This window comes from Oncorhynchus mykiss, chromosome 13 (genome assembly GCF_013265735.2).
Source record: "Oncorhynchus mykiss isolate Arlee chromosome 13, USDA_OmykA_1.1, whole genome shotgun sequence".
NCBI classification, from domain to species: Eukaryota; Metazoa; Chordata; class Actinopteri; order Salmoniformes; family Salmonidae; genus Oncorhynchus; species Oncorhynchus mykiss.
In genome coordinates, this window is record NC_048577.1 from 36,502,147 (window position 1) to 36,557,246 (window position 55,100).

Genomic DNA, 55,100 nt, shown 5'->3' on the forward strand with positions numbered 1-55,100 from the left:
ACCTACTTTGAGTAACGACCCAGCTCCAGGCCAACACTGAGCTGCAGCTAGCCTGGCATATCCAACACCTTATTCTGTCAGTGGACAACAGAACAACACCTTGAGCGAACTCCCAGTAATCAGGACTGAAATGGTGGAGATATCTCCATTTAAAGCAATTGAAATGTTTACTTGTTAGCAATACTTTACTCTACACTACATGATTAATCATATCAAGTATTCCATAAAATCCGATTTTGTGTATTAGTGCAATGGGTCGTGTGTGTGTGGGGTGGAGTGAAAAACATTTTCTGGGGACTGTAATTTTTCCTGATCTGGTATGAAACCAGGTAAAACTCCGGACCTAATTTGGTATGACATGATTAATCTGTTGTAAAAAAAAAAAAAAAAAGTTTAATATAAGTTTACGGGAGCTGTTTTTCTAATCAGTTTACATGTTTGTTTGTTTTTATCCTGGAAAAACCCCTGGCCTTGGGGAAGATAAAAACCCATTCATATGAATTACAATACCAGTCAAAAGTTGACAGACCTACTCATTCCGTTTTTTACCCTTTATTTTTACTATTTTCTACATTGTAGAATAATAATGAAGACATCAAAACTGTGAAATAACCCATATGGAATCATGTAGTAACCAAAAAAGTGTTAAACAAATCAAAATATATTTTAGATTTGAGATTCTTCAAGCAGCCTTGATGACAGCTTTGCATACTCTTGGCATTCTCTCAAACAGCTTAATCTGGAATGCTTTTCCAACAGTCTTGAATGAGTTCCCACATATGCTGAGCTCTTGTTGGCTGTTTTTCCTTTCACTCTGCGGTCCAACTCATCCCAAACCATCTCAATTGGGTTGAGGTTGGGTGATTGTGGAGGCCAGGTCATCTAATGCAGCACTTCATCACTCTCCTTGGTCAAATAGCCCTTACACAGCCTAGAGGTGTGTTGGGTCATTGTCCTGTGGAAAAACAAATGATAGTCCCACTAACAGCAAACCAGATGGACCGCAGAGTGAAGGAAAAGGAGCCAACAAGAGCTCAGCATATGTGGGAACTCCTTCAAGACTGTTGGAAAAGCATTCCAGGTGAAGCTGGTTGAGAGACTGCCAAGAGTGTGCAAAGCTGTCATCAAGGCAAGGGTGGCTACTTTGAAGAATCTCAAATATAAAATATATTTGGATTTGTTTAACACGTTTTTGGTTACTACATTATTCCATGTGTTATTTCATAGTTTTGATGTCTTTATTGTTATACTACAATATAGAAAATAGTAAAAATTAAGAAAAACCCTTGAATGAGTAGGTGTGTCCAAACTTTTGACTGGTACTGTATATTTTAAAGGACTAGGGGGGGTTCCTAAACACAGCCACTGGAGGCTGCTGAGGGGAGGACGGCTCATAATAATGTCTGAAACCGAGCGAACGGAATCATCAAACACATGGAACCCATAACATTCTGCTCCAGCCATTACCACGAACCCATTCTCCCCAATTAAGGTGCCACCAACCTCCTGTGACACACAGAGAAAGCAACCTGGTTGGACAATAAAACTCACAGGGCTGAGCTTGCATCATGCAGGTTTGCATCATTTAGTCCTGTCTTATGTAACTGTAGGTCTAATAAAACAATGACTCACAGTCTTGTCAGCTATTGCATTTATTGATTCATTCCAGTTAATAATTTGGTATTGAAAAAGTCTAGCCTAGTCGGCCCAAGATGGAATATACACTGAACAAAAATATAAACGCAACATGTAAAGTGTTGGTCCCATGTTTCATGAGCTACAATAAAAAAAAATCCCAGACATTTTTCATAATCGCAAAAAGCTTATTTCTCAAAAATGTTGTGCACAAATTTGTTTACATCCCTGTTAGTGAGCATTTCACCTTTGCCAAGATAATCCATCCACCTAACATGTGTGGCATATCAAGAAGCTGATTAAACAGCATGATCATTACACAGGTGCACCTTGTGCTGGAGACAATAAAAGGCCAATTTAGAATGTGCAGTTCTCACACACAACGAAGTGCCACAGATGTCTCAAGTTGAGGGAGCGTGCAATTGGCATACTGACTGCAGGAACGTCCACCTGAGCTATTGACAGGGAATGTAATGTTAATTTCTCTACAGTGAACTGCTTCCAACATAAAACTCATTCTGATTGGCTGGGCCTGGCTGCCAAGTGGTTGGGTTTATGCCTTCCAAGACCCACCCATGGCTGCACCCCTGCCCATTCATGTGAATTTATCTTGATTCACTAATGTCCTTATATGAACTGTAACTCAGTAAAATCTTTGAAATTATTGCGTTTATATTTTTGTTCAGTATAAACCAAATTTGATCCCATTCACATTCTCCCCCCCCAAAAAGGGCTATAAAAGCACGACGTTACTGCTTCGTTTACCCTGGCCAGAGGGACAGCTCGTGTTAGTAGCCTAAAGTTGATCAGACTGAAAAAAATGGTCTCGTTTCCATCCAATAAAACATGTCAGGTCACTAATGCTGCTACATTTATGGATGATTTTTTTGCTCATCGCCTTTCTAAATAAAAACCCGGAGGAAAGTAGAGAGATTTGTGGCCGGCCCGCGCGAACTGCAATTTCTGTCTGATTGGCCAAGGTAAGCAGAGGCTGCAGCAGCACTCAACGTTTAGTACTGAAATAGTGCAGGAGTTGTCAAATCGTAAAAAAAAAAAGAATACACAACAAAAACTTTTGCCCTCCTTTTAAAACATTTGCGTCATTTGATTTTATTAAAACTTAATCAATAGTGCCACACCTGATTGAAAAGTCCTGTGGCAAATTCTGCCTTGCCACACGTCTTCCAGTGACCCTGTGTCTGTGTGAGAAAGCGTTTGAGAGAAAGATGATTCAATGTGCCACCTAGTGGCCATTCTGAATTCTATCAAGCAAAATACAATGACTAAACAAAATATTAAGAACACCTGCTCTTTCCATTTTATAGACTGACCAGATGAATCCAGGTAAAAGCTATGATCCCTTACTGACATCAGTTGTTAAATCCACTTAAATCAGTGTAGATGAAGGGGAAACTGGTTAAAGAATGTTTAAGCTTTGAGACAATTCAGACATGGATTGTGTATGTGTGCCAGAGGCTGAATGGGCAAGACAAAATATTTAAGTGCCTTTAATATGGTATGGTAGTAAGGGCCAGGCACACTGGTGTGAGACAAGAACTGAAATGCTGCTGGGTTTCACACACTCAAGTCTCCCATATGTATCAAGAATGGTATACCACCCAAAGCACATCCACCCAACTTGACAACTGTGAGAAGCATTGGAGTCTACATGGGCCAGCATCCCTGTCAAATGCTTTCGACACCAGGTGGAGTCCATGCCCCGAAAAATTGTGGCGGTTCTGAGGGCAAAATGGCTACAATTCAATATTAGGAAAGTGTTCCTAGTGTTTGGTATACTCTGTACATGATAAGAGAATAAATCACATCACTTTAAAACTTTCTGGTCACATGATTTCCTTTAATAAATTGAACCGAGAAAACACATATTACAAAATATCATCTTTTACAGTCACATGGTCACATGAAACCCAAAGCCAGATCTCTTCCCAATTTCTCCCTTCCCAAAACAAAACAAAGGAAACAACCATGGACCATCGTTTTAACATGTAACTTTGTCTTTAAAGTAGAAAATAATCACACAAAACATATTTGCTGCACAGAGTTAGGCAGGGAGGCAAGAGATAACACAAGGCTATCAGAGATCATCAGGGAAAGCTTTGGAGAGAGGTGTGTGTGTGTGTGTGTGTGTGTGTGTGTGTGTGTGTGTGTGTAGGTCTATAGGTGTCCAGTCACTATGGGGTTGGGTGACCGGCTTGCTAGCTGTGAACAGAGGGTCAATGAAAGACTAGTGAGTATAGTAGAGCAGTTAATGACACAGTGTCAGAGTGTGTTTTCTGCCAGTGTGTAGCAGAGGAAGTATGAGGGTTAAGAGAGGCACACGAATCTGTTATTAGAGAGCGCGAGCGATCGAGAATGAACATGTTCATTTCTACATGGGAACGCTAACTGAGGCTGACATACATAGATTGAGCGAGAGAAACAACAAGAGGAGATAGGACTGAGACCCAATACCTTATTTTACAGTACCTTTGACCAAGGACACACAAGGTATGATAATTTATTTTGAGCCATGCCTTCGCTTGTTAATGTGCCTTCCAGAACAGAAGAAACAACTCAACTCTTCCGTGTGGGCAAAGATCATTCAGGGGTTGCTAAGGACACAAAGGAGGCACGAGGTTGAAAGTCAGGAGCCCGCTAGCATGATGAGACTGACTGAGTAGTTAACTCGCTCGCAGTCCCAGTGTTTCACATCTGTACCCCTAGTTAACCACCTCTACATTTCAGACTTGTTCTTTGTTCCACCGGTGTCATACGTAGCAGACACCAACCCCCACCCATTCAACCGCAGATGAAAAGGAGTGAGGACACCAGACTCCAAAACCCACTGATAGCCTCGTCGTTAGAGGGCACTGCAGTAGACATAACAATCATTTGAGTTGCAAATGAAACAAAAGAAAATCACATTCCATGTGTGGAACCAACTTCTTCAGCAAGTCAGGAGGTCCAGGAGGAGGGGCAGTGTTAGTGATTGAAGGGTGTGGAACTTTGTCCCACCCCCAGGTCTAGAACCCTCACCAAGGCCCAACCCCAGTCTGTTTGTCTGTCTGTCTAGAGTGGGGCTTAGTTTGTCCTTTAGCCAAACCAACACTGGCATCTTCACAATAACATCCTCCAAATATCCAGACCCAAAGACCTGCTCTTTTCTCCAGACTAACAATCTCACAGCCATCTACCTCACATCTTCCAATATACACAACCTGCTCAGGTGAGCTGCTCTTCTGTTCCCACCTAGAGAGATTGCTGTATAGTATCATCATTATCAGTAGAGTAGGAGTCCCTGGCTCCTGTCCCTGTAGGTCGGTCCACTCTACCCCAGGTCTCTAAACAGGCCCACCCAGGATCAGCGAGCGGTCCTGTGGGCAAAGCGGAGGTCCTGGTCCTTGGGGAACTGTGCTGGGATAGCAGAGGCAGTGGGTTCCATGCCAGTAGGAGGCTCTCTGGCAGGGGATGGTTTAGGGGAGTCAGTCATCCAGGCAGGGGGTGGCTGTCCCCGGACAGGGGTGCCCACGGCGGGGGAGTGGTCCCTGCTGCGCTGGGGGGCCCCAGCCTCTGGGTCCTGTTGGGAGATGAGCTGCAGCAGGGCGGCTGCCACCGCCGGGCTGATGTCCTGGCCGGGCCCGGGCAGGGCTTCAGAGCTGGGCTGCTGCTGGCCAGGAGAGAGGAGGGCTGAGGGTGGAGGGCCAGGCGGAGAGGGGGGACGTCGCTCGGAGGATGGAGGGACCTGATTTGTTCCAATCTGCTGCTTCCGCTTGGTGACTGCACAGTCTGAGGGGGGAGTCAGAGAAAACAAGACAGTCAATCGGATATTTACAAGAAACACAAAAGCACACGCAGTTACAGTGAGATTTCACCTGGACATTTGTGCCATCTACACTACAGACACATTTTTATTCAATTCCCTTTAGTGAAATGTCCCAGGTAAGTGTTTGTGAGTGGGGTCTAGACAACGTAGAGCTGTATCTCCCACCGTGGCCAGCAGAGGGAGATCATGTACCATTCCTACCGCTGGATCCTCACCATCCAGTCAACAATGTCGTTTCAGGATAAATGTTTTCAATAGGCTACTGTAGAATTGGATGAGTAAAATGTGTAGCTGTCACGGGTTGATAATGCTACTAAATACCACAATTGTGAATATGATAAATGTTCATTCTCAAAACTAGGCTGGAATTGTGCCACCTACGTAATTCCTCCCCTCTCGGTTCATGGTATGTCATAAAATTCTTACGTAGGTGTTTAAAGTGTACCAGATTTTTTTTTATGTTGACAGACAAGTCAGAATGTTGAGAAATGATGGAATATCAAAAGACCTCACGGTGACCTAAATAATCAACATAACATTTATTCACACACACGTATGTGAACAACAAAAGAAAGACGCAGGACATGGGGGGGGGGGGGTGGGGTTTACAACAATAATAATTGATTGGACCAATATAGCGCTTTTCGAGACACCCAAAGCACTTTACATAGTAGAGGGGAATGCTCACCTTAGGGTTTGTTCAACCCTGACAGACACTCAGTTATATTTCAACAACAATACGAGCATGGGTTATTATGGATAGGGAGGGGTAAAACCTGAAGTTTGGGGAGGGGGAGAGGTGCATAAAGCTGAGACAGAGAGAGATGCCTTCTCAGTCTGCTGCCATGGCTACCGGGAAACACTGCTGCTACAGTTGTTTCCTAGGCAACAGGGTTGTTGCGTTAAGTGACAACAGTAGGGTGACTACGGATACAGACTACAGAGGAGAACGCTTTACTAGCGTTGGATGATTGCGAGGACTAGTGTAAAAGACAACATACAAACATAACATTTAAAATGTGTGATTTTAAATAAAAGTTAAATGAAGGACATGCAGGTGAAGTCTAAGGTTCAAAACATTTATTTTTGCTTGATAATTTATTAGACTTTCTTCATAAAAATGTGGACATTACAGACTGGTTTTGAATCAATATATTTTGATGGAAAGAAGAACAACCTGCTTTAACAAATGGAGAAATGAGAGAGAAAGAGGGAATGGGAAAAGAAAACAGGGTGATAAAGAGGGGCAGGAGTGAAAGAGTGAAGGGGAGAGTGCAGTGGGAACCATTGTCTTTCTAACGCTGTAAAACTACAAACCTTCTCTTAGTTTACATTCACACCAATGAGAAAAGTCCTTGTGCCCAAAGCCCAGTCCATGTGACCTGGGCCGTCCGAAGCCACTCTGGTCAGACATCTTGAGGACTTGCCAACTTCATGTATGGTATGTTTCCACCTATGTGTGACTGAGTGGGTGAAAGTAGCCTTTGGAAGTAGGAGACGGGTGAGACAGACAAAAGGTGGATGGGGGTGAAACTGTTGGTGAGAGGAGGGGGGAGAGGTGGTGGGGGTCTAGACAACATAAAACTTCCTCAAAAAATATTCAAAGTAACCGTGGAATCTTTCTTTCGATTTGCCATTTAGTTAAGATCTTTCATCTCATCAGCTCGTTTATAAAGTAATTTACAACGGCTTTATGGTAAGCGGGAAAATAATTGGACGACAAGATCCGCATCATGACAAGATCGTCCACCAGTCTCCTGTGAGATCCCCCTGACCCAGTGCTCTCTGCCCCTCCCCCTAGAGACTGAACCCAGACTTGCCCTTGCGGTCAGCAGTGGAGGCTGACGAACCGCGAGTCACCGCCTCCTCTGATTGGACGCCATTGCTCTCGTCGCCTTGCTCCGCCCCCTCGGCCTGCGGCTTGATGAGCTGGCCCAATAGGAGGGCCAGGAGGTTGGTCTGGTCATCCTGGCTGAGGGGCGGCTCGCTGTGGTGCGGGGAGGGCTCCTGAGGCTCTGGGGGAGGTTCAGGGGGCTGGGGCCTAGCCGGACCCTGGTCTTCTGAGGCCCCCCGGTGGTGGGAGGCCTCGGTCAGGGCAGACAGGGACTGGCTAAGGGTCTCTAGCTGCTGCTGGCTCTCTGGGTTGGAGGAGACGTTGAGGAGCTGGGCCATCTGAGGCAGGCTGAGGTCTGTCTGTCTCTGCAGCAGGTTCAACAGTACAGCCAGCTCTGTCTGGTTCAGCTGCTCCGCCGCAGCACCCAGGCCTGATGGGAGAGAGACAATGTTCACACATACTGTAGACAGCAGCCTGCTGAGAGCGTATGGAGAGAACATGCGTTCACATTATAGACTTACAACAACCTTTGTATACCTGTGCAGCCACTATCTAACCAATGAGACATTTGGATAGGGGCATGTTCCTCTATAGTAGCAAACTGTGACTACTGTTTCTGCCTGACCTGCTAGCTCATTGGCAGAGATGGCTGAGGGTGGTGGTCTTCCCGGCGGAGGGGGCGGGGCTCCAGCTGGGCTGGCTTGGGGCCGGCTGTTCTCTCCACTGGAAGCCCCGGAGGGGTCCTTACGGGGCACTTTGGGCACAGGCACATCCTCGGGCAGCCCGCTCTGACGCTGGCGCCTCCGTTTCTTACTCCACAGCTCGTGGCAGTCCTGCCAGTGAGGGAGACTGGAGAGAGAGAGGGAGAGAGTATGATAAAGAGGCAAAAACAGGGTGATGAAAGTATGAGGGAGAAAAACAGAAAGAAAGGCTAAATGTAAGTGTATGGGATATAAAGCGAAGAGGGGTGTTGGGTGTGACAGAAAGAAAGCAATAAGGGTTTGGGAGTATGGTGGTGGATAGTTTGAAGTTGTTCTCTAGATGTAATGGGCCCAGGAAAGGACAGGGCAAAGACGAGGTCCTCACTTGGGCGGGGACATCTTGCTGGGCTCCACGTTACACAGGAAGTCACTATTGAGGGCCTGTTCGGCCGTGCAGCGCCGCGCAGGGTCAAGGGTCAGCATGCGGTCCAGCAGGTCCAGGGCCTGAGCAGGCAGACTGACAGAGAGAGAAATGAGAGCGTGCGAGTCAAACAAATAGCATCAACTGATGTACTGACACAACTATCAGATTGATGAAAGGACTAGAAAATCCCATGGTGTGCATGTCATGTCATGTTACGTACAAGGCAAACTCCTCGCGCAGCCGTCGGCGGTACTGTTTCTTGGGCTTCATGGTGTTGAAGTAGGGCAGCTTGATGACGTCAGGCCAGGCAGCGGGACACGGGCTCCCACACAGACGACTGAGACAGAGAGGGAGAGAGTTAGAGCTGTGGTAAACATGGACTGTATCCCAGATGGCAGCCTATTCCCTATATAGTGCAATGCTGTTGACCGAGGCCCTTAGAGCTCTGGTCAAAAGTAGTCCACTATATAGCAGGGGTATTCAACTACTATTTGAGGGGGTCCAGTCCCACAAATTTCCTAGGCGGCAAAGGCCCAGATGGGCAGCCATTTTTCAGCGTAGTAACAAACCCCAACCTCAAAGCCCATACGACCTGAAATGGTTCACACGCCTCTTGTTGGCGAAGAGAACATACTTTTAATAAGCTAATTTCCTGCAATTTTACACATTTTTCCATTTCTTATGTGTGTTCATATGATACTCGCGTGGCTCAATAAAATCTAAAATGGGGGACCAATGTGGGTCGAGGCCCCCGGGCACATCATTTGGCCATGATAACTACAAGATTTAGGTAGCTGGGTCAACTTACCTCTCTAGTTGACATCAACTGGACATTTATGACAAGTTAAAAACAGCTCTTTAAGATCGGTCAGTGAATGACATAAAGAGGAAACCATGCCCTTCCAAATTTAGAAGTCACACTCAACAGCAGTAGGTTCCAAAAAACAAAAGAAAGTCAGGACCCGCGGTCCGTATTGACCCCATTCTGGGTCTGGACTGCGGTCTGCCTGTTGAGTATGGCTGCTATATAAGAAATAGGTTGCCATGTCAGACAGGATTTTAACGTGGCAATGCAGTCTTCCAGGCAGCAGGGGGCAACAGCAGCATACCTGATCAACTCTAACTGCAGCAGCTCCTGATTGGCCTGGAAGATGGGCTTCTTGGTGAACAGTTCTCCCAGAATACACCTGTGCACAAACATCCAATGGACAATGTTGATAACTCACATAAAAATGTAAATAAAGGATTTACCAATCTTGAGTTAGGATTTGTTAAGAGTGATAATTCATTGCCAGTCCTTAGGTTTAGAGCTCCGACTACTTCAGTCAAAATGATATATCAGTTTTATAGTGACACCATGTAGAAAAACAAGGTAAGTGTAATCTGTTTTCCTACATAGAGCATGTTTGATTGGAGAATGTGTGTGAATGAAATGTGTCCAGGTAGATGGCAGTGTGTGGGTGAGTCGCGCTGAGCTGTGTGTGTGTGTGTACTAACCCGCAGCTCCAGACGTCGATGGCCGGAGAGTACCTCTCCTCTCCCAGGAGGAGCTCAGGGGGACGGTACCATAGCGTGATTACTTTATTAGTGTAGGGTCGACTGGAGAGAGCAGGGAAGGGAACATTCAGATAGAACACGCAGATACAGTACCAGTACCTCTACTCCAGTGCCCAAACACCCACAATGCATCGCTCAACAATGGGCTGACGGAGGGAGAACCTCTTTATACAGGACACAGCACCACCAAGTGGGGAATCATTGGAATAGATAGGTGTTTTCATTCAGACTGCCTTTTCTCAATTGGATTTGCTCAACTCCAGCGTCCTCTCTCCTCCGTCTTCTCTCGCTTTCTTTTGAAGGTCAAAGGTAATCGAGGAGAGGTGAGGGAGCGTGGATGAAAATGTGCTTGTATGAAATGAGACTCCTCCACTCACAGATCATGAGGCAAATTAGGTTTACATTGGTGGATCCCAAAATAAATGTGTAAAGTGATCAACTAAATGAAGTAGCATGTTGTTTGTGTGCATGCTTTTCTCCTCCAACAAAACAAAAGCGGATTCAAAGGGGGTGTGGCAGGTATCAAAACCTCCGTGAAGGACTCTGGTAGGATACACATATGACTATCCTCATGAAAGGTGGCTATCAAGGAGGGAAGGACACTGTTCCGGTCGCCTACTAACAAATTTAAATTTCCCGTGTCACAGAGGTCGTCGGACAGAGGTGAGAGGGTGGAGGACGGGGCTTTTTACCCAAATGAGAAAAGGCCAGTGTGAGGGTCACAGTTTAAAAAGGGTTTGAACCAGGGACAGGAAGGACCTCTGACTTTATGATGATGTCACCGTTGCGCCGAAGCAACTTGAACAAATCCAAGTCTCTCACCTTTCCTCCGAGTTGTAGAGGCGGGCCAAACCAAAGTCAGCCAGTTTGATCTGACCACTGCGCAAGGAGAGAGATAAAAGAAGTTAGAGACAGAGAATCAAACTCAATAACAACACAACTTATTGCATTTCTACAGCTGTTACCTTACACAACCCTAACTACAGAAGTGAATAATCCAATCAAAAACAGCGAGGCAGAGGAAAGAGCATTTGAATTCCCAAGGTAGAACGTTGCACATTGAAAGAAGCACCAATCAAAAAGGGGAAAACCCAACCCTACTATAGCCACAACAATCGTTTCAAACAACTCCCTTGTGTTCACTACTAAAACCACACAAACTGCTACCGTTGCCATTACCATAACATTCTAGGTTAGTGGGTCCATTGTTTATACCAGGGACCGGCAAAGCTATGCTTTTCCCTCCTTGGGGAACTGCTTACATTAAAAGGTAGACTCAGCGAGGTGACGTAGCTGTTGTCAAGCTCCACGGCAACTAAGAGCGTTGAAGCGCGAGGCTGAACTCGGCCGCTGTTTTGGTCCCGTAGATACCACGGTGTAGCAGCGTGAGGCGCAGAGATACTCTGTGTGATGGGGAAGTCTTGTGTCACGCTCATCTCACGGTGCTGCCCATCTTCTCGTTGAGTCTACCTTTAAAACTAGCACTGTGGAAGTGTATCATTTCAAATGGACAGTGAACCATCTCAGCGACCAGCCAGCAACATCTCACGGACCGGCCCATGGACCAGGGGTGAGATGTTGCTGGACCAGGGGTGAGATGTTGCTGGACCAGGGGTGGAAAAAAACACTGTTCCTTCCCTCCTTCTGAACCTATTAGTGTTGTCACGACACCAACATTTAACTAATGATACTATACGAGGGGGGAAATCAGTGGCCTAGCATCCTGTTTGCCCCGTCTCCCGGACGCTTGTTCCCGTTTCCTAAATGTTCTGCGCACGTGCTACGCAAAGAACCTGTCACTGAAATTCACACTTATACTCAATACAACGCATTGCATGTAACTGCATAGAATGGCTGATTTGCTCATATTTGCAAAGGCCCTACCTGTGATTTGGCTGGAGGAATGGGGGGACATGCATAATGATCCGCATGGCATTGTAGCAGTAAGGGGAAAGCGCTGCACGACACATTTACTCTTCAGTTAACACAGACACAGTCCCTCACACACACCGCGACATGGTTTGTGAAATTATATCAAATGCGCACGAATCCCGCTAGAAAGACAAAAAGTTATCTCCGGTAATATTGCTCAGATGTTTTGTTGTTGTTGCAGTTTAGGCTAGAGACAAGACGTTTTCTTTGCTGCAAAGCTTGCCTGTCGTGACGCGGTGCTCCATTTCCCCTCTCTGACACTCAGAGGCTGTATGACAGTGAACTCGCAAAGTCTACTCTGACTGGCCTGTGTTCTTGGTTAGAACAGGCGATGAAATGATACAATGTATCAACATTGCTTGAGCTGAGCGCTGTTACAAATCTAACAGAAGCCATCAGGGTCTGCATCCACGCTCGCCATCACGGCTAAATTATATTTGAAAAAATAATGGAGGAATAGATGAGCATGAAGAGGGGATGGAGAGAGAAGCAGGTGAGTGAGGGCTGGTAGGGGATGCTGAGAGAAGCAGGTGAGTGAGGACTGGTAGGGGATGCTGAGATAAGCAGGTGAGTGAGGACTGGTAGGGGATGCTGAGAGAAGCAGGTGAGTGAGGGGCGGGCTGGTAGGGGATGCTGAGAGAAGCAGGTGAGTGAGGGCTGGTAGGGGATGCTGAGAGAAGCAGGTGAGTGAGGGCTGGTAGGGGATGCTGAGAGAAGCAGGTGAGTGAGGGGCTGGTAGGGGATGCGGCTGGCTGATTATAGCCGCCATACGTGATAAGCGCACGAAAGTGAAGTGGACATTATTGGACCTGTGCATACAAGAGACTAGTGGCTGGTGCTTCAATTCAACCGACTTTATAAACCAAACTGACTTTATAAACATTTTCTAACAGGCAGCGGGTTCATTAGATCGGTAGGGCTGAAAGATTCCGTAGTCTCATAGGAAACGGTACAACGGTATGTTAAAATGTTGGTATCATAAGTGCCATGATGTTTCGGTACCGTGATATTACCATGCTACACTAGTACCTGTTGTTGAGCAGTATGTTGGAGCACTTGATGTCTCTGTGCAGGAAGTTCTTCTTGTGGCAGTAGTCCAGCCCCTCCATCAGCTGTCTCATGAAGCTCCTCACGTGTTCCTGGGAGAACTGACAAAGCCCCGACTCCAGCAGACCCATCAGGTCATGATCCATGTACTCAAACACCAGGTAGAAGGCACCTGACGGGACAGGCAGGGGTAAGGAGGATCCGCATACACACGCATACAGGCACAGACATACACCAAGCACAAACCCCCCTCACACACACACCTTTGTCCTTCTTGAAGTCCAGTGCGTCCTGTTTGTCTGTGACGATCTCCTTCATGTTGACCACGCTGCGGTGGTTGAGCTGGCGGAGGATCTTGATCTCTCGGATGGCCGTGATGGGGAAGCCCTCCTTCTCATTGTCCAGACGCACCTTCTTCAGAGCCACCAGCTCACCTGGAGGGCAGGTAGAACAACATGAACATTACGTCACTGTCCAATGTAGGAGGGTGGATGAAAACGTCCGTTTTATGGTAGCAACTCTGTCGATTGTCCTGATCAGAAGCTGAATAAAAAACACATTTGTCCAATGTACACGGACGCCCAACGGAAATGTGTCTTCTGCTTAATTTCAAATTCCTCTGAAAGACACACATAGAGAGGCTGGAGCAAAGGGGACATGGGGAGGCGAGATCAGTCACAACACCCCGTGGCATACACACATACCGCAGGCGTGGGGATCCTTTGAGCCTCTCTCAAGAACAACGAAAACACAGGTATGCCAGTGAAAGGGCGACACACGGGGCTCTCACCGGTGTCTTTGTCCTTGGCCTTGTACACCTGGCCGTAGGTGCCCTCCCCGATAATGCCGATGATGTCAAACTTGTCCACGCAGCGTTTGCCCCAGTCGCTCTGTGTCTGTTTGCGTTCGCCATAGCGTGGACAGCAAAACCTAGACAGGAGAGCCGAGGAGACTTGCTATTAGGAAACGTTTTACCTCACGGAATAAGCCCTTGATGATAACTTTGTACTATCTTATGCTTATTTTTTTTCCCCTTTCTATTGAAAGGAAATAGGCTGCGGTGGGAGAGGAGGGCTGTGGAAAAGAGGAGTGTAGAGAGGTGGTTTGAGGTGATTGATGAGGAGGAGAAGGGTAGGTTAGGTTGAGCAGATAGGAACTCACTTTGGTCTCTTCTTGAGAGCGGACTGGGGCGGAGGTGGAGCTCTGTAGACGGGGGACTGAGGGGGAGAGGGGTCTCCTCCGGCCAGCGTGGGGGGCAGCGGGAGGTCGATCAGAGACGGACGATTCCGCACCTCTTTCTCCTTCCTGGAAGACCTCTGAGGAGGAGTGGACTTCTTCGGACTGATGGAGGGAGAGAGAGAAAAAGAGAGCGCGAGAGATTGAAGGTAGAGAAGGAAGGAGAGAAAAATAACATTTCATGAGTTTGGATTTTCTTTTCCTTATATGTCTGTGGCACAAATGTATCCCCAACTACCATGACAAAGGGATGTGGGGCCCATGAACTACAGTTTCACCTCAGCAGCCATTTTGGCCAGCACAGTCCACTGTAGAGGAAGCACAGAATTTGACATGGCTGCAAGGAGTTAGTAATGATTTTGAAGTCCCACGTAGGCCTGTTTTGACTACTTGACGTAGTCACGGTCTGATGGCAGCTAAACCATCGCCTACAGAGCATTCAGGTAATCTGTTCAGAATTCCAGTACTGTACTGTAGGCAGGTGTGTGTTTCAGAGAGACTGACTGTTGGGGGAAACCTGAGCCTACAGTAAAGGCCTAATGACTGTTCTGTTGATGACTACACGTTTGCCAAGCAACAGGACTGGGGAGAGGATAGTTGTGTGTGTGTGTATGCATGTTTCATGGCTTACCTGTCCTGGCAGTCTCCCACTAGCATGGGTGGTAAAGGCAGGGGGGGCAGAGTGGAGGTCTTGTGGATGGGTGTCAGGCGAGCAGGGCTGCGAGTGGGCATGGGGGCAGGAGATTTGGACTGGGGAGATGACAATGAGGAGGAGGAGAGGGCTGTGGAGGGTGCAAGGCTGGTCTCAGTCTGGCCCTGGGGTGTAGGTGGCTGAAGTTGGGTGACAGGGGTGATGGGCAGAGGAGGTGGAGGTAGTGGGGTCGTCTGACCGGGGGGCAGAGGGGGAGCAGGAGATGAGAAGGGTGGAGATGCAGAGCCGTGTTCTTCCCCAACAAGAGTGTCCCGGGGCTGGGGTGCACTGGGTGGAGGCTGGAGGTCCGCGGCTTGGACAGTCTCTCTCTCAGGTACTCTCTCAGGCTCAGCTTTAGGGGGGCGTGAGGTGGACCCCTTGGTCTTGCGTGAGGAAGGTGGAGGGGAGGGGGGGCGAGCTGCAGCCACCGCAGCCTGGCGCTCCTTCTTCCTCCGGCTAAGCTCCGCCCCCAGGCTGGAGTTGAGTGGCAGGCGGGAGGAGGGTGGGGAGCGGCTGGTGGGCCGGCTGCTGTGAGACCCGCCTCCCCCGGCAGAGGACGAATGCTTCTTGTTGCGAGAGCGAGAGGAGGAGCGACGGGAAGAGGAGAAAGGAGGCGAGCGACTCCGGGAGCGAACTGAGCGCCTGGAGAGAGAGGGAAGATGTTAGGAAAACAATAATTCCTTGTTGGCTGCAAGTTCTCTCTCTCTAAGTTGGGAGTGAGCACCAAGAAAGAGGAACTCGAAGGGAGGCCATTTGACATTACTGGGGCATTGTGCACTTGTGTATTAAGGTGTTTATAAAAACAACAAATGGCACGTCATTGCAGATGATAACTACCAAACGTGTGTTATGTTTATATAATGAGATAAGACCATGCGGCAAGCTCACTCCACAGCTAGCTTGGCATTTCACCAATTGTGCTATGGAATTGGATCCTTTTCTATAACAACTGGTTTGTAAGTGGTCAACTGGCAGTCACGTGTGTTGGCGAGGCAGGACCCTGATTCAAGCTCAGTTAGAGGCAAGTTCAGGGAGGGAGTGCTATTTGCTAAGATAAAATGAGTTATGTGTAAATGTGGTCAGTGTGCGGTGTCTCCTTCCATATAAGCTACACTTCCCATTCCCTTAGTCAGCATACAAACATACAATAAGGTCAGTCAGGGGAACAACCTTTGCTTTAGTCTGAACTTAAAGTAGCCAATGTGTGTACAAACGTCCTCCGGAAGTCTACTGTCTTGTGAGTTAACCTCAACATTCCTCTGGCATTAGGCCAAATTCAGACACCTCATCACCACACATACTTTTGATAACCATCAAAGTAACCCTTATTCAAATGTGGGAGACGTAAGTATGAAAAGTATGAAGATTCTGAACATACTTAAAGGGATACTTTGGGATTTTGGCAGAGTGAGATAAACTCATCAATACCATTATCTTTGTGTCCAGTATGAAGGAAGATCGAGGTAGTTTTGCGAGACAATGCTAACTAGTTAGCAATTCATCTAGCGCTAGTTGGCAACTTCCTTCAAACTGCATGCAGACATAAAAATGGTATCCACAAGTTGATCTGACTCTTGGGAAGTAGATTTTTATTTGAGATTTTACTAGGCAAATCAGTTAAGAACAAATTCTTATTTACAATGACGGCCTCATAAAGGGCACTTGGAAGAAGATGGCACTGATGAAAATAATTAAGTATCCCTTTAACTGCGGAGACAACATTCAGATTCAATCATTTGTTTGAAGGTTAGGAAAACAAAATGAACTAGTAGCAAGTGAACATGTCCCTGAGCATGAAGACTTATAAAAGTCTACAAACTAAATCTAAAATGTGATTATTATAAGTTAATAACTGGGACATTGAAGTGAATTAGCTAGACTAAACAAATAGCCTACAGTTAGATACAGGCTTGACTGGCACCCGAGGGATGCAGCGGTCTAAAGTACTGCATCTCAGTGCTAGAGGCGTCACTACAGACCCTGGTTCGATTCCAGGCTGTATCACAACCGGCCGTGATTGGGAGTCCCGTAGTGCGGTGCACAATTGGCCCAGTGTCATCCGGGTTAAGGTTTGGCCAGGGTAGGCCGTCATTGTAAATAAGAATTTGTTCTTAACTGACTTGCCTAGTTAAATAAAGGTTCAAATAAAATAAAATGAAATAAAAAGAATACACCAACATGATTCACCAGCAGCATCTTTCAACAGTCTACTGACAGCAGAGAACTTTTTAACGATCACTATGGAGGGCCTAGTTTTATCGTACAGCTATGCCCCCTCCCTCCAACAGAAGCTCAAGGTCCACTCTCTGACGCAACACAAAATCAAAATGGCTGAATGTCAACAGCCTAACCCAAGGCTCTCTAACCCTGTCCCTGGAGAGCTACCATCACCCCGCTGTCTGGCTAGTGTAGTCTATCCCCCAATTTATGCCCTCTCCTGCTCCAAAGACCACCACAGCTCCTCGAAGGGTTTCCCTAGACTGGAGCACAGGCCTTGCCTGTGTCTGTCTGAGCCCAATGTGATGCCTCACCTGACTTCCATAGGTTTCCCTTCCCCCTCTACACCACGTGGCAAGAGGCAACAACTCCCTGGCAGAAACAGCCCTGCATGTCACACAGACACATCTGAACATAGAATCAATGTCTCTTCCCTGACCATAGTTTTAAATAGCCTATACAGGACACTGCAACCTGGCCTAGCCATTCCCATTCCAACACCCTGAGGCTAGGAGCACAGGAGAGGAAGCTGCAGGTACTGTCTGTCACCCATGGCTCAACCTCAGCTGTCTAAAGCGCTGTCTCGACCACTTACGATTTAAAAAGGTGCAATATGCAGAAATCTCTCTGCCATTTCCTGTTTGCTAAAATTCTAATAGTTCTCCTAATTTCAGTTTGTGACTAAACAAGCAATGCATCATTGTACCAACTAAACTCGCTGTGAAATATTGTCTATAACCCAAAATATTGTATTTTCAGCTGTTTGAAGCCGGTGTACAAAACCGAAAGTAAAAGACGCAAAAACGAAACTTAACAGGAAGCATAGAAATAGCACACATAGAACGTATCTACTGCTTCCTAAACTTACTTTCAATGAGAATGGCAGATCTATAACTCACATTTCCATGTGAATTTGGTCAGGTCGCCCCCAAAAAATACATATTGCTGCTTTATCAAACACACAGTACAAACACCTCCTTAGCACACAGACAAAAGGAGGTAGAAAAACAGTAGAAACAGTCAGAGTGGCCTGGCCCTGTTCCAGTATGACCAATGAGACCATCAACAATAACAACAACAGTTCATTACCACGTTTGGGGCCTTACTGGGTCTCTGTAAAAAGGCACATTGGGCATTTGTGAGAATCAATGTGTTAGACAGCACTGGTGAATATGTCTCTGTGTGTGGAGGTGCATGCCATGCATACAGTGAGTGAATAACCGACTGAGATTGGGTGGCTAGTAGTAGTCCATAGCTACATGTTAGTACTAGGCTGTGTCTCAAATGACACCATATTCCCTTTGTAGTCCACTACTTTTGACCAGAGTCTCGTGGGGCCTGGTCAAAAGTAGTGCTGTATAAAGGGAATAGAGTGCGATTTGGTACGAATTACACAACTAGCATAAATGTGAATGTGTATATGAGGCAAACTGAATGGAAGGTGCCTGGGTCAGGCTAGAATACTCACCGGGACACAGGGCTAGCGCTGGAGGACCTGCGGTTACCATAGGGACTGATGGAGCGTCTCCTTGAGTAGGGGCTGTCGTCTCGCTCATAGCTGGAAGACCTCTGCCTGCTGGCGTAGGGGCTGTCCGACCTCTGCCTGCTCCGCCTGGACATCTCCCTGTAGGGGCTGGGGCTCTGTGGGGCCGGCCTGCGTCTCTGGTGGTGGTAGCTGTCCACCTCCTGGCTGTAACTACCGACCATGGGGCTTCCATTACCCCCTCTCCTTGGGGGGCTGGGGGACTGTGTAGGGGCTGTTACCTTCCGGCGAGGGCTCCCCCTGCTCGAGGAAGGCTGCCCCTTGCCCCTAGGGCTGGACTTGTGGCTCTTTGAGGACTTGCGTTGGCTCCTCTCTGTCCGGACCTTCTGAGAGGCAGAGGTGCTCTGGCTGGCGGTTGCATCCCCCCGACCCTCAAGCCCTTCTCTCTTCTGTGGCTTATCCTTACGAGACTTCCCGGAGCGGCCACCCTCCTTGCTGCGAGATGACGAGGAGGAGGATGTGGTGCTTCCCACACTAGCCGCCGTTTGGGTCTGGGAAGAAGGGGGCAACTCTCCACGCTTTGGCCCCAAGTCAGCCTCCAGCTGACCCTGACGACGTGACCCGGAGGACAGGGATGCTACAGAGGACAGGGAGGCCACCTTCTCCTTGACTTTCCCAGAGCTCCCTCTCTCACGGTCTTTGCTGCTTTTTTTCTTGGTACTCTGACCGCCTTCCCCAGAGTCTCTAACTTTGTTGGGATCCTTCGACTTTTTGCGCGAGTGTCGGTGCTTGTGTTCCCGACCATCTCTACCAACAGCCCCGCCCCCATCTCCTTTACTATAATCTGGGACAGGTTCTAACCGATCCCCAGACCCTCTCTCAGCAGGCGGGTCCGAAAAAGTATCCGAATCGGAACTTATGTCGTCATATTCTACCAGCGGCTTCACGGCGCTAACGGAAGGAGGCGCTGTGGAGGCGAGCGCAGAAAAACCAGGGCCCTGAGCCACCTCGGACTCACGTCCATGTTTGGCTGATTTATGCCGTTTGCGCTTGGAAGAAGATGGCACTGACGACTTTGACTGGAGGTTACCGTCCTTGCTCGTCATGTTGCCCGCAGAGGTATGAGGCAGGACCAGGGGCTGGTGTAGCCCACTGTTGCCGCTCGTTGTTTGGGGTGGCAGGGCAACGCTACTGTTGGATTCCGGCTTCCTCTTGGTCCCATGGTGTCTATCCGACCCAGGCATTCCTCACGTCAGCGGCGGAACCTCTCCCGAGCGTGGGCCTCTGTAGCCGAGATAATACATTAACGGGAGAGTAGTACTCCGAAATCCGGTAAAATTAGATCCAGTGTTCTAAGCAAGCCGACAAATAGAAATGAGTCTGCCCAGGTTTAGTCCTCACGCATTATCCAAGTCGTTCGGCAGCATGGTTTGTCAAATCAGAAAAATAAAGGTTGCTAGTGCCAAAAAAAGCCACTAAAATGAAGGCCTGTGCATTTAGCTAGTTAGAGAAACTGGCTGAAAGGCCCAAACAATAAATCGGAGCATTGTGCGCTCTTCTCCGTTTCTATTTGGCTAGCTAGCTCTGTGTAGCTAGCATGCTGTTTGGTAAAAAACGAAAGAAAAAATAAGTCCCTTTTCTTTTAGATTCCCTTGTCCGGTGCCAAGCTTAGTTTAGGTGTTATTGTTCCTTAGATTTACGGTTTTGGAGTTCAATAAACAAACAGTTAGCCGTCATTAACAGCCGATGTTGTTTCTCGAACAAAATGAAAACTTGACCCGGTTGGTACTGTTTACATGGTTCCTTTTAATATAATTTTATCTCTTGTTAATTTGATATTGATCAGAAATTATAGTATTTTCATGTGCAGTAATTGTTCCAGTTTATTTTTAATGGCTCTGGGAATCAACCAGGCCTATCTTTAGGGCGATGATAGTGGATTTAATAACATCCACAGCCCTGTCAAGAGACGACAACCGCCATTGTGGCTCCTGTTATAAATTCTGCAACTGCGCTCTTATCGTTATCGCCCTATGACTAGTACCGGAAGTCTCGACGGCTGTCATTCTTCATGGTAGCTCAGCAACAGCCTATCCCAAAGCGTTATCCAGGGAGCTGCACCGCCAACCGCCCTTGGCGAGACGTAATTTTTCACCTGTAGAGGGCCTATTAAATATAACTTTCTTTCCATGAAAGTCAACATTATTGTTTTCCAACTACATTAGCTAGCTTGTAAATAATTTAAACAACTTCAGAAGTTTTATAACAAAATACGGAACACAAAAACGATACGGGTAGAATAATGTGTCAACATTTTATTAAGAAATTAAACAGAAAGTGGCCCTGTGCAGCCGTCCAACAGCTAGCTATGATGTGTAAATACAGATTACTGAGACCCCGCTGTCGCAAAACATAGCAAACTGACACTAACCGATTTAAAACAAATGTATTTTTTTTATCACTCAGTGGTGTCACCTAAAAAAAAACACAACACTCAGTGGTGTCACCCCAACAACCACAGAAATGGTAACCAGAGACCAACTGTTGCTTCCATGCGGTATCAGCACGTTCAATAATTATTTAATTTTGCTCCATAATAAATCAGTGCAGTGCTCAACATTAGACAGTTTCTAGTAGTAACGCCAATGTTAAATAAATACTAACTTATTTATTTCAACACTAATGTTATCGTAGACCGGTCTCCACCATCAGAGACTTGTGTTATGAAAAAGTATCCATAATTGTATCTTGAAACATATAGAAAATTATCTAACCGATACCTCCATTTCCAACCTGGACTCAAGGGTAGACGTAACATAATCATCAAAGTCCGGGACACTCAACTTATATGTTACATTTAGTATGGTATGTATTAATTTGCGGATGTCCATCATCCATTTCTATGATATGTTACGAATTTGCAATACGTATGATATGTTACTATTTCCAATTTGTTGTGGCTAACGTTAGCTACTTGGCTAATGTTATCTAGGTGGCTACGTTGGCTAGGCTAGGGGTTAACATTAAGGTTATGATTTAGGTTAAAAGTTTAGGGGAAGTAGTTTCAGAGTAGTAAAAAAATATTTATCCGTTATTTAACTAGACAGTTAAGACAGTTAAGAACAAATTCTTATCTACAATGTCAGCCTGGGAACAGTGAGCAGAATAACAGGAGCAGAATAACATATTTTTACCTTGTCAACTCAGGGATTTGATATAGCAACCTTTCGGTTACTGGCCCAACGCTCTAACCACTAGGCTACCTGCCATCCCAAAAGTAGTTGCAAGGTTGCTAATTAGCTAAAATGCTAAAGTTGTGCATAATGAGATTCTAACACACAACCTTTGGGTTTTAGACCTTTGCATTAGCTAACATGCTAAGTAGCTAAAAAAGTAGTAAGTAGTAGCTAAAGTTGTCTGTGATGAGATTTGAACACACAATCTTTGGGTTCTATGCCTTTGCATTAGCTAATAAAATGAAACCGTTGCATTGGCTAACATGCTAAGTAGTTGCAAAGTAGCAAGTAGTTATAAAGTTGTCTGTGATGAGATTTGAACACAACCTTTGGGTTGCTAGATGTTCTTGCCATGACCGACCGACCAACCAACCACTCTCCTTTCGTTTTAACCTTCTGTAATCATACCAAACGGATTTGAGTTTACTATGTTACGCCTAGTCTATGAGACCAGCCTGCCATTTCTCGACCAACTACGCTTGTCCATTGCTGTGTTCAAAACCACTTGGAACTCGAAACATATGAAGGCAAATCATGACGTTTGTTTTCTTCAGGTTGGAAAGTCAGAGCTCTAGAAAGAAGCCCGAATTCCCGAGTTGGATGATTGATCAAATCGATTTTTCCCAGTCAGACCTAGTTTTTTTTTCGGATTTCCCAGTTGTTTTGAACGCACTAGTCGGAAGTCGGAGATTTCCGAGTTCCCAGTTGGTTTGAACGTGTCACATGTCCCGGATATATGACGTTAGCAGCTGGACGTATGTGCATGCGACGCTGGAAATGTTTGCCAAAGTATATTTCCTCCGTTATAAAGACATTATGTGTAATCATGTTTTCTTTATACTGTGTGAGTCGACAATATGAATCCAGAAAGAACTGCAACTTGATTTAAAGTGCAATGGCTCAGCATGGATTTCTACTCCCTGTTTATATGCACCTTTTCCCGCTACAATGACATCGGATGACAAGTCACATATATGTGTCTTGATTGGTTTCTTGCAGCTGGAAGCAGTCCAAAGCGGAAGTGCTCTTTCCCCAAACAGCAACAACAAAGTTACAATGTATCAATTCGTTCATCAGATTGGCAGTTTCAGAATGTTGTCCATTGTTTTGTCAGGGGCTATTGAAGTTTGATATATATATATATATATATATATATATATATATATATATACACACGTTTTATAATGGGAAATAATGGACACCACAGTGCATTATTTTTTAATAAAGATATGTTGACATTATTATGACCAGTTATGTGTATACACACAAAGTAGGTATATGCAAAAGGCGATGATATTATGTATGTAATCTTTATTTATGCAACATCATTATGCCCTTTATCCTGCATGAAAGACAACACACAAAAAACTACAAAACAAATCGCAGGTAGGTTACGCTCCTGTCCGAAACTAGGCCTCACATGGCTCCAATGACAACTGGACAGCACAATAGCATATACAGTAGGACTACCAATAAACTGCAATTGCATAGTGTTCTCCTTTATATCACAGTTATTTAAGGTTAATGTTTTGATATCCCATAGCCCAATGATATAGGCAGGGCCTAGGCTAAAGGGAGAAATAGGCTAGGCCTAATTCTATAGAATTCTAAATAATGGCAGAATATTGCCCTGATGAAAAATGCATGTAGGCTATACATCGTCCATGGTTATTATCAAATGTCATTATTTGTGTCCATAATAAAGAAGGCTAATGCTAAAAGCAGTGTTCACAGATAAAGGGGGAACGGTGGAGGGGAGGGCGAACTAGTGAGCGGAGATATAAGAGTTCGGGTTGTTGGCTGGGGCAGTTGTCGAGAGGTAGGCTATTGCAATTGTGTTACAAACCGAAAAAAACGATTAAATCCGCCGTCGCAGCTGCCGAAACAACGGTAGCATGGTAGCTTTGGACTGGGGTTTCCAAGACGAGCGCCGATATCTACACGTTACTGTAATTTTAACACCGAATTACTTATCCCCCTGATCGAGTCGGGTAAACCACCGTCCGAGATGGGGAAGGAGGTTAATGGTGTTTCGCGGAGCCGGTTTGAGGTGAGTTTATAATATATGCGATTGATAGATGACAATTATTTTTGATTGGTGTTATGGTGTTTGTTAAACTGCGTCCATGGTTGCGCACCGATGCAGCTTCCGCAGTCAATGTTTGGATTAGGGCAAACATGTTGTTTTCAAGTAACGACAACATCTTGATTTCTTCAATAGCCTACCAGAATGTACAATTATTAAATTGGATTATAGTTTAACAATTTGTTTTATAAAGCATTCATAGGTTAAGGCTGATTTTAAAATTGTGGAGCCTATCCGAGCTTTCTCTTTGTGCCGTCAAAACAAAGACAATGGCACAAACACAGACTTTTAGGCTTCACACTGATACGAAGCCCTACATTTCCCATCGTTTTATAAACATAAAATGTGATATCATATTTGGGCCTACTTCATCCTACTGTGTGACTGAGTTATTTCACAGAGTTGACGAATTGGAATGTTGTCTTTGATCAGCTATGGTTCTGTTGTGTGTAGACTCATGGCCGCTGCTGGTTGATTCTAATACAGATGGGCCATTCGCTCGGCCACGACTCGGCTAGTCCACCACCACACTCTGAATATCAACAGCAAATACAACAATATATCTGTTTTTCAAATCATACAGGCTACAATTTCCCTATAGATGTGTACGTTGATAGAAGTCCCATGTTGTTTTTTATGCAAGCGATCGTTATTCAACGTTGTGGCAAAGTTTGTCCCTTTATACGCAGCGATAAAGAATGCACCAAATGTGAAATATTGCTTTGGATAAATAGTCTAACAAATGCCACTCGTGTGTGTGTGTGTTCACACCGTGACATTGGCCTGTCTACCATGAGCACTCTGTTGTTTAATCCTCATCTAGGCGGCGTAGGATTTGTGGTTTTATTTATTTTTAAAGTGCAACAGCTGACGACTCAGAAGATTCAGGCCGTACCGTCTGGCCTGACAAGCTGACATCTGCGGCAGATACGTGATCTGTAGTTTATTAGCCAATAACAAAGGACGTTAACGGTTTGCAGAGTAGAATTGAAATTGTGTTGCATTTATAGGCAGGCCTATTCTTAGTCACGCCCCTGTTTTTTTTTTATGGATCGACATATTGCATATTGTCAAGAGGCCTAGTGTTTGTACATTGAAACGCTACAGTTAGAGATAAACAATTTTGTGTTGTGCGTATTTAGTTTCCAAAGGGATGAGGTGTGTTGTCTTCAGAAATTCTTAGTGTGAATCAGTCAGTGAGCTCAGTTCATATACCAGTACATGTACTGTAACCAAGGCAAGGCAACACATATCCCTTAAGTCTTGAGCATTTTCAACAGTTTTTCATAGACCAGAGACAAAAATGTTATAAGAGAATGTTAACCCATTGGCTTTGAATTGTGTCTTGTATTCTGAACATTCTATTTCAACGTTTTTTAGACCACACTGTCAGTTATTGAACTAATATAAAGTCATTCATATCTAGATTTCATATTCAAAGGTTAGAGAACAATTTGTACATTTAACTTATAACTTATCATGATGGGAAAGGATCCAAATTATTTGAAAACTTCCTAAATAGTATGAGTATGATTTAGCCTTATTTCAAACCATTTGATTTACAGTGCATTCGGAAAGTGTTCAAGACCTCTTGACTTTTTCCACATTTTGTTACGTTACAGCCTTATTCTAAAATGGATGAAATATATATCAACCAACAAACAATACCCAATAATGACAAAGTGAAAACAGGTTTTCAGAAATGTATTTATAATTTATTTTATTAATTTATAAAATCAGCAAAAACAGAAACCTTATTTACACACGTATTCAGGTCCTTTGCTATGTGCCTTGAAATTTAGCTCAGGAGCATCCTGTTTCCAGGATGATTGGAGTCCACCTGTGGTAAATGGACATGATTTGGAAAGGCACACACCTGTAAGATACCCATAGTTGACAGTGCATGTCAGAGCAAAAACCAAGGCATGAGATAGAAGGAATTGTTCGTAGAGTGCCGAGACAGGATTGTGTCGAGGCACAGATCTGGGGAAGGGTACCAAAACTTTTCGGGAGCATTGAAGGTCTCCAAGAACACGGTGGTCTCCATTCTTAAATGAAAGAAGTTTGGAACCACCAAGACTCTCCCTAGAGCTGGCCGCCAGGCCAAACTGAGCAATCCGGGGAGAAGGGCATTGGTCAGGGAGGTGACCAAGAACCCGATGGTCACTCTGACAGAGCTCCAGAGTTTGTCTGTGGAGATGGGAGAACCTTCCAGAAAGACAACCATCTCTGCAGCACTCCACCAATCAGGCCTTTATGGAAGCCACTCCTCATTAAAAGGCACATCCCACTTGGAGTTTACCAAAAGTTATCTAAAGGACTTTCAGACCATGAGAAACAACATTATCTGGTCTGATGAAACCAAGATTTAACTCTTTGGACTGAATGCCAAGTGTCACTTCTGGAGCAAACCTGGCACCATCCCTATGGTGAAGCAAGATGGTGCCAGCATCATACTGTGGGGATGTTTTTCAGAGGCAGGGACTGAGACTAGTCAGGATTGAGGGAAAGATGAACTGCGCAAAGTACAGAGATTCTTGATGAAAACCTGCTCCAGAGCGCTCAGGACCTCAGACTGGGGTGAAGGTTCACCTTCCAACAGGACAACAACCTTATGTACACAGCCAACACAACGCAGGAGTGGCTTCGGGACAAGTATCTGAATGTTCTTAAGTGGCCCAGTCAGAGCCCACACTTTAACCCGATCGAACATCTCTGGAGAGACCTGAAAATAGCTGTGCGTCGACGCTCCCCATCCAACTTGACAGAGCTTGAGAGGATCTGCAGAGAAGAATGGGAGAAACTCCCCAAATATAGGTGTGCCAAGCGTCATACCCAAGGAGACTCCAGGCTGTAATCGCTGCCAAAGGTGCTTTAACAAAGTACTGAGTAAAGGATCTGAAAACGTTTTGCTTTGTCATGGGGTAATGTGTGGAGATTGAGGGGGGGAAACAATTGAATACATTTTTTTAGAATAAGGCTGTAATGTAACAAGATGTGGAGAAAGTCAAGGGGTCTGAATGCTTTCTGAATGCACTGTACAATAGGATATATCACATGAAAGAGTATTTACCATTCAAGAAAAGGTACTTTGTAAAAATGTGTGACATAACATACTCAAACCATAAGGGCAGTTCCACGGTAACGGAATTGTGTAGATTTTTCGCTTAAAATGTATGCCCAACAAAAACCATTGATTTCAAAGTTTAACAAGCCTATGCACAAGGAATAGTTTTGAAAGCAATTTACACGGAACCTTTTACAATAACACATTTACTGGAAGAACTGTGCAGATGCAAAGTTTGGTAACAGAATTTCATAAAAATCTCCCTGTGTCAACGTTTTCCAGAAACTCTAAACATCTGCTCCGAATTAAGATTCAACAATGTCTGCAGACAGACTGCGATGTCAGCTATGACCTGAGACATTGACTTTGAAAAATCTCTTTTGATTATTAAACTACAGCAAGTGAAGTGGATTTACACCCAGTAACGGAATTGCGGTAACAGAATTTCGTCATGGGTCCCTGATCTGTACTACACAGAAATGCATAATAATGGATATGCATATCATTCTCTTCATAGTGTTGTATCCTAAATAGGTACACAAAAGGTATAAATATGTAATATCCTCCTCTGCATATTTGGGTATTATTCTACACACAGGCTATTATTTTAATGAGCTCTGCCCCCAGACAAGACCAAATTTGAATGGACCAAATCAAAACCAATCATAGACCTCTGTTTCACAAGCTTGGACATTCAAAGTACAGTACAGCACAATAGAGCTCAGTGAAGGACAGAACAGTAGAGTTCGGTAGAGTATAGTTTACCATTGTAGCCAATTTCAGAAAATCACTTACCAATTGGGGGGGGGGGGGGTTTAATCACTTAATAATGAATTAACAAAATGGATATCTGTAAAAACAGTAACTTTATTGATAGGTCTACCTTTACTTGTTACTTAAAGATATGTTGGTTTTTGGTAAAGGAATTTCAAGGCACAGGGCAATGTTTCTTAAACTTACACAAGGCAAAAAAGTTATAGAAAACATGTTTATTAGTTGGCAGGGGTCTTTATTTCCTTAAGCATTGTTGTGTTTTTATGTATTTTTATTACCTTTTTTTTTTAAAGACTTTTTCTGGTAGATGTTTTCTAAGACCCCTTTTCCATCTGTTTGGCCCGAAATCAAAGCCTTTACTCATTCTGAAATGTTTAGGATGGATTTTTTTAAATGTATGTATGTATGTATGCCTTCTCAAAAATATAGTCTTCGCTTTCATTTGACACCAGATTTGATATGCTCATGTGGATTTCACATGTTGGTGCTCATGGGTCCTCTTTACATGGAAATGACCAATAACTACTGTGGCCCTGCAAACGATCACATAATGTTACACCACAAATGAAAAACAACGTAGCCTATACGCCCCAGACCATGAGCATCTGGTTATTTTGGAAATGGCCGTGGATTATTTGACCCGTTGAGTAGTTCTCTGAAAGGCATGCTTGTCAGAGTGAATTTGCCCCAAAAGCGAAATGCCTGTCCTTTCCTGCTCCCTAAGTGTGGAAGTAAACAGGGATCATAGGACAGGCTTAATGTACTATTGACCCAGTGTGTCTCCTGAATTTGTATTATAAGTTAACAGACAAATCATAGATTCACATTCAAAATATACATATATTGGAGGTCAGGCTAACAGCAGACTCATGTTGACTTTGTCAGAAATTTGCTCAAGTCTCTACAATGGATTAAGTATATTCCTGTTTATGCTTGATATCTTTGTCATTACATGGAACACCAGTATGGTTCAGCATTACTGCATTTGACAGGTCCTATTCTGACTACAATACTCCTCCCATGAATCATTTTTAAAATAATATATGCCATTTAGCAGACCAAAGTTATCCAAAGCGTCTTAGCGACAGGCCAACTAAGATATTTGTCCCACTAATTGGTGTTTTTGACCAATCACATCAGATCTTTTCGCGCATCTTTTTCAGAGCTGATAAGATTGATCGAAAGACAAAAAAAAATCTGAATTTAATTGGCCTATCAGAATTGGGCTGCTTGTGTAAATGCAGCCTTAGTCATACAACCAATGTTGTATGGGTGGCCCCAGGAATCAAAGACAAATGCAATTGACTTACCCATTAAGTGCTTCATACTTGGACAAATGTAAGTTTGCTCCTAAATATGGGAACTCTGCAAACTAGAGTAGGATACTATTTTCCATGACATCATCTTTCAGTGTATCGAGGGACTGAATATCTCATGGGTCCTAATTCTCTGTCTGTGGGTGTGTTAAAACACCTCTTCTGTCGTCACTGTTCAGACATTTACAACGTAAACATGGGAAGCAAGAAAACAGTGAGATGATCAGACAGGAAGGAAGCAAGTGACATTTCACACCGGGTTTGATTAGGAGGCAGAAAATGTCACCCTTCCTCTCAATCTCCACCGCACTCACTGTATCACCCCCTTTCTCCCATCAAGCTTTGACGTTGAACCTATCTACTGATGGTGATCGTTTATATGCTGGAGCTTTCCTTGGGGCGGGGCCAGAGAGAATAGAGGAAGTCTAGGCCAGTCCTGCTGTGAACGACGGAGCCAGAGGAAGTTAACACGCTCTTCTTCATCTCTTCCTCACAGATGTTCTCAAACAGCGACGAGGCCGTCATCAATAAGAAACTGCCCAAGGAGCTGTTGCTACGGTGAGCGAGGGCTTTCCAATGACTCGGCCGTATGCGCACACAGAATATACCATGCCACATGCTCAACGCCATCAGACATCTTAACCTGCCCAAAACACAGCCATGTACACTCATCCATCTGCTCCACACAACACAGCCACTGACCATTTGGGAGGTTACATCGTGACACTTAGCCATGATCCACCTTAGAAACAAAGGGTGACTATACCGGGGCTCTAGTGGTTTGGTCAACATCACCGACCAACTGCCATCTGCCGCTCTCCCTCATGCGCCCCATCCCACTAGCCCCAATTTCCCCTCCCCCAATGCTAAAACTAATTAAACACAGATGGTCTGGGCTATAAAACATTCAAATCAATTAAGCAAAACAAAAAAAGTAAAAGCCCTTGAGCAAACAGAAAATGGAGGCCATAACTCAAGCCTGGGTCTCACCAGCAGAACGGTCTGGGATAGAGGTGCTGACGGTTGGGGGTGTGCTGAAGGTGCGGGGGGCCACAGACTGAGCTCTGATTTACTAGGGCTTTTGGGTTAGGGGCAGGCTTGCCGAGGCCAATTGCAACATTATACTCACCCTAAATCACACTGGGCTGCAGAGTGCCATGTGTTCCATATGAATCCATCACACATACATACCTATTCTTGAAGGGCATAGATGGCAAGGCAGTAATCACACCTTGACTTCTTCCACATTTTGTGTTACAACCTAAATTAAAAAATGGGTAACATTTCAATTTTTTGGTTCACTGGCCTACACACAATACCCAATAATGTCGAAGTGGAATTGTTTATGGAAATGTTTACAAATGTAATATAAATTAAAAGCTGAAATGTCTTTACTCAATAAGTATTCAACCCCTTTGTTATGGCAAGCCTAAATAAGTTCAGGAGTAAAAAAAAATGTCTTAACGAGTGGCGTACGTTGTATGGAAGAATAGTTTTTGAATGACTACCTCATCTCTGTACCCCACACATACAGATAATTGTAAGGTCCCTCAGTCGAGCAGTGAATTTCAAACACAAATTCAACCATAAAGACCAGAGACGTTTTCCAATGCCTCGCAAAGAAGGCTACCTATTGGTAGATGGGCGAAGAATTTAAAAGCCTACCTTGAAAATCCATTTGAGCATGGTGAAGTTATTATTTACACTTTGGATGCTGTATCAATTCACCCAGTCGTTACAAAGATACAGGTGACCTTCCTAACTCAGTTGCCAGAGAGGAAGGAAACTGCTCATGGATTTCACCATGAGGCCGGTGGTGACTTTAAAACCGTTACATAGTTTAATGGCTGTGATGGGAGAACTGAGGATGGCTCAACAGCGTTGTAGTTACTCCACAATACTAACCTAATTGATAGTGAAAAGGAAGCCTGTACAGAATTCAAATATTTGAAAACAATCATGCATCCTGTTTGCAACAAGGCACTAAAGTAATAATGCAAAAAATGTGGCAAAGCAATTAACTTTTTGTCCGTAATACAGTGTTATTTTAGGAGGCCAATACGTTACGGAGTACCACTCTACATATTTTCAAGCATAGTGGTTGCTGCATAATGTTATGGGTATGCTTGCAATCGTTAAGGTCTGGGGAGTTTTTCAGGATAAGACAATTAATGGAATGGAGCTAAGCACAGGCAAAATCCTAGATTAATTCACCTTTCTGCAGGACAATAACCTAAAACGCAATGCTAAATCTACACAGGAGTTGCTTACCAAAAACACAGTTTGACTTAAATCTACTAAAATCTATGGCAATTTAAAGGCAATTCTACCAAATACTAGTTGAGTGTATGTTAACTTCTGACCCACTGGGAATGTGGGTCAGAAGCTGAAATAAGTCATTCTCACTATTATTCTGACATTTTACATTCTTAAAATAAAGTGGTGATCCTAACTGACCTAAAACAGGGAATTTGTACTAGGATTAAATGTAAGGAATTGTGGAAAAAAAACTGTATTTGGCAAAGGTGTATGTTAACTGACAACTTCAACTGTACATGCAGTACCAGTCAAAAGTTGACACACCTACTCATTCCTGGGTTTTTCTTTATTTTTACAATTTTCTACATTGTAGAATAATAGTGAAGATCAAAACTATGAAATAACACATGTAGAAACAAAAAAATGTTTTTTGTTTATTGTGTTATTGGCTTGTTTATTCCATGTGTAACTGTTGTCTGTTTTGCTTTATCTTGGCCAGGTCGCAGTTGTAAATGGGAACTTGTTCTCAACTAGCCTACCTTGTTAAATAAAGGTGAAAAAAAATAAGTTTAAAAACAAAACAACATATTTTTGAGATTCTTTAAAGTAGCCACCCTTTGCCTTGATGACAGCTTTGCACACTCTTGGCATACTCTCAACCAGCTTCATGAGGTAGTCACCTGGAATGCATTTAAATTATCAGGTGTGCCTTGTTAATTTGTGGAATTTCTTTCCTTAATGTGTTTGAGCCAATCAGTTGTGTTGTGACAAGGTAGGGATGCTATACAGCAGATAGCCCTATTTGGTAAAAGACCAAGTTCGCTTTATGGCAAGAACAGCTCAAATTAACAAAGAGAAACGACAGTCCTCATTACTTTTAAGACATGAAGGTCAGTCAATTTCAAGAACTTTGAAAGCATTAGAAATTGCAGCCCAAATAAATGCTTTACAGCGTTCAAGTAACAGACATCTCATCATCAACTGTTCAGAAGAGACTGCATGAATCAGGCTTTCATGGTTGAATTGCTGCAAAGAAATCACTACTAAAGGACACCAATATTATTATTATTAAGAGCCTTTCTTGGGCCAAGAAACACAAGCAAAGGACATTAGACCAGTGGAAATCTGAGTCCAAATTTGAGATTTTTGGTACCAACCGCTGTGTCTTTGTGAGACACCGAGTAGGTGAACGGATGATCTCTGCGTGTATGGTTCCCACCGTGATGCATGGAGGAGGAGTTGTGTGGGTGCTTTGCTGGTGACACTGCCAGTGATTTATTTAGAATTCAAGGCACACTTAACCAGCATGGCTACCACAGCATTCTGCAGCGATACGCCATCCCATCTGGTTTGCGCTTAGTGGGACTATCATTTGTTTTTCAACAGGACAATGACCCACTATATCTCCAGGCTGTGTAAGGGCTATTTGACCAAGAAGGAGAGTGATGTAGTGCTGCATCAAATGACCTGGTCTCCACAATCACCCGACCTCATCCCAATTGGGATGGTTTGGGATGCGTTGGACCACAGAATGAAGGAAAAGCAGCCAACAAGTGCTCAGAATATGTGGGAAGTCCTTCAAGACTGTTGGAAAAGCATTCCAGGTGAAGCTGGTTGAGAGAATGCCAAGAGTGTGCAAAACTGTCAAGGCAAAGGGTGGCTACTTTGAAGAATCTAAAATAAAAGTGTTAGTTACTACATGATTCCATATGTTATCTTATAATTTTGATGTCTTTACTATTGTTCTACAATGTAGAAAATAGTTCAAACAAAGAAGAAACCTTGAATGAGTAGGTGTGTCCAAACTTTTGACTGGTATTGTACACACACACTGAGTATACCAAACATTAGGAACACCTTAATATTTAGTTGCACCCCCGTTTTCGCCCTCAGAACAGCCTCAATTCGTCGGGGCATGGACTCTACAGTTGTGGCCAAAAGTTTTGAGAATGACACAAATATTAATTTTCACAAAGTCTGCTGCTTCAGTGTCTTTAGATATTTCTTGTCAGATGTTACTATGAATACTGAAGTATAACTACAAGCATTTCATAAGTGTCAAAAGCTTTGACAATTACATGAAGTTGATGCAAAGAGTCCAAATTTGCAGTGTTGACCCTTCTTTTTCAAGACCTCTGCAATCCGCCCTGGAATACTGTCAATTAACTTCTGTGCCACATCCTGACTGATGGCATTCTTGCATAATCAATGCTTGGAGTTTGTCAGAATTTGTGGGTTTTTTATTTGTCCACCCGCCTCTTGAGGATTGACCACAAGTTCTCAATGGGATTAAGGTCTGGGGAGTTTCCTCGCCATGGACCCAAAATATCAATGTTTTGTTCCCCGAGCCACTTAGTTATCACTTTTGCCTTATGACAAAGTGCTCCATCATGCTGGAAAAGGCATTGTTCGTCACCAAACTGTTCCTGGATGGTTGAGAGAAGTTGCTTTCGGAGGAAGTGTTGGTACTATTCTTTATTCATGGCTGTGTTCTTAGGCAAAATTGCGAGTGAGCCCAGTTCCTTGGCTGAGAAGCAACCCCACACATGTAAGGTCTCAGGATGCTTTACTGTTGGCATGACACAGGACTGATGTTAGCGCTCACCTTGTCTTCTCCAGACAAGCTTGCTTCCGGATGCCCCAAACAGTCGGAAAAGGGATTCATTCGAGAAAATGACTTTAACCCTCAGCAGTCCAATCCCTGTTACCTTTTGCAGAATATCAGTCTGTCCCTGATGTTTTTTGACACCAGGCCATCCTCTTGACACCAGGCCATCCTCCAAAAGTCTTTGCCTCACTGTGCGTGCAGATGCACTCACACCTGTCTGCTGCCATTCCCGAGCAAGCTCTGTACTGGTGGTGCCCCGATCCCGCAGCTGAATCAACTTTAGGAGACGGTCCTGGCGCTTGCTGGACTTTCTTGGGCGCCCTGAAGCCTTCTTCACAACAATTGAACCGCTCTCCTTCAGTGTTCTTGATGATGTGGTAAATTGTTGATTTAGGTGCAATCTTACTGGCAGCAATATCCTTGCCTGTGAAGCCCTTTTTGTGCAAAGCAATGATGACTGCACATGTTTCCTTGCAGGTAACCATGATCAACAGAGGAAGAACAATGATTCCAAGCACCACCCTCCTTCTGAAGCTTCCAGTCTGTTATTTTAACTCCATCAGCATGACAGAGGGATCTCCAGCCTTGTCCTCCTCAACACTCACACCTGTGTTAACGAGAGAATCACTGACATGATGTCAGCTGGTCCTTTTGTGGCAGGGCTGAAATGCAGTGGAAATGTTTTGGGGATTCAGTTAATTTGCATGGAAAAGAGGGACTTTGCAATTAATTGCAATTCATCTGATCACTCTTCATAACATTCTGTAGTATATGCAAATTGCCATCATACAAACTGAGGCAGCAGACTTTGTGAAAATTAATATTTGTGTCATTCTCAAAACTTTTGGCCACGACTGTACAAGGTGTCGAAAGCGTTCCACAGCGATGCTAGCCCATGTTGACTCCAGTCCACAGTTGTCAAGTTGGCTGGATGTCCTTTGGCTTGTGGACCATTGTTGATACACACAGGAAACTGTTGAGCGTGAAAAACCCAGCATCGTTTACAGTTCTCGACACAAATCGGTGCTCCTGGCACCTACTGCCGTACTCTGTTCAAAGGCACCTACCTTTTTTGTCTTGCCCATACACCCTCTGAATGGCACACATTCCCAGTTGTCTCAAATCCTTCTTTAACCTGTCTCCTCCCCTTCATCTACACTGATTTGAAGTGGCTTTAACGAGTGACAAATGAGGGATCATAGCTTTCACCTGGATTCACATGGTTAGTCTGTCATGGAAAGAGGTGTTTTTAACATATTGTGTGTGTTAATGCCCCACAACACAATCTCGCTCTGCAAAAGTAAACATTTATCTAGCCTTCAAGCACAATAACCATAGTAAAGTTAACATAAAGTCACCCACACAATAACACAATCATAAGTGTCATGCTCATCAAACAAAGTGGCAGAGTTCTATATGTAATTATAGGGTAGAACAGGGATTCTGGGTAGAGCCTTGTATACATAGAGGGCTCTGGTTCTGGGTACCAGGGGTTCTGAACCATCCCTGTCTGTGTTCCAGAATCTTCTCCTTTCTGGATGTGGTGACACTCTGTCGCTGTGCCCAGGTCTCACGGGTGAGTTTGTGTTTCTGAAGTGTGTATTTGGTTCAGTGTGAGTGTGTTCAATTGTGTGTTGGACAGAATAGTGAAACCAGTGAAGTTGACCTTGTGCCCATCTCTCCCTCAGTCGTGGAATGTGCTCGCCCTGGACGGCAGTAATTGGCAGAGGATTGACCTTTTCGACTTTCAGAGAGATATTGAGGTCAGGAAGTCTCGCATAAACCGTATTTTTCCTCACCTCTTCTCTCTCCTATCCTCTCCATCTCATCCTCACCTGCCATTGATTTTTTTGTTTTGTTTTTTTGTCTGTCTGTCTTGCCATCTTTTATGGAAACAAAGTGGATATTCATGGCTTTGACCTTATAAACACAAACAACGTTGACATTAAACCCACATACCGTGATTATCTAAGATTGAATTCAGGACCTTAGCAGCTGGTTGTCTACCAAAGGAAAGTTTTAATTGACTACTATTGATGTTGTGCGTTCACCACAGTCAATGCCATGTACTGTATGTCAGTCTATTGACCCTGTCACTGCATGGATGACAACAGATGACCATTTAAAGGCATTTGAAATGTATGACTGATGTATTCACACACGTGACACGTTTAGTACATTGCCATAATCAACGATGAACGACCTGAACGCCAGGTCAAGTATAATTGTGTTTGCCAGACTTGAGTGCCATATGAAGACAGACACTCACAACAGGCTCTGTGAAATGGGTTCAAGTCAAGCAGTCAGTGTTTACAAAGATGGTTGAGTTTAGCCTAAACAGGCAGACTCCTACCCTATGCTCCTGCCACATGTATTTTTGCATGTATGTGAAAGTGAAGATGATCCCGGGATGAATCTGGTTTGTGAGAGGTGTTTGTTTGTGTCCGTGTGTTGCAGGGGCGAGTGGTGGAGAACATTTCGAAACGATGTGGGGGATTCCTGAGGAAGTTGAGTCTGCGGGGCTGTCTGGGGGTGGGGGACAGCGCTCTGAGGTGAGGATTGACTAGGAATCTGGACTAGACTGGGCACTCTTGGCACTGAGGAGGGTGAGGGGAGGAGATTGATTGTGGGAGCTGGAGGGGAAGTACACACACTCCAGTGCAAATATGTCTGTTCCTGTTTGTTTTTCAACAGAACCTTCTCCCAGAACTGCAGGAATATTGAGCTGCTTAGTTTAAATGGCTGCACCAAGATTACTGACAGGTATTTGCAGACATTTATGCCTTATTATGTTTGTCTAGTATAATTATGTTTCGTTAATGTACTAAATTGTTACATTATTATACATGTAAGCCTCTTGTCTCTTTCTCTCCCATGCAGCACATGTAATAGCCTCAGTAAGTTCTGTCCCAAGCTCAAGCACTTGGACCTCGCGTCCTGTACCTCAATCACCAACCTGTCACTCAAAGCACTTAGGTGAGGGGTCTCTCTTTCTCCCTCTCTCGTGCACACACACTCATACTGTCAGCATTCCTGGAAAAACCTTGTCACTCACCTTTTGGTGATTGGATTGTAGTCATCCCTCTTCATGCTCCGTGACAGTTTGTTGACTCTAGGACGAATATAAGCCAATCAAAATATCCTGGGACTTTTTTGAGATACAAGGTTTTTCCAAGACTCCGACAATACTCACTCTCTCACACACACACCGGGGAGTCTCCTCAGCAGGAGCAGATGGTTGCATCTGTTGTGCAGGCGTAGGGTGAACAGGTAATTCCGTTATTCAGGGGATGTGCATACATTTGGGGGCACATTTGTTGTTTTGCTGTCTTTTTATGTAATATCTGTGCCGGGGTCTGACCCATTTTCTCCCCCTGCAGCGAGGGCTGTCCTCTGTTAGAGCAGCTCAACATCTCGTGGTGTGACCAGGTGACTAAGGATGGCATCCAGGCCTTGGTACGATGCTGTCCCGGACTCAAAGGCCTTTTCCTCAAGGGCTGCACACAGGTAGGGCCAGGGCAAAGGGCAACAAACGGGTCCGCTAGAGATGGAACCATTAAAAAGCACAAGGTCTCTACCTCGGTCTAAGAAAGGTGCATTAACAGAAGAAGAGACTGGATGTGTGAGAGGTATTCAGACACCCTTGGGAGGTGAAATGAACAAACGGATCGCATAAGGTTCGTATTGTAGCTAGGAGGATGAAGCGTTAAGATATAGGTAAACTGAAGGGCTGATTGAGGGGCTTAGCTAGTCTAGATATGAGACCAGGGCTAATGTTTGTATTGCACGCAGTGTTATGGGGATGGTAGATCCAAACAGCAGGTAGGGCATTTAGTTGCAGGAGGGGGTTAGCTAGCTACCACATTGGTGGGGTTACCTTGGTGCACTGCTAATGGGATTTCAAATGACTCTCTGTCTCTCTCTCTCTCTGTCTCTCTCTGTCTCTGTCTCTCTGTCTCTCTGCCTCTGCCTCTCTCTGCCTCTCTCTCTCTGCCTATTTCTCTCTGCTTCTTTCCGTCTCCACATATTAACTAGTTGGAGGATGAAGCACTGAAGCACATTGGTGCACACTGTCCAGAGCTGGTCACTCTCAACTTACAGACGTGTTCGGTAAGCAAGCACCTCTTTCAGTGTTTAGGTCACATAACAGCAAAACCTGCTGGTCACAGCTCCAAAATAAAGTGAGTGTCTTGCTTGATATTTCAGCACCCATCATGTTTGGGGCTGAATGCTTTGTTGTGGTGGGTTGGGGGCTAGTAACTCCTGAATAGGTTTGTCATTGAGAAATTAGGAATTTGAGAAATGAGGAATCTCTAATAGCTGTTGTGGCCATCCATATGGAAGGTAAATGAGTAATGTCCTGCCTCTCTGCTGTTTTTTTTGTGGACTTCTTTTGTGTACAAGGCTGCTCAGTCAGTCTGCATCCTGCCCTGCAGTAGAGGGACTGGTGTGGACTGAGGCCTGCCCTGCCATCTAACCTACATAACGAATAGCGTGTGAAATCCACCCAGACAACACATTTGTTTCTCTGGCATCCTCTTTATCGGTGTCTCCAAATTCCCTTCCTGTTATGTCTACACCCCAAATGCCTCTCCCTCCCTCCCTCCCTCCCTCCCTCCCTCCCTCCCTCCCTCCCTCCCTCCCTCCCTCCTTCCCTCCCTCCTTCCCTCCTTCCCTCCCTCCCTCCCTCCTTCCCTCCCTCTTTCATTCCTTGTCTCCTTCTCAATGTCTCCCATCTTTCAACAGCTCCCTCTCTTCTTTTGCCAGACTCACCTCTTTTTCATCCTCTCTGTCTCTCTCTTTTTACACCTATGTTTTCTCTGTGTGGTTCCCCCTCGCAACTTTCTGCAATCTTGTAAGATCAGAACTATAGAGGGAAAAGAGATGAAAATATATCACAAAACAAGATATGATTCTCATTCACCGTTCTGAGGTGGATATTCATAGCCTACGGCATCAGTTATGGTAATATTATGTTAATTTTGTAATAATGGTGTTATAGCTGTTTGATGCTGTGGAAGTTCTGCTAGTTACCCGTGCCTGTTTCCCTCTGAGCAGCAGATCACAGATGAAGGTCTCATTACTATATGCCGGGGCTGTCACCATCTGCAGTCGCTGTGTGTCTCAGGTTGTGCCAACATCACAGACGCCATCCTCCACGCCTTGGGACTGAACTGCCCGCGCCTCAGGTTGGTACTCCCTTTGCTCCTATTCTACCTCCTCACCCCGAACTTTGCTCAAACCCCTCCACACTGGTCTAAGGTGTGTGTGTGTGTGTGTGTGTGTGTGTGTGTGTGTGTGTGTGTGTGTGTGTGTGTGTGTGTGTGTGTGTGTGTGTGTGTCCCCACCAAGCCCGCCTCATCCAACCCACATCCACGCTACCCCCACCCATCCCTGCTTCTATCCCCTGTTCACTCCAAATACCACCAGAAACCCCATACAACCCTTCATACATTAACGACTCAAATACACCCCGCTCTCCTTTCTGGTTAGTGCCCAAGTTAACCCATCTTGTATTTCCTCACACGTCAATACATAGCAGTTCCCCCGACCATAACAGTATGTCCTGTCTCCTTTCAGAATATTAGAGGTGGCTCGCTGCTCTCAGCTCACAGATGTGGGCTTCACTACACTGGCAAGGGTGAGTGTGGAAACTGAAGCAGGTCACACACACCTCTGACATACACTACCGTTCAAAAGTTTGGGGTCACCTAGACATTTCCTTGTTTTTAAAAGAAAATCATTATTTTTTTGTCAATTTAAAATAACATCAAATTGATCAGAAATACAGTGTAGACATTGTTAATGTTGTAAATGACTATTGTAGCTGGAAACTGCTGATTTCTTATGGAATATCTACATAGGTGTACAGCGGCCCATTATCAGCAACCATCACTCCTGTGTTCCAATGACCGGTTGTGTTAGCTAATCCAAGTTTATCATTTTAAAAGGTAAATTGATCATTAGAAAACCCTTTTGCAATCATGTTAGCACAGCTGAAAACTGTTCTGATTGAAGAAGCAATATAACTGGCCTTCTTTAGACAAGTTGAGTATCTGGAGCATCAGCATTTGTGGGTTTGATTACAGGCTCAAAATGGCCAGAAACAAAGAACTTTCTTCTGAAACTCGTCAGTAAATTCTTGTTCTGATAAATTAAGGTTATTCAATGAGAGAAATTGCCAAGAAACTGAAGATCTCGTACAACGCTGTGTACTTCTCCCTTCACAGAACAGTGCGAACTGGCTCTAAGCAGAATAGAAAGAGTGGGAGGCCCCAGTGCACAACTGAGCAAGAGGACAAGTACATTAGTGTCTAGTTTGAGAAACGGATGCTTCACAAGTCCTCAACTGGCAGCTTCATTAAATAGTACCCACAAATCACCAGACTCAACGTCAACAGTGAAGAGGCAACTCCGGGTTGCTGGTCTTGTGTCTGTGTTCTTTTGCCCATCTTAATCTTTTCTCTTTATAGGCCAGTCTGAGATATGGCTTTTTCTTTGTAACGCTACCTAGAAGGCCAGCAAACTTTTGAACGGTAGTGTATATGTGCTGTCTTAGTGTTCTTTTTTTTTTGTGGCAGAATTGTCATGAGCTGGAAAAGATGGACCTGGAAGAGTGTGTGCAGGTGAGCTAGCCTGTGCAACACGTACGTTCCCACACACACTAACATACACTGTAGCACATCCACCAGAAGGATACGTTTGTTTATGTCTCTCCCCAGATCACGGACGGCACACTCATCCAGTTGTCCATCCACTGCCCTCGTCTGCAAGTTCTGGTGAGCACTAGCTAATGGCTTCTATCCTAGGAGCTTGTCTCAAACATGCTTTGTTCAATCTAAGGAACCTCTTGAAATTCTACGAAATACATTTCAGAAGAACTTGTTTCTTAGATAATCCACAGTCTCATGGTGTTAATAACAAAAGACACCCAGTGTGTCGGGTGGCAGTAGTATTGCTGTTCTAAACTGTGTTCCCTTGTTGTTCTCTCTCTCTCTCTCACTCACTCACTCACTCACTCACTCACTCACTCACTCACTCACTCACTCACTCAGAGCCTGTCTCACTGTGAGCTGATTACTGATGATGGCATCAGACATCTGGGCAGCGGGCCCTGTGCCCACGACCGGCTGGAGGTGATCGAGCTGGACAACTGCCCCCTGATCACGGACGCCTCGCTGGAGCACCTGAAGACCTGCCACAGCCTGGACCGCATCGAGCTCTACGACTGCCAGCAGATCACCCGCGCAGGCATTAAGAGACTAAGGGTAGACACTGGTGCTACAGCGTACATTGCTGCTTATGCGTTGTGCACAGACACCCAGACTCGCATAGATTACAGTAGAGGAATTAACATTTCTTAGATGCGGTTGTATAGACCCTTACACCAACACTTGTGTTTTTTATCTCTTTCTCTCCTCCTCTCCAGACCCATCTACCTAACATCAAAGTGCACGCGTATTTCGCCCCAGTCACCCCACCACCCTCGGTCGGGGGGAGTCGCCAGAGATTCTGTCGTTGCTGTATCCTGCTATGATGTGAAGACTGCGCCCCCCCCAAAAAAAAAAAAATCTGCCCTTCCACCCAACCTGGCTCGGCCTGGTCCGATCCGGCCTCCAGGTATACATGCTGGTGTGCCCCCCCCCCCCCCCCCCCCCGATTGGAGCTGCAGAGAGAGGGAGAGAGCCCAACCACCACAGGGTCTGGGAAGAACCTTCCCCACGACGTTCCCAAACCCACTCACAACAGCCTTTGTCAAACACACAAATAAACACACACCCACACACACATCACCACAGATGAGCGTCAGTACATTCCCTGCTGTCCCCAGGCCCATGTGCTAAAGACCACCCAGCATTACAGGGAGGATTACATAATAGAACCACTGCTGTTTACAGATTAGGCTCCTGATACACTGTATGGACTACATGAAACTAGGGCTCACTGGATACAAGGTTCCCAATGGACTAGTATGACCTTTTACTGAAGGATCAGGAAGATAGGTTTGGATCAGAAACTCACATCCAATGTGTCTGGGTGTTGGGAGGATAACCAGAAACATGGCTAGAGCTATGAGGATATTGGTTTGGTAGGAATGCCCTCAGAATCTTTCAACGACTGACAAGCTACCTCTAGACATAACTGCTCTTTGTTATCCTCTGGTTCCAGACTGCCCACTCCAAACATATAGCTAGGCCAGTTTTTTTTTTATTACAAAAGACCGGTTTCCATTGGCACTTTGAAGTCAACCCAGGTTGGACTGTCCTTGGTGGGCAAGCTGAAATTGCGTTTCCGCTGCCTCCAAATAGAATAAATGATGTCATGTTGCTATGTAGTCAATATGTGACTGCAGCTGGCTTCGCTAATGTTGCTAACTGGCAAGATGTTGACGAAGTTAAAGCATTGTGAGGGTGAATTTAAATAACTTTAACCCATACTCCTGTCAGTGCTAGCCATACTCGGAGCCATGTATTTAGCTTGCTAACTAGCCAAACGGTTAGCGTTGCCATTCGCAAACCAGGCAACCGGTTTAATATGATGCAACTACGACCTGGCCAGCTACAATTCCTGCTAGCTCATTTTAGCTAGCTACAGTAGCTTGTTTTAACTCTGAAATGCTAGCTAATAATGGTAGCTATCATTTTAGGGCTGACTGTTGTCATAAAGGTTTGTGTAGTGCAAAGATATATGGATCCAGCTGTGGTGGTAATTCGTGTCATGTCTAACTACTGCATTACTGCTTGTCCATGTGCTAGCTGTCAGCTCACACACCCAGATGAGCTAGCTAAACGTTGGGAGCACCCAGCAGTGATTTTTTAATTTACATATATTTTTTTTTTTAACTGCGTTACCAGCTTGACCAGTTGTGAAACTGGCCTGCTCTGGCTCGAATTTGGGAATTCCATTCGAAACAGTTCTAATTTGGCCCTAATTTTAAGTGCTAGTGGAAAATGGTGTCTTCTACAACCATTAAACTGCCCCCCCCCCCCCCCCCAAACACACACACTCACAAACATAGTGTAGATGCAGTAGGTGGTAGTTCTTATCTAGACTCAAAGTAGCTGCAAAGTAGCTGCAGCTTAATGCAGGCCTGCTAGGGGATATGCTGAGTTTATCCAGCAAAATTATGACAGAGTCTCTGACTCACCTAATAGTTTACTGCCACATGACTACACACACTTGAACATGCGCGCGCACACACACACACAGCTCAATACCCTTTCCCCCTTCCCCTTTCTCTGTTACAATCAGAAGCTTCATTGTACAAAAAAAAAGAGAGAATGGTGAATATTTTTCTAAAAAGGACACCAATTGAGACTTACACGTGGGGACTTGAGAAGATGCCAAATGTTGCATGTAACAATTCTAGTTTTTTAAATGTAATATATGTAAGTACTGTGGAAATCCAGCCCCGCAGCCAGCTAAACCACACCACAGACCATGGTGTGAAGGAGAGATTTACATCAATGGGTCTCGCACTATGAACTATGTTAAGCCAAACACGTACTGTGTGTGTGTGTGTGTGTGTGTGTGTGTGTGTGTGTGTGTGTGTGTGTGTGTGTGAGAGAGAATGTTCCGGGGCTATGGGGAGTAGTTTGGACAGTGAACCATTTTGGAGACATAATAAACCAGGCCCCTGGCAAGCTAGTCTTAACAACAGCAAAATATAGAATACAGACACAAACTCATAAAATAAAAAAGATTGACGTCACTGCGAGTTTGTGATGCCAGACAGACCAGGAGAACGGAAAGAAAAAGCAAACCGAAAACAAAGTATCTGTATTTTTATTTTGTTGCTTTTAGTCTTTTTTTTCCCTTGTTGATGAACATTATTTATGAATGCGAGCTGGTGAACCACACATGGGTAGGAGGAGATGCCCAGTGTTGCTCGCGGGCACCGGGATCTGGTCAGTGACAGTGATGCCCCTTCAACTCCCATGAGGTCTTGCAGGGGAGAGGGTGCCATTGAAGTTGACCCTGCCACCAGCGCAACGCCCCCTCTTTCTGCCTGGATCCAGTGACATGAGAGGAGGAGGGGCCGCTGGGATTGGATAGGAACAAGGAAGTTGTTTAGAATCTTGACCTGGAGTGAGCTGAGCACACAACACTGGCCTGCTGACAGATGTTGGAGTGCAGGGGTATGTGTCCCAAAACGCCACAACTACCACCTTATGAAAAGACTTTGACCCCTGTTCATGAGTATCAAAGCCTTTCATCTGGATCCTTCCTCCTCTCCCACACTTTAACCTTCTCTGTTTTCTGTCTCTCCTCTTCGATTCTCTCTGTTCTGTTTTTCTTTTTGTAGTTGTCTTTGTTTTAGCCTTTTTCTGTTCAAGTTGGTGACTTCTACATCTCGTTCTCACCCCTCGCCACTCTCTTTTCTGTTTGGTGTGTTTTGGGGTGGGGCTGTTTTTGTTTTGCATTCAGTCATGAGTTCAGTGTTAAGTTTGAGCCCTCTTGCAGTCCTTGGTTTTTGGTCTTATGCGGTTTGTGTTCTATTACGAGTTCTTGTTACCTACTGTCCAGAGTGTAGCCTTTGTACAGGGGGAAGGGTTGGACACAGTGCAATTTGTAAAATAAGTTAATGATGAGGATGAACCGGTGTCCATTGTATGTATAATGGATGCTATACAACGTGTTGAATGTGTTTCCATGAAGGTGTTGTCTGGGAACGTGGGGAGTTAGGGCCTAGGTTGTGTGCTGATGTAGCAGAAACAGATTCCTCTCCTGATGTGCTTTCCCTTTACTTGTTATGCCTTGCTTTGGGGATCCCCTAACACCATGATGCAGCCCAGCCCACTGTAGAAACAAATCTGAGTTGGTACGCCCAATAGGAACGTTTTAATGTTCCCTAAAAATGCATATTTCCTTCTAAGATTCAAACAAACCAACAGGCAAAACATTTAATGATGATTATTTTCTATTTTGTGATTTGTCAGCCAGGGGTAGAAGTGGGAGGGGGATAATACAAACTGAGATGAATCTAGTCTGATCTGTTTTGTTGAATGTGGGTTTATGGGGGATTAGAGAACATACAGGAGCCAAGATGGCAGAGATGCATAATGTACTCTCGTACTACTCACCCTCTGGCTACGTGCAACTGTGCTTCCACTGCTCTGTACGGTCTGAAGTTACTGGAAGGAAAGTCATGGTGAAGCCTGGATCCAGAACACCTGTTTGCCCTCTTCACACAGTTGCTGAGTCACAGGCACCACTTCTACTCGCTTAGTCATACACAGACACACTGAGACACACACGGTACGCACTGACCATTTGCACTCCCATGGTCCTCTCTGAATCATAACTCAGTTGAGAGCGAAGGTATGCAGAGTAGACATGCAAGCCTACACATACACACTATTGACAGCACAGACAACAGGCAAATTCAGACTCGAGCAGTACCTTTTAGAATGTATTCAGTATACAAACACATGAGAACATGTCCATACCGGGTTCTCATAAACTACACAAACTATCCTGTAGAATGTCAAGACGAAACACATGCAAAACAATTATACTGCTTCATTCCACTTTTTTCCCCAGCAGTTTACATGAAAGATGACAGATGACTGAATTCTGGATCGGTCCACTCAGTCCCTATGACTAGGCTGTGTGTTGGAGGGGGTAGGGGAGGAGGGATGGCTGCGTGAACAAGATGGTGGATCTAAAGTGTGTCCTTGGTAGTTTGACACCCGGGGATTACTTTACTTTTTTAATTTTTTTTTTATTTACTTTACACAATGACTGTAGTTCATATAAATTAATGTCAATCTTTTTTCCTTTTTTTTTCTTTTCTTTTTTTTTTTTTACAATTAACTGATTATAAATAAATATGTATGTATGAATAAATATATAACTATATATTATTAAGATTTGCCTGTTTGTTTATTTCTGTAATTGCAGTATGTTGAAGTGTTCATTCATTTTGCTCTGAAATTTTTCCTGGCCTGACTAGGAAAAACTCTTGGCCCCAGTTATAGGCTATATATAGGGACTAGAGTTTTTCCTGGTCAGGTAGTCTCCACTATATTGTAATAGTCCTACATGTTTTCCTGTTACTGTATGTAATGCATGTTGTCCAAACCTTAGCGCAACACTAGAGGGCAGCAATAAGCTACTTTCCCCAAAAAAAAGTCTGAGATACCCAACCCTGAGGATTGTGCAGGGTTGGAAGAAGCAGACTGGAACTACGTTACGAGTAGTTAAATGCTCTTTTACTTAATTGATCCACTTTGTAGCTAAATTTAATTCAAACATGTATGTGACCCAAGTCTTCATACTAATGGTGTGTGGGTATCTGATGTCAGTGACGAAATCGCAGAAGAATGATCCTGTTCATTCAATCTGCCCCATTGGGAGTAACCACACTTCTACCCGTCCTACAGTGCCATGACGACCAGCGACTTAGCTTGTGATGTTGTTGGGCTCATAGTGCCACATGGGGGCCATTTTGGCTCCAGTTGTCCCCCTGCTGCTCGAGATATTGTGTTCCTCCTTCTCCTTCCCTCTGGCATGGAGTGGCTTGTTTTTGCCTCCTATCTTGTCATTGGGGGGGACCTTATTTTTAGCTGGCTTACAGACACCTGGGGTATTAGTCTACGAGTGCACAGGAGAGCAGGCAGATTATAAATCGTATGAATGTTCATTGAGGGTGTATTGTTTTCTCCACACAAAGCAATTGACTAATAAGAATGGCTAAGTTTGTAGTCAAGACTCACACTCGGGTAATTGGTCACACTTGTGCCATTCAGGATAATGACATTCTGCACACACTTTAGAGACTAATGTGGCATATGCTTAAATATGACGCATGTGGCAGTCGACAAACAATGCGCACACACACATGCCTCCCCTAAACACACATGCAGGAGATCAAACTGCAGCCCCAGTGTTATATCAGGAAGCGTGTTCCATTGCTCTCTGCGTCTGCACAATCCGCCATGCAGCTGGCACTTGCTGCTGACGTGCTGGAGAAAACTAGGAATAATGCATTTGAATATGATTACTGAGGCTGGGGTAACAATAATAATGTGTAATAATCCTCTCTTGCTCTCTCTCCCCCTCGCTCTCTCTTCTCTCTCTCTCTCTCCCTCTTTCCTCCATTAAATGGCTTCTGACAGCTTAGCCCAAACTTTGATGAAGGGCTTAGGTGGAATAATGGAATGCATACATACAGACATAGAAATACTGTAATCATATGCAAAAGTGTAGCTCTCTCTGATGTTGTGGCAGACTGCTACCAGCTCTGTGTTTGCGTGCGTGCGCACACACACACACAGGCTCTCCCTCACTCTTTCACCTATGTGAAAGTAGAAGAGTTTGTCCCTGATTGTCCCTGTCAGTGAGTCCACAGTTGAACAAATTACCAATCAATGGAAAACAACAGATGAATGTGATGGGCTCAAAGACGAAGGAAAATGTTTGTAACCACAGCCACCACCCGTAGCCCCCCTTTTAACCATCACCCTGTCAGTATCACATGGCCCATGACGAATGGCCACTGCCTGCTGTTTAAGCATCAGAGGCACATCTGTATAGGAGATTAGGAGCTCACCTTTTATAAGGCAGATAGGGTCTGTGACTGTGCCCGCTGTGTTTTATAGGACAGGGAGAAAATGAAGGAGAGATGGGCTGTGCAACACTTACTGAATCCGCTAAATGGAAGCTGCTGTAACAACGACAGCACGTAGGGGTTCGTTTTATAAGCACAGGTAACCTTGGAGAGGAGCATAGTGGTTAAATAAAGGAGAGGACAGAAACCAGGAAGAGAACAGAGAAGATCATTACCTGAAGATGCTCTGGTGTTTCTCTTTCCCTCGTAGATACTTTCACACAGACAGTGGAAAATGGGCCAACCCGTCCCACAAGGGTCGTCTTTCTGGGGGAAATCACTTGAAAACTATTAATAAGAATTGAAGCTCTCCTTGGATTAGATTCCCAGAATTTTCATCCCTCCTCTGGGTCATTCAGATCAGTGTTTTTCATATTTAGCCTAAGTATAAACAGACCGTGTTCTCAGTAGGCTACCCGGTGAGACGGTTTCATTTTCTGTATTCATTCCAAGACAAGTGCACTAGTCAACGTGCAATGATTGAAACGGTTTTTGAATAATCTATTACACTTCAGGCAAGATGTCATCACATCAGTGTGGAAAACCTGGCCCCCTAACCAATCATTTGATAATAGACAGGTATGACATCTACATATACCCTGTGGTGTGTGCTCTAAGGTGTAATAAGGTACAGTCTATTATTTGGAAGTGATTCATCATGCTGATTCATGAGCTGTCCAGTACACACACACACACACACACACACACACACAGAGAGAGAGAGTCTGATCTGGTTTGTCTTGTGCTCGATGACGCATACAGAAAGAAGGGCACATATAGTCTGGTTACCTACATTGATGACTAACACCTAGAAACAAGACATGGTGGTGACAGTGGAAACAAAAGTAAAGGAGATTATTTTCTAAAGTTTTTGTTCATCTATTTTTTTTATTTCATTTATTTTAAAATAACAACCTCTAATGTAATCCTTACGCGAAATGTAAGCAAACACTTTATGATAGCCCATCAATGGAAATGTTGATAAGTGTTCTGTGACCATGGCATTCATTTACACAGAGATGGTCCCTGTTCCCAATACGTTTGATGGAAACTTTACTTGAAGCCCAGTATTTTCTATCATAACCTACTGTCACACCAAGATACCGCCCCTTTTAGGAAATTCTGACAACCACCAATCCTGAAATTGGAGTAAATGAATATTGACATAGTTGTAAAGAGTGCTCCAATCATGCGCCACGGACGCACATGGAGGCGTGACTGGGTTTGAAGTTTAGTCGAATTTATGTAGGCAGCACACGTCCAGTAAAAGGTTCGACGAAAGGAAAATGCTATTGCACCCTTACCATACTACTACTACTGGAGTTCTGGCTTGTGAGAGGAACCTTCCTGGAACGTCTACTTGTTTTTGGAAATCTAATGGACTATAAGCCCTCAGATTCGAACACATTATTAATATTTGTTCTTCTTTAGTAGAGTCGCACCTGCTTGTTCCAACATTAGGTATTTGGATCAGAGTTTAGTTGACTACTATAGTACTATCAGAGTGAATAGCAGTTGGTAGGTTACTTGCCTCGCAGGGCAGGATAGGACCGTTATTTGCTGATGCGTAACTAAGGTCCAATCTTTCGAATACCGCCACAGACTGCACCCTTTCTGCAGCCCTGACCTAAAATGCCTTTAGACCTGTGATGTGTATTAATTGGATGTATCCCTGTGCATCTCGTGGCGCATAATCCTCAACAGCCTGCCTATTACCCGCGCGCGAATCGTTAAAACGTGGTGAGATGTCACACTTTATTTAGCCAATTTCAACGGCTACACTGGGCAGTACTTTTGACTAACTCACATTTGAATGAATTCAGCAGTAACAGCCGACTGTCTCATTTCATCCCGTGAAGAGACTGATGATGACGGAGAACAGCGAGATGGAGACCGAGACGCAGCTCCAGCGCTCGCCAAGCAACTTGTCCATCACACCGGTGTCAAAGGCAAGTAGTATACTACAATCACATGTCTCACTGGCTGACAACTGTTTCCGACCTCGGTGAAACAACAACTATCCTTGCAAGATAACCAGCGGGAGAAATTTGAACCTCAGTCCACAGTGGTGTGAAGGTTTTACGCAGTCCGTTCTTCTGACTAGATAGTGGAGATTTTAAAATATGAAGGTGTTTGAATGGTTGTTCCAGGTGTTTTCACATAGTGAATATGTTTGATTTGTGTTAACACGTGTAATATTTGGCCAGAAAGCCATGACACAACCACATACCAATAGCCTGTATGACTTGGTTTAAGAAAGTTAAAAGTACTTGTTGCTTTCACTATTACATTGATACCTTTCTTTTGTTTTACGATGCTGAGACGGAGTTACTGTTGACTTAATATCAGGGGAAAAATAATAGTTAATCACTGCTTTATTACAGTATTGTAGTTTTTTAAATATTATTTAATATAACATAGAGGGTTTTTTTTTCATCATTTGAATCGTTATAAACCCAACTGTCTTGAACACAGTAGATTTCAGCCAGGTGCATTTCAAACCGCATCATCAGTAAATTGCGTCACTATGGGGGAACTAAAATAACTCACGTCAGGTGACGTAAAGGGGGCAAGATGATTGGAACATTCTCTTTCTCTCACTTACTGTGCGTGTGTGTGTGTGTCTACGCTTACACACATGCTCAAAATGAAGAAGACTTTACAAAGGGACACTCAGGTTCCAGAATGTCTTGGAATAAATGTCCTGTCCAAGTTATCTTGCCATCAGGCCCATTAGGAAAGTTTGTTTAGTTTTGAATGTAAATTATTTGAACACTGCAGACACTCACAGCATTACTTCACTCACAATTATTTAGTTTAATGGAAGAGATTACAGAGTGCCAAGCAACTTCTCAATTGATGCAAACTAATTTACTGTCCAGAATTCAAGGTCCCTGGGGCCAAACATGAAAGAAACAAGCTATTACATGTTGTCTCTTGAATTTCTGGTCATTTGACTGCCTTGCTGTGCATGTATGTTTCTATCATTGTCTATCACGTGTCATTGACTGAGGTTAATGCTGGGTTTAGATGGCACGAGATAGACGGCAAACTGGGTGTCATCGTTTTCAATGAGAGAACGACGGTAAATGCCTTGAGGCTGGCAATGAATGCAGTCAGACGCCACTGTAGACGGGTCTTGCCGCCAGAGTTCAACTATTTCAACTTTTGCCTTCTGCCATAGCATTGTTTTCTATGTTGAATTGCACTCTTTGTTTACTGAAATCACCATAGCAACGCATACACTCGTGCTGCCGTCACTCTCTTTCTTGCTTCTCTTTCTTGCATTCTTGTCCTGCTACGCCGACTGGTATGAAGGTTTTGCAGCATTAGATTAAAGCAGACAACATCCATTGATGTAGCCTGCCTACGCTCAGCCTCAGTTGTTCAAATGAGGTTTGTGATGACATAGAATGCTACCTGACTGTGAGACACTATTTCGAAAGGTACATTGAAAACATTTATTGAAGTGCATTTTTAAACAGACACAAACACACACACACACACAATTCTTTGGGGACTGTTTTCTTCCAGCCTGAAATCCAACACAACACCGCTGTTGTCCTCAAGCTCCTTGTGGAGAAGCTGGGTGACACCTAGGAGGAAGATGTTAAAGAGGACTGGTGCCAGCACACACCCCTGCCTCACACCGATGCTTACTTCAAAGGGCACTGACTCCTGCCCTCCTATGGCCACCTGAGCCATCATCCCATCATGGAACTGGCAAAGGATGTTGAGTAGAATGCCCCATAGTAGTTCCCTGCTCACTGTGTCGAAGGCCTTGGACAGGTTGACAAAGGCCATGAAAATGTCCTGTTGTTGTTCACAGCACTTCTCCTGGAGTTGCCGTGCTGTGAATATCATGTCCACCGTACTCCTGTTCTTTCTGAAGCCGCATTGTGACTCTGGCAGCAGTTCCTCTGTGATGTTGTTTACCAGCCTGTGTAGCATCACCTTGGCCATGACCTTGCCGGCAACAGCCAGAAGGGATTTCCCCCGGCTGTTGCCGCAGATGGACTTGTCACCCTTGTTCTTATGGTGACAATGTTTGCATCCCGCCACTGTTGGGGGACGTTCTCCCGCTCCCAAACCTCTGTGATGTGCTGGTGGAGCATTCTGGTGCAGAAGTAACCTCCCTTCTTATGTAGCTTTACCGGGATGCTGTCAGCGCCAGGAGTCTTGTTGTTCTTGAGCGAACAGATAGCTGATAACACCACTTGGAACGGTTGAGGTCTTGAATGGGTGGACGGACAGGCAGTTCTTCCAGGATGGAGTGGTCTGTAGGAGAATGATGATTGAGTAGTGCTTCAAAGTGGTCAGCCCACCTCATAGGATCTGGTTTTGGTCCTTCAAGAGAGTCAGACCATCAGCTGTTTTCATGGGGGTGATGGTGCGACTTCTTGGGCCATAGATAGCTTTTGTTGGAGAAATTGTGCATGTCGTTTTTGTCCGCATAAATTCGGATTTCCTGTGCCTTATTAGTCAAACATTCGTTCTGCAGAGCATGCAAGGTTGTTTGCAATTTCTTGCGCGATGCACGCCATTCCTTGTGAAGGGTGGCAGATGTGGGACTGTTGAGAGTAGAGGTCGACCGATTAATCGGCATTAATTAGGGCCGATTTCAAGTTTTCACTTATTCACTTATGCCAACAGGTGTTTCGGTGAGGCTGGGTAGAAGGCTGTTCTTAATTGCCAGTCCCACACCGTGCTGATGTTGTCCACCCGGAGGGTAACCTTTCCAGAAGAAGGTGTAACCTTCTCCCTCCTCTTTCAGGGACCCTTCATCCAGGAACCTGGTCTCACCCAGGGCAGCAATGTAAATGTTGTCGCACCTTAGTTCTGCAGCAATCAAAGCTGTTCTCCGATGGGGTCTATCGCTATTATCCTCAGTGTCCAAAAGAGTTCTGATGTTCCATGTCACCAGTTTCAGGGGAATTATTTTCTGAAGCATTTTTTGACCGCTGAGTGGAACTGAAATAGGTGCGGTAGCCTATCCAGGATGGAGTGAGTGGGCAATTTTTAGGCCACCTTTTCTAGGCCTCTCCCCAGCTGGGGTGAGCAGTATGGCTCCTAAATAGGGCTGCTCAGTCACACAGGGGTCTGCCGAGAGCAGCTGCCACTCAAGTCCCAGCTGCTGGCGACCATAATAGCCCTATGCTGTTGGCGTGCAGGTGTCTGATTAAGCGCTCCCGGTGCATTCACTCCTGCCTAGTCACCAGACACCCCAAGGCCGCCAGACTTTAGTCTGGTTTCCGGTCGATAGTGGTTACCTGCGCAAAGGAAGTTATTTAAGGTGTCGCTGAGGGTGCGCAATCCTCAACAGCACTACTTCACCGTAGGAGGGTTGAAATTCCAGTGGCAAGGAGGGAAACCCAGGACGACCAGTATCTTCCACATCTGCAGGAGGCTGCTGGAACCCCAGTCTGTCTGCGTCCGCCTACCGCGCGCCGCCAGCACGCTGCTTTTCTCTCAGGGTGAGCTCCCCTAGCTTTTGTCCTACCAGACAAACGCACAAGGCAGTGGATCAGTGGTTGATGGCTGCCAGGACGTGTCCACACAGAGGTGGGCCTGCACAGTCGCATCTCTGGGGCCCACTGCTGCTCCGAGATCCCCTGCCGGAGAGCCTGGCATTTCAAGTCAACCAGTTAACGTGTGCCGTCGCGAGGAGGCCGGACAGGAGTCTTGGTCATGGAGAGGCTTTGTACCGGCAAGGGGAGACTTGTGCATGAAGCTGCTCCCCAATTCACCACAAGGGCTAGCCGGCTAGTATGCAAGCACGTGGTAAGGGGGCATGCAATTAACCTCTACCTAGACACTACTGTAGTAGACGCGTCACATGCACCCTGCGGTTGCCCACACGCTCTCTCTCTCTCTCTCTCGCACACCACACACTGTCTCACACAGACACGGAATCAGCTCACACATGCTTCACATTTCTATTGTATTCCAGATGTCTATGGTTTACTACATCACCCTGAAGAAGGCACAGTGATGCCAAAACATTGGTGGTTTATCCAATTAATGACTTGGAGCTTGTGTGTACAGTCTGCGACTCTTTCTTGATTTTCATAGCATACAACCTACTACATCACTCTGACATTGCAATCAGAACATGTTCCTATCATATCATCACTGCTAGGAAAAAAACACATTTACCCACGTAGAATGATTTCTCTCCTGTCTCCTGTCTTTGTTTTGTGCTCAGTGAGCATGTGCCTCATCAGACACGCAGAGTGGTCTGTCTGTCTGTCTGTCTGTCTGTCTGTCTGTCTGTCTGTCTGTCTGTCTGTCTGTCTGTCTGTCTGTCTGTCTGTCTGTCTGTCTGTCTGTCTGTGTGTGTGTGTGTGTGTGTGTGTGTGTCTGGGAGTGATTGGTTGTGCTATTCACACACACTCACTCTCCCACCAGCACCCAAAATATCAGACCACCATTCAAAAACCACCCGACTCATCGACTCATCAAGGATTTGAACATCCCGCTTCATTCCTCAATGTAAGCTACTACTATAATCTCTGCTTTCGTTACTGGGAGATTAGGTTGTAGTATAAAGGCATCAAGAGTCAGTGCCACAATTATTTATCTTTTTCACCTTAAACCCCATGGTTCTGATTGAGGTTGACTCCTGTAGTGTTAAAATAGTAGGTTAATTGCCTATGGAGTTCCCATTTAAATGCTTGAAATATAATAGGTTTGTGCCCAAAGACACTTTCTCGGTTGTCGTCTATTAAGAATCCATTAGTTGAACACTGTGGTAAATGTCAAAGCCATTCTCTCCAAATAATTGGATCAGGGGGAGGGGTATGGACCCTATAGACAGGGTCTGATGGTCTCAGGATTTGGGGTTCTTGCTGTCAATCTTTCGCACATGCACGCACACACACACATACACCCACACACACACGCTGCACACATCTCATCTCCCCGTCTATCCTTCTATCTTATCTTTCTATCCGTCTATTTCTCTTTCACACACATAATCAGAGCCACTCCAAAAAAAGGCCTCCTGAGTTATTTGACGTGACCAGATATCAGACAAGCACAAGGCCATTCTGATGAGAGGGAGATAGAGAAGAATGACTCCCACCAGATAACAGATGCTCCCTGAAGCTGCCTGCAGCGTGTTCTCACTAGTCCAAACTTAGATGAAGGATGTCAGAAATTGAGAGAAAGGCAGAGGGCCAAAGAGGGAGAAGGAGAGGAGGACTCTAGAGTGTCGCCGCTGGGCTGGCTCACAGTGGCGTGCCTTGTCCAGACGGGCTGAGGTCTGTGTGCATGTGTGTGTGTGTCTGTCTGTGTGTGTTGAGGAGCAGATTAGATTCTGGGGGAGTGGACAGCAGCCAGGAAAATAGCACCCTTCTAGTAGCTGCAGACTGTCATCACAAGCAATATCTTGAAGAACAATCTGGCCTTAATGGACATGCACTCTTCTAATCTCCACCCAGCTCAGCCAGAAGAGGACTGGCCACCCCTCAGAGCCTGGTTCCTCTCTAGGTTTCTAATCTCCACCCGGCACAGCCAGAAGAGGACTGGCCACCCCTCAGAGCCTGGTTCCTCTCTAGGTT

General features: G+C 44.9%; 2 protein-coding genes and 1 non-coding gene across 4 annotated transcripts; 1 reads left to right on the plus strand and 2 right to left on the minus strand.

The window, feature by feature from the left end:
- Window positions 1-3,472: 3,472 nt before the first annotated feature.
- Window positions 3,473-20,614, minus strand: LOC110486239 (cyclin-dependent kinase 12). Of its 2 annotated transcripts, none has more exons than XM_021557686.2 (14): window positions 18,566-20,614; window positions 14,821-15,522; window positions 14,115-14,294; window positions 13,744-13,883; window positions 13,217-13,387; window positions 12,936-13,125; window positions 10,797-10,853; window positions 9,915-10,016; window positions 9,527-9,604; window positions 8,638-8,754; window positions 8,379-8,510; window positions 7,918-8,141; window positions 7,279-7,722; window positions 3,473-5,421 (listed from the first exon to the last, which is right to left on the minus strand). In XM_021557686.2, the coding sequence occupies exons 1-14, from the start codon at window positions 19,822-19,824 to the stop codon at window positions 4,997-4,999; spliced, it is 4,221 nt and encodes a 1,406-aa protein (XP_021413361.2). In that variant the 5' UTR covers window positions 19,825-20,614; the 3' UTR covers window positions 3,473-4,996. The 2 variants fall into 2 exon arrangements, 1 of the variants encoding a protein (XP_021413361.2); XR_005035528.1 differs by having other exon boundaries at window positions 5,287-5,421; window positions 6,776-7,722; window positions 18,566-20,611.
- Window positions 14,395-14,531, minus strand: LOC118938608. The gene has a single exon (XR_005035816.1). It is a non-coding gene; the product is annotated as a small nucleolar RNA SNORA5 (small nucleolar RNA).
- A 2,878-nt stretch (window positions 20,615-23,492) lies between the features above and the next one.
- Window positions 23,493-45,797, plus strand: LOC110486240 (F-box/LRR-repeat protein 20). Its single transcript, XM_036940937.1, has 15 exons — window positions 23,493-23,866; window positions 29,556-29,617; window positions 35,448-35,502; window positions 35,615-35,689; window positions 36,384-36,478; window positions 36,621-36,689; window positions 36,807-36,902; window positions 37,307-37,433; window positions 37,962-38,036; window positions 38,985-39,115; window positions 39,507-39,567; window positions 40,508-40,552; window positions 40,649-40,705; window positions 40,982-41,194; window positions 41,356-45,797. Exons 1-15 carry the CDS (start codon window positions 23,825-23,827, stop codon window positions 41,461-41,463), a joined length of 1,311 nt encoding a protein of 436 aa, XP_036796832.1. The 5' UTR covers window positions 23,493-23,824; the 3' UTR covers window positions 41,464-45,797.
- The last annotated feature ends 9,303 nt before the right edge of the window (window positions 45,798-55,100 follow it).

Excerpts from the sequence above, each read along its gene's own strand:
- LOC110486239 (XM_021557686.2), bottom strand. The coding sequence starts at position 19,824 with ATGCCTGGGTCGGATAGACACCATGGGACCAAGAGGAAGCCGGAATCC. Across the intron at positions 13,388-13,743 it reads GGCCAAGGACAAAGACACCG|GTGAGCTGGTGGCTCTGAAG; the intron begins GTGAGAGCCCCG and ends CCTGCCCTCCAG. Across the intron at positions 8,142-8,378 it reads AGCAAGATGTCCCCGCCCAA|TCTCCCTCACTGGCAGGACT; the intron begins GTGAGGACCTCG and ends CTCTCTCTCCAG.
- LOC110486240 (XM_036940937.1), top strand. The coding sequence starts at position 23,825 with ATGGGGAAGGAGGTTAATGGTGTTTCGCGGAGCCGGTTTGAG. Across the intron at positions 35,690-36,383 it reads ACTTTCAGAGAGATATTGAG|GGGCGAGTGGTGGAGAACAT; the intron begins GTCAGGAAGTCT and ends CGTGTGTTGCAG. Across the intron at positions 39,116-39,506 it reads CTGAACTGCCCGCGCCTCAG|AATATTAGAGGTGGCTCGCT; the intron begins GTTGGTACTCCC and ends GTCTCCTTTCAG.